The 72,089-nt window shown below is 35.7% G+C and overlaps 1 long non-coding RNA gene and 1 other non-coding gene across 2 annotated transcripts; one reads left to right on the top strand and one right to left on the bottom strand.

The window, feature by feature from the left end:
- Positions 1 to 15,739: 15,739 nt before the first annotated feature.
- Positions 15,740 to 15,812, top strand: Trnad-guc. The gene has a single exon. It is a non-coding gene; the product is annotated as a tRNA-Asp (tRNA).
- Positions 15,813 to 18,938: 3,126 nt separating this feature from the next.
- LOC112128217 lies at positions 18,939 to 46,301 on the bottom strand. Its single transcript, XR_002910903.1, has 3 exons — positions 46,052 to 46,301; positions 19,418 to 19,686; positions 18,939 to 19,088 (listed from the first exon to the last, which is right to left on the bottom strand). It is a non-coding gene; the product is annotated as an uncharacterized LOC112128217 (long non-coding RNA).
- Positions 46,302 to 72,089: the final 25,788 nt, after the last annotated feature.

Here is a 72,089-nt window from a genome sequence, read left to right on the forward strand (position 1 = left end):
GACGAATAAGAGCACGTCCATCACTTCCTGATACATTCCACGATCTTCAAAAGACTTCGTGAATGGGCTAACCTACAGCAAAGAGACATTTCCAGACTGATACAAAGTATGCCGAGGTGTCTTCGAGATGTAATTAAGCCAAAAGGAGGAAATATGCGATATTGAAATGTAAATTAAAAACCTAAAACAAAAATTAAAACAAATTTTATCTGTCGGCTTTTTTTTTAACTTTTAACTTTTTTTATTTTTATTTTTCTTTAGCAATTTACTTTTTTTGTACTTTTTTAGACAAAGACTCAGTTATTAAAAGTTAAAAAACGTGAAACTTTGATTAATGTAAAAAAATATATACAAAAGAAGCTAATTTACAAGTGGGTGGAATTTTTTGGCTGCCATACACGGAGTAACATTACTAATAATAATAATTCCCTAATTTCGCGGTCCGCTTGACCAATTAAATCATTACAATTAATTAAGGTTTTTAGTTGAGATGAGAAAAAGCAAATGGCACGAGCGGGATTCGAACCCACGATCTTCGGCTAGATACGCCGCTGCTCTACCACTTGAGTTATCGTGACCTCGATCCACTCGGACATCAACTTTGTATCTCAACCCCACCTTATGAGTTTTCCATCCTTTTTGCCATTTTTCTTTTCATCTCAACTAAAAACCTTAATTAATTGCAATAATAATAATAATAATAATGCTTATTAAACATAAAAAAAAGGAAAAAAGACAATTTAGATATCAAAGCATTTAAGGCCATGGATCTTGGATCCGTCTGCCAGAGGTCGTTGATTAAACAATCAGAAACGAAAAAATACACAATTAAATAAAATAAAAGTGATAGCCTACGCAATAAAAAAGAAAAAAAAAGGAGAAACAACAACTGCCAAAATGCGAAAGAGAACAGAAAAACAGGTTATACAATAGAAATCAAAAATTAAACTCATTAATTAATTCATATCTGTAGTTCCATGCATGCCTAGCGTAACAAATGAAGGGCCGCGAATTTGAGCCACTCAAAAACCGTAACAGGTCAACCCTGGGGAGAGTGAAACATCCGAGATGCAACAACCGAATCTGGCCCAGGGATGAGCACACCGCCAAGAAGTGGGATACAGTTTCAATAGAGCGCGAATTAGACAAAGAACAGATTCCCAATTCCCCTCTGATCCAAACAGCCGAGATTAAGTGCAAAACCTCACTTCTTAGCTTAAATAGCCATCGGAACTCATTGAGACAAAGACCGTCAAAATTATCTTCATGTAGGTCGAACAATGCAGGAGAAATTTGTACCTCCTTGTAAAGTGTGAGATGCGTAGATGCTTGGACACGTGACCTGCATTCTTAGTGATGTTGTTTTTTAATTTGATTAATTAGAATTGAAAAATGATTATGCCAATCACAGAGGTTGTCTAAGGATATGAGGAAGGGCAAGTTGTACTTTTCAGACAAATATTTCCAGTGAGCGAACCATGAAATATTAGTCTTTATGACCGCCAACGATGATATTTTTGTGTATCTAGTACCGGGAGACTTCAGAACTTTCACAATATAGGAGTAGTGAAGCTTAAGTGTATACACCAAAATTAAATCCAAGTTGGTCTCTAAATATAGTTTGGTGTACCAGATGGCAATGTGAACAACTTTGTTAAAAAAACGTAAAAAACGCACTTTTTCTATTGTTTCAAACCTCTGGGACCCCACATTTGACAGCCATAACACAGAATTGCACGACTTATCGCCTTAAAAATATTAAACTTAACTTTAATAGGGATAGTTTCTTTGAGTAGGAAGGCTGACCATGTGTTATTTAGACCTAATTTACCACTGCTAGCTTTCCAAGAGAAATGCTTTGTCCAAGAGAGCATACACGGAGTATTACGTTTTAGGATTTGTAAAAAATGGTACATTGATATTTCTAGGTCATTTACAATTTATTAGTTAAACATGCCATGGTTATGATTCAAGAAAACGAATGTTTAAAAAAACCTTCCTTAATTACAACGTCGTCAATTTAACATTAACCAATCTATTATAATAGTCTAGACAGATTTCGGACCAGAAAAGAAATCAGCAGAGCATTTAACAAAGTAACCGACACCCCGCTTGTTCCAAATGAGTTTATGGCCGTGAGGAAAGACCATAAATCGTATTTAATGACAACCGTTTGGAAGTACGGTCAAGGTCATTTACACTTTATCAATCTTAGACGTAAAAGGCAAGAATAGTTTAAAAGTTTTAAATGGTGATTTAGAAATCAAAACGAGACGAATTATACGAGAAAATTATTTTTTTCTAAATATGTATTTTGCCACATAACTAAATTTGTACAACCTTAAAGTAGTTAATTTTTAAATCTCCTTGAAAAGGAAAAGGTCAGAAGGGAATTTATTGTTGTTTATTTTGTTAACAGTTTATAAGTGTGGATTGGTAACATAAATTAAATAGCGTGTGTAATAATCGAGCCGACAATGTGGATCGGTTTTTGTTTTTTTCGAAATATCATAAGCGTGACCTTTGGGATATTTCTTATTGCCTGTTGATTCGAGGCGAGAAGGTCAAAAGTAAAAAATATTCTTAGTTAATTTTATTTAACCTTTCCACATGGATTTTCTCCACCGGTTGGGTGCCGGGCTGAGGGAAATTATTCGCCGTCAAATAAGTCAACAACGGGATTAACCGTTTTCCCGTCCGATTTATAACAGTTATGTAAATTCCAGCAAGACAGACTTAACGCTTATTATGTTAATATAATTCTTAACAACTTTCATGGCAGTAATAACATGAACGCACTCTTCATTTGCAATACAATACGACAGTGAGCTCGTTAAATGGCAGAATCATGCTCGGAGGAGCGTCGTGGGGGCGGTAGTTCCTCTACTTCCGCGTTCTGGTCCCACTCAAAGGTCGTTTCTTCCTCCCGGTAATTGAGCTGTTACCGGATAGTAAAAGGAGAATTTTCAAGGGTACCCTAAGCCCCAACTATGCACAGTATGTGAGCGTTATTTACAGACAAGTTGTACCGCATTGTGAGCAAGTCGTTCACTGATTTTATCATCCCTGATCATCCCGGACCGTCTTTTCTCGCCTTTAGCGGTCCGGCTCCTTCCTTCTAGAAAATTATTGAGGGAATACGTTTCGAAGAATAATCTTTATATATTACATTAATCTATGCTTGTAAATTTAAAGAACGTGAAAGCGTATAAAAAGTATTTTTTATTTTAATATTTTTACCAGTTAGCAATTATAGAACAGAACGAGCTCTTATTAGAGGATTTTAACGAAAAGAATTTATTTGTTGTATTATGACTTCTCTTATCCATGGTATTGCAGCTATAAATCCTATGAAAGACGTCAATACTTCAGGAAGTTTTGCTTATGCCAAATTGGATAAAAAAGACAAATTCTCAATTGTGTCAACGATATTTCACTTTTCAAGTTACTGTACCGTTTCACAACTTTATTCCGGAACATACTCGTATCCCATAAAATGCCAATCTTATTAGACTTCGTCAATGGAATGAGTATCGAAACTCTATGAGGTTCATTTGTATTGTTTATTGTACCTTTAATAAAACACAATACAAAACTCTAAGATTCCTACAGGATTCAGTTCCAGCATACAACGCGAAATAAAAATATGAATTATAAACAAGAAAAAACTAATACAACGGCTACGATTAAGTAATCTCCACTAAACTAATAACCAAAAGACATTTACAAAAACACAACATCTCAAAAACAGCTCCCAATTCACCACCCAAGGAAAGATACGTATAAACTAATCAAACTTAGTAAATGGCATATAAACTGCCCTAGATGTAGATGTAGATGTAATTTCAGGGTATAGTATACTGCGCCCTTTAAGAGCTACTGTGAACTCCGTGCTCTGCCTGTGTGTCCTATTTTATAAAAAAAACTTGATTAACAGGCACGGTTTCAGTGGTTGAAGCTCTTCTATGGTCACATTACACATCCCAAAACATTTCCTCCTTCGGGTTACTGTAGCTCCGCAGTTTGTTAGTAGATGCCTCTTTGCAGAATCTGCATGTGCCATTTTGGATTATTCCAATCTTCTTTAAGTGTCCATTTAACTTGCAGTGTCCTGTTAGGAATCCTATTAGGATTCGTAGTTTGTTTCTGCTTCCCTTGACACATTCTGTAATTTCTTTCCTTCCAAAATTGGTTAGAAGATTCTTGGATTGTCTGTGTCCAATGAGTGAATTCCATAGTTCCTTTAATTTCCTTTTTGTCCTTCTGTCTGAGATACTCGTTGATAGTGTGGGTTCCTATTCCACAGTTGGGTTCAGGTCCTGTCAGCGGTGTAGCAGCCCCTTGTCGGGTTGACGAGTCTGCTGTCGTTGTTGCCGATGTCGGTTACATTAGTGATTGGTGAGATCTCGTCGAGCTGACGAGTCTCCGTTTACATTAGTGATGGTTGAGATCTCGTCGGGCTGACAAGTCTCTTCCAGCGCGGCAGTGCCCCTGCTTATGTAGGGAAGAGCTGTACTCTGGCTGCAGAGTGGAGGGCTATAAGTCGTAGTGGCATCTAGCGGTAACGTGTGGTAGCTACAAGTGGCCACTACAGTACCCTTTATTAAGGTTGAGTTCGATACATCTTTCGATTGCGTGAATCTCAGCTTGGAAGATACTTGTGTGTTTTCCCATGGGTTCTGAGTATTTGGTTCCAGGTCGAAATACTCCTTGCCCAGTACCTTCTTGTGTTCTAGATCCATCTGTGTACCAAAGGATGGTGCCATTCTTAAAAGAGGCGTTTCTCTCTCGTTCTCATTCTTTTTGGGTACCTATGTTTATTCGGAAGTTTTGATTAAATTCAAACATCCTGGTCACGTCGTCCCTCGGGGCGTTCCATAGTTTGTTGCTATCTCTCTATTTTAGTTTTATTCCTGTTAGAGGTTTCATAAACTGCTATAAAGACAGCACGGACACACATAAAATAGAAATGAAAAGAACCGACGATCACAAATGAACGAAGAAAAACCCAGACATTAACCAAAAATATTTCTACTACAATTAATTCTACCTTCACAACTACTACTACTATTATTACTATTACTATTTCTAATACTAGTACAACTTATTTTACTGTTTGTATATACATAGTGAATAGGACAGAAGGTGATCATACATGTCAAATTGCACTAAAAGTCTCTATTGTCCAAACTTCCAAACCCTCATTCTCCATTGTAATGGAATAATTTCATTTTTCTGGTTACTACAACCTTTCAGAACTTTATTCTTTAAAGTTTGCCATATCTCATAAAATGTTAATCCTTCTGTACATTTAATTACATTAATAGAAAGAGTATTAAAAAAACGCATGATTTATTTTTAGTTGTAACATTAAGCAAACAAAATGAGAAATTAGAAGATAAACTTTTACGAGTTTCCAAACGTCCAGTCTAATGTATCAATTAAGATTTTATTTTTCTGTACATACAGACAGGTGAGCGCATAGGCAAAAGTTGCCACTACCTAATGAGCTTTAGACCATGTACTTAATTCATTAAAGGTCAGTTATCAGGGATGTAAAATTAGCGTTTAATTGCTAAACGTTTGATTTATTTATTTATTTATTTTTTTGGCACCACCAAAGGACTTTCACATATCAATTTAACTGACAAGGCTAAGGACATGGTCGACAAATATTACACACAAGTCCGGCAGTTCTTGGCATTTTTTTCTTTTTAAGGTTCTACTTGTAAGAATACATTTAATTCTGTGAATAGCTAAGTGAGTACGAACGTGGTGTATGATAGATTTATATTAGGGGCTTCTAACTCCCTGTGTGCTTTAACGTATATTTTTTTGCAATAGGGGCTTTCACCATGTATAAATATATTGTCGTATAATAAAAGTTCTGATGAGATTTTATAATATAATATGTATAACAAGGATTTATCGTTAATTTTAAAATTAGACCTTTATGTTTCTATAGAGTATTGTGTTTGTGTTAATTTATTGGAATGAATGTAATTTATTAGCGTGAAAGGAAGAGGTTGCTTATAATCCCGCCCCGAGGAATATCGATAACTGTGCGGAGAGTCTGTGACGTCTGGAGAGTAAAAGTAAGAAGGGAGTGGGTTCAACCCCGCCCCCAGGATATCGAGTACTCTGGGGGAGTGGATGTGACCAGACATCTATGTTTGTGGTGATGTATATACATGTATTGTATGTTTTCCTTCTATTCTGTATTTGACAACCTGACGTACAAACGAGAGGCTACCTACCTAGGATATCGGCTACCTATTAAAGTTTAAAAAAATGTATAAAAAACATAAAATAAGAAATTTAACAACAAGAAGCATTTTGTAGACCAACTTATTTCGACTAAGTACTGTTAAGTTTACAACGTGTAATTTGTTAGCAATTGTGAAAATTGGCCATTTCTTCTTGTCTAGACAACGTTTTCTATCTCCATATCTGCTCGCCAATTAAATGGAAGTCTAAATCTGAACGAGAACTGGCACAATGAGCCTTGCCCCGGGACAACAGTGAGAATTTAAAACCTATTGGTCAGTCATGATAAATAAATTTAAATCGCCTATCGTCCTGAATGGTTGGAGGCGACGGCCACGGTCAACAGGCCAACTGATTACGAACTACGATAACATTGTCCGATGGAATATTTAAGGAATGAAGTGTTTGAAAGTATTGTCCGACTATAAATTTATTTAACGGTCATATTTTTAAGAAGTAGTGATTAATTTTCCTGAGTAAGGACTCTGATAAGTATTCAGAAATCGTGAGATGCGATCTGGTGTGATGTAGGTTTCAGAAAAATATTTTCTTTATCGTGCCAACGTTTCGATCTTTATTGAGATCATCTTCAGGGCTCGAAGTGTTTGTCTTCTGTGTAATTGTACCATTCTTGTCGTGTTGAGGCTGAATAATTATTGATTAACGGTCACTAATCACCACACATTTCTACTCTTATAAGGATTAACGTATTATGCGAGAGTGGAAGTTAAAAAATATTTTTGACTTAATTGATGAACTATGGTTCTTAAAATTGCGTTCCGAGCAAATATACCTCAGTTTTGTACCCTGGAAACCTAATGTTAACGAATTGTGTTTCTTATGCAATTCAAAAATAAAGGAAGATGTTTTTCGCTTTGTGGCTGAGTGCTCGATTTTGTCAGAATTTCGCCTTCTGCATCTCGGTGCTTCTAGCCTTTCGCGAGTGTATTTGTCCAGACCTTAAACAAAATAAAGAATTGTAAAGCCCTTGCATACTACGTTCGCGATGACTGGCATATAGGTATCAACTGATTCAGCAGTTCAGTTGGTGAAAGCTGTTCCGGAAAACCAAAAAATAAAAAATAAAAATAAAATAAATAAATAAAATGTAAATATATAATTTTATGTATATATAAAATGAATACTAATAGGCAGTATTAAGTGGTAATTTTCTTTTGATTTGTTTTCACTTTCATCCCTCATTTTAGTTAACTCCCGACAGACGGATTGTTACCCATATCGTGTTGCACTTTTTTCTATTTATCTGTATATAGCATAAAACCCAAATAAAGTCTTTTCAATTAATTAAGGTTTTGGTTTAGATAAAAAAGTCAGTGTCACAAGCGGGATTCGAACCCACGACCTTCGGCTAAATACTTCGCTACTCTACCACTTGAGCTATCGTGACTTCGATCCACTCGGACACTAACTTCCCATTTCAACCCCTCCTTTCGAATTTTCCGTCCTTTTTGCCATTTTTGAATGTGGTGTAATCTATTTTATTATCGGCGGCAAATGAAATGGCAACGGAGAGGGCTTTAGTGAAGTATACTTCATTTTGCTTATTACATTTTATTAGCTTTCGTGGTCCGCTTGACTAAATAAATTCTTTTCAATTAATTAAGCTTTTGGTTGAGATAAAAGAATTGAGATAAAAAAACGAGACATATAAACACATTTATCTCAACCAAAAGCTTAATTAATTGAAAAGAATTTATTTAGTCAAGCGGACCACGAAAGCTAATAAAATGTAATAAGCAAAATGAAGTATACTTCACTAAAGCTCTCCATGGCCACTTCATTTCCCGCAGATAATCAAATAGACAACACCACATTTGAAAAATGGCAAAAAAGGAGGGAAAATTCAAAAGGGAAGTTGAGATGGGAAGTTAGTGTCCGAGTGGATCGATGTCACGATAGTTCAAGTGGTAGAGCAGCGGCGTATTTAGCCGATGGTCGTGGGTTCGAATCCCGCTTGTGACACTGACTTTTTTATCTCAACCAAAACCTTAATTAATAGAAAAGAATTTATTTGGCCAAGTGGACCACGGAACCTAATAAAATGTAATAAGCAAAATGAAGTATACTTCACTAAAGCTCTCCTTGGTCATTTCTTTTGCCGCCGATAACTAAATAGATTTCACCACATTTCAAAAATGGCAAAAAGGAGGGAAAATTCAAAAGGTGCGGTTGAGATGGGAAGTTAGTGTCCGAGTGGATCGATGTCACGATAGTTCAAGTGGTAGAGCAGCGGCCTATTTAACCGAAGGTCGTGGGTTCGAATCCCGCTTGTGACACTGGCTGTTTTATCTCAACCAAAAGCTTAATTAATTGAAAAGAATTTATTTGGTCAAGCGGACCACGAAACCTAATAAAATCCAAATAAAGTATTTTTAAAAAATTATGCTTGCAAATGTCACAAAATAAGTCTAAAAGGGGCGCTCTAGTTCTCTTCCCGGGGGCGGCTTTGGTCTGCTCGCACGGGTTGGCGGGTGGTGTCGCTGGCAACACGGGACACTGGCCGTATGCATCAAGGAAAAGCCAAAAAAACATAAAATAAAAATTATCCTTCTGTGGCAATATAAGTGGAAAAAAATTTAAAATAGTTTAGAAACCAAAGAAAAGCTCAACAACAAAAATATCAACATAGCTAGGAAAGAGATAGTTTAGCAGTTTTATTAAATGCTTAAGGCTCACTGAAATTTAAAACCGACCACCTTGAGGTCTATCGTTTAAAACGGAACTCTAGAGCCATAAAAGAGGTGCGAACTTTGGTTTTATAGCTCACCGCATAAACGAGAAAATCAATTGAAAATGTAGACAAGCCAACTCGTCCTTGACCTATTAGTTACACCGTTTAATTTATGCCCTTTCGACAAGACACCGTCTCGTCGTATTCGATGAAAACCTCAGTGTCTATGAGGTCGTAAACGCCTTTAGAATCCAAGAGGATTGCAATTTATTCATCACGATTTACATTACCATATTAATTACGGGTTTTTATGTAGGCGGGAACATTCGAATGTAAACTCGAGCTACGGGGTGTTGATTTGATCCACAACCGCCCACATCCACACGGGTATTTTGTATCCTCCAAATTGGTCGCATTACTCATCTCCGGACAGACCATTAATAGCCGGTTTCTCTCCTCAATTGGCCAGCCAATATTTTACGGTTACAGTTTTTAGGAAATGGCCGTTCAAAACTGTTACTGTACGTACTCCTTTATTAAATTTCCTTCTTATGATTTGGTTTGAATCCCTAAATATCTTCGTATAAATCTAGAATTTTGAAGAAAAAAAGTTGTGCAAATTTTTGTTTCAGCTTTGTATGTATATGTACACAGTATGACTGTGAAAATATTAAATTAAAAAGAAAGGCGAGAATTACAAGCGGTGAAAAGAGGGGTTAAAGAATCAACTTTAAATAAGGTTACTCGCCATTATTGGTCGCGATTCCAAACAGAAATTCCTCTGTGGTTCGGGGGTTGTTAAAAGAGGGTGAAGCGACTAAACAAGAAGAGAAGAAAATAGGAAAACAGATGGAAAAGTTGGAATTCGCGGTCCACTTCTATTAATCGAATTCAAGCAGAGGGCGCCCCTTTTTCCCACTATCGGGAAGGGGCCCTCGCAGAGTTGGGCGTAATCGATTGAAATTTTAATCACGATTGCCGATTAATTAATCATCAAATTAGTAATGATTAAAAACTGCTCAAAAATTAATAAAGATAAATATTGAAAACAAAATAAAACATACATACCAAAAACAAACAAATGTTGTCTAATTTTTAATAACGGATTTACTTAAGAATAGCAGCGTCTCTCAGAATGTGATCTCCCGTGTTTTAGCCCGATTCCGACAGACTGGAAGTGCCAATAGGAGGCCTGGTAGTGGATTTCAGTCATTACGTCGCCAAAGAAGGACAGATATATAGTCATTGCAAGAAGGAACCCTTTCTATAGTGCCCGCCAGATCCTAAAGTACAAGATGATTTTGCAAGGCCTTTGTCAACACAAACGATTCGTAATCACATCAGTTGGCCTCACACCGTATGCCCTTAAAGTGGCCATTCACGATCGCTCGCAGCAGTCCAAACGGAGCGACGCCGTTCCAGAAACCACGCCAATGGGAAAACTGTGCGGAATATTCGATCGGTCCAAACTCCATCGCGCTACTCCAAACATCTACGGCGCGACGACGGCATGGCGTGTTCGTGAATGGGAGAACCTGGCGTCAACGGTGGAATATTGGCGCGCTGGCTTGGGCGTGAATGGGAAAACCAGCGTTTTTTGGCGCAGTCTATGTCTTTCTGTCACTGAGCAAACATCTCCGTCGTACATTCTCAAAAAGTCAAAAACGTTTATTCTTTATGGGCAATGACATCCAATCGAGATTTTATTGTTGAGGTGATTGAATTGTATAAAAGTTTACCATGTTTATGGAAGTGGTGGACAATGATTACCACTATAGAAATTAAAGAAATTCGGCCCTCGACCAGTTGGTCGACCTTTTCAAAACAAAGGATACAAATGCAACGAGAGATGGGGTATTAAGGTGCGATAACCCCTAAGCGCTGAGCAGAAATCGTAGTAGAGAACTTCAGTTTTTCGTAGTTCATTCCTAGCGAGGAATCTTAATGTGGTTGCCAACCTTTCGTGTGGAGTAATGATTTTTCTCATTACTGCCTTTTGTTTTCTAATAAGGGGATAAACACACGGACATCTGCTTCTGGGTCAAAACCCGCGCAGGTGTCCCGCTTGTAGAGAAAGGTTGCTCAGTATGTCTCATCTTGTTGAGAAGTGCCATGCCTTGGCCCCCTACAGGGAGCGAGTAGGCATGAACCCCGACATAAAAACGGTACTCGGGCGAGCAGGTGAAATGTTGCATCCCCTATTCCTCTTTTTAAAAGAAACGGGGGTGTTTCCTCACTTGTAAATAGTGTATAAAACGTGAATATCTGTGTAAATAAGTATATTTTTGTTGTGTTTTATTGTGTTTTGTATTTATATGTAAGTAATTTATTTATTTGTTTGTTGTAAGTGGGTGATCTTTTAGACTGTAGGGCCGATGGCGGAATATTGAGACCCCATAGGCCATAACAGTGCAGAGAGAGGGGGCTGAAATGTCTTTATTGTTGTAAGCCCCCGGAAAAAAATATAAATAAAATAAATAACTAAAAAAACAAAAAATAAGGGGATAACAAGCTGGAGTAAATATAAATAAAAAGTTTCATCCATCCTCAAATAGTTCCTCCAATCAGCGGTTTCAAGGGAAAGATCTTTCATCAAATTGATGTGGGTATTACGGCTTCTTTTCAGGAGCCACTTCTTTCACCATTTCCTCTTCGGTTTTTGCTTTTTATAAATAAACAAACAGCAGCGTAGCACAGGAGATCGTCATCCATTTTGAAGAAGTAATTCACTAGATGACGATCTGGCTGTGGAGCGGTTGTGAATGCCCCCTCAAATTTCAGGCACTTCAAATGGAACTATACGGCTCGGCGCGGTTCCATTTGGAGCGATCGTGGATGGCCACCTTTAGACGACCTGCAGCAAGCCCGTCATCGGAGAATATGGTACAGTAAGTGCCTAGAAGAGAACATCAATTTGAATGCTGTTATGTTTACTGACGAGTCGCGTTTCTGTCAGTATAGAGATAGAAGGGGCCGACGAGTCTCAAGATGCATACAATGCCCCAGTGCGTGCTTCCTTCAGTGCAGTTGGGAGGAAGCGGTGAAATGGTCTAGGCTAGGATTTACACTGGAGGACGAACTGGAGTCTACATTGTTGAAGGCAACCTCACCGCAGTCCGTTATGTCAAAGAAATTATCGAGGATCAAACCAGAGATCTCATTGGCATGGATCGTCTTTTCTGAATAACAACGACAGACCTGATAAAGGCAGAGTTGTTCATGTTTAAAAAACCGGGAATTTTTCATCTACCCCCTTCCACCATTGTCTCCAAATCTCAATCCCATTGAGCACATGTGGGATGCGTTTCAGAGAAGGCTTTTCTATCACTATCCGCAGCCTGTTGGCCTGCAACAACTGAGTGCAGCGTTGCAACATCTATGAAGTGAAATTCCTTATGAAATTAGTGACAACCTTATTAACAGTATGCCTAAGAACTGCATAGAGGTTTTCACAAACAGAGGACATTATAAACAGTATTAGTTCTTTAAAAAGATTATTGTGTCCAATAAACAAAATTATGGATTAAAACCTTTTACTTACTTATTTTTGAAAATACATTAATTAAATTTTTTTTCAGTAAAAAATGTAATCATTTCTAATCAATTTTAATGCAATTTATAATGAAAATAAAATAAAAATGCTAGGGGAAATAAATACCAATAAATTGCCAATATCCCTATTCATTTTTGGGCAATTTAGATTGTGATTAACCTGATTAATCGTCAATCAAGTCTGCGATTGAGTAAATCAAACTTTACTTGTTAATCAGATTAGGTGATTAGTAGATTTTTTTAAAGTGACATTCAACATATTTATGTCGTGACAGAGTTCACTACGCTTTTACACACATTATGTTTTGGCAACCGCCGATTAATTTCCAACGGTCAATTTTAGTTTTATTTAAGAAATATTAAATTGAGTTCCATTTTCATTAACAATTTCCATTTAAAAAACTATCCAAGCCTTTGTCTAAATAGTGGTTTTTTAACATTCAATTTTCAATTAAATATTTTATCAAAGCAAATTTAAGCAAACGAGTGAAAAGTGTCATGTGTAATTCGATCTTGAAAATATAGTCAGAAATCGAAAACATCAAATGAAATTAAAGCTGGAAATTATTATATAATGATTCATTATTTTCAGATCATAGCTTAATACAAAACGTTATGTGAACTATTAATTAATCAATCGTTAATCTAGATTAATGATTAATTTAATCAATCGATCAAGTTAGATTTTCGAATAATGTAGGTAATCAATTAATCTAGATCCAAGATTAACCTTTTTATTACCATTAATGATTAAATGTTAATCGATTGGAATTTGCACAACTCTACCCTCTAACTTACATCTGTAATTCTTCATTAAACTTGACTTCAATTACAGAGTTGTAGTTTAAATGATTAATATATACATTTTTTTATTAACTTGTTAACTTGACAAGGGACAAAGTCATTTAAGGGTGAAAACAAAGAAATCGAATAGACGTTTCAGCAGGCCGGATTTAAACAATTACCGCATTTACTCTAACAAGGGGATGACCTGGTTGGTGTCTCACCGATTTGAACCAAACTTTTTTTTGAAGATTCTAGTCTAAATAATAATAAAAAATATCGGACACGTATCCGACATTTCTTATGAATATGACTGGGTTTCGCCAAAATAATTTTGAAAGTTGTAATTTTTCGTCTTTTAACGTTTTCGCCGTTCTAGTTGCTCAAATCATCTATGTGAATATATCACTTAAGAACATTTTTTATGCAGATTGCATTAAAAATACAGTAAAAGCTATCTAAGTTTATCAATAACCAACTATTTCTACAACAAACCAAATATTTTTCAAGTAAACTAGATCATAATTTTTTTTTTCGTGAAACTAATAAGAAATTTTGTTTTAGCACTTCTAAAGACCCTAAATAATAAGTTAAAAACGAGGTTAATATCTGACAAATAATTTTGCTATTTTGTGTACTTTCTTATAGAAATGTAATATATATTTTAATTACGTAGATAAAAAGCTAAGTTCCTCTTCTTGAAAATGGTCTGTTTGATGTTACAATCTTTTTAGCTATTTTTGAGTTACAGCTCAATCAGATAGATATTTCGATAACGACTTCTCGAAAATCGGAAAAATTTAAGGCGTTAAAAAATCTATAAATTTAAATTCTTAGAAAAATTGTATTTAGGGATCTTTAGGGGAAAGTGCTAAAACGAAACGTCATATTAGTTTCACATACACAAAAAAATAGTTTACTTGATTTTTTTTTTTTTGTACTCAGACGAGGAGATGAGAAGTTAGTGCCGAGTGGATCGAAGTCACTATAGCTCAAGTGGTAGAGTAGCGGCGTATCGAGCCGAAGGTCGTGGGTTCGAATCCTGCTCTTGACACTGACTTTTCCATCTCAACTAAAAACCTTAATTAATTTTTGGTTATTGTTAATCTTTGATATTTTTACTATATTTTTATCTAATATACATAAAAAATGTATGTAAAATGATATATTCTCATAATTGATTTGAGCAAGTACAAAGGCGGAATAGAAATATTAAAAAACGGAAAATTTCAACTTTCAAATTTTTTGGCGAAGCCAGCGCCTATTTACCAGAAGTAGCGTATTTTGGAGTGTTGAATCACAAAAAACCTTTTGGTCCAAATCCGTGACCCACCAACCTTGTAAGATGAAAAGGGCCGCCGACATGACTCGCCTTTCCATCTCAATGGTCCAATTAAGTCCGGTTGTAAAATATTTTATTTCCTTTATTGTATTCAAATCAGTGTGGAAAGCCGCCGGAGGACTGTGAAAAAGTTGTGCGTAGGAGTCCAAAAGGAAGAAGAGCGATGTTGATATGTAAATAGGAGGATCTGTGTGTTGGCCCAAGGGCTGACTAGTCACCAGGGCATATCCGGCCGAAAATCGTGACAACCTCCGTTCAACTCCAGTTAACATGACTTTCAGGATTAATTCACATAACTGTAACTTGGATTCCGAACAAGTCGGAAGGGGGGTTAGGATAAATCACGCCCAAAGGAGATTTATCTAAGAATGCTATGGTTTACAGGGTATTGTTCCCAGCGGGGGAAATGCTTGTTTCTTAATGCTTGACTAAGTTATTACTAAAGTCGAAAGGAAAACTTACATAAATTCAGGCATAATAAATAACGTTTCCCCTAATTAAACATTACCCAGCAGATTTAAACACTTCAAAGTTCAATATGACAAACATAAAATGGATAAAATAGAATATAATAAATACTGTCAACTCTGAAACCTGGCGATAAGCCTTAATAAATAGACTATAGCTTTTATAAACGTAAAAATTTCTTTTGTTACATTTTATATCAGCCTCCAATATTAAAATTTTATCAATTAATTAAGGTTTTTAGGTGAGATAAAAAAGTCGATGTCACGAGTAGGATTCGGACCCACGACCTTCGGCTAGATACGCCCCTACTCCACCACCTGAGCTATCGGGCCAACGTTTCGATCTTTGAGGTCATCTTCAGAGCCTAGGAACAACCCTACACAGAAAACAAACACTCTGAGTGAGTACAAATACTTTTGAGTTCTAAATTTCTAGCGTTGTATAAATTTACTTTTTCTACATCCTACATGTATTTGTTAAATTTAAACAATGTTTGTAAATTCCAGGCCCTGAAGATAATCTCAATAAAGATCGAAACGTTGGCACGATAAACAAAATGTTTTTCTGGTGGAAAAAAGGAGGGAAAATTCAACAGGTGGGGTTGAGATGAGAAGTTGGTGGCCGAGTGGATCGAAGTCACGATAGCTCAGGTGGTAGAGTAGCGGCGTGTCAAGCCGAAGATCGTGGGTTCGAATCCCGCTCGTGACATTGACTTTTTTATCTCAACTAAAAACCTTCATTAATTGTAAGATATTAATTGGTCAAGCGGACCCCGAAAACTAATGAATTGATTAAAATTTTATATTAATCCATACACGTTTAGCGATCATAATTGACCGTATTAATTATTTAAATTAATTTTTCACTTTATCGAAGGACTTGGTTTAAATGAATTTTTTTTTTTTGGCGTTATGATCGATGCATATTAGCCATGTGACAATTTTTATATGTGTGTTCAAATGGGGGGGGGGTTATCGTGAAAAAAGGGCCAGAGGCGACGGTGGGACGACCGCGGCGTGAGAGTCTCTCATGCTAACCACTCGGCTACCGCGGTCCCCAAATGAAAAAGTTAGTGTCACGAGCGGGATTCGAACACACGATCTTCGGCGTAATGAGTCGCTGCTCTAACCACATGAGCTATCGTGATGTTACGATTGTCGAGTTCCAACTACTCGGCCACCGCCCTTCCCAACATCATTAATAGTAATAATTTGCAAGAATATGAACATCCACACACAATAATAAAAATTATGGTTGCTAGCCTAAAGAATGTATTGTTTGAGTTTTCAGCGGATAAGAACTACGAGTCGGTTCTTTTGTTAAGAAAAATAAATACCATACATCATACTAATCTGCGTTAGACCCCAGTCTAGTAAAGAATGAATAGAAAAGCGCACATTACTGTTCCATGCGAGACACCACTGGAAACATATCTTTGTGAGCTAATAATTAAATTTACTCTAATTCGCTACAGATAGGTAAGAAGGAAGAAAGTTCAATGCAACTCCATGGATTCCATAATACTAAAATTTATTTAACTGTAATTTGTAACTAATGAAATCGAAAGCTTTTGAAATATCAATAAAAAACTCTATAACAAAATTGGATTTGTCAAGACGTTGACAAATGTAATTGATCACTTCGTATAGAGCATGGCCTGTAGAAAACTCTTCTCGATTATCTAATTAGTTGCCTAAACCGTTGAGGCCACCGACGCCCAGGCTCTTTTCCTTTATGAAGTGAAACAACGAAAGATTTTTTAAAGCCATCTAAGAACTTCCCAGAAGTTAAACTCAAGATGAATATAAATGAGAGGGGTAACTAGATGATGTATAGTTAAAAATCATGATGTCAGTTAATAACTTAACAATAAAAAAATGTTTATTGCTTTTTACTTTTATTATTATAAATTTTCACTACCATTTCATCCCCATATGATATTTAGTATAGTGGCTCCTTATGTTGAAATTACAAGGATTTGATCGAAGCTTTTGAAGAGACTAGACACAACATTGCAGTAAAAAAACAAAAACTTAATTTTAAAAATTATTTTTATTATTTGTGTGGTGATTAGTGACCATTAGTCGATCATAATTCAGAAATCGTGAGATGCGGTCTGGTGTGACGTAGGTTTCAGAAAAACATTTTTTTATCGTGCCAACGTTTCGGTCTTTATTGAGATCATCTTCAGGGCCTGGGATTTACAAACATTGTTTAAATTTAACAAAAACATGTAGGATGTGGAAAAAAGTAAATGTATACAATGTAAAAAATATTTTTTATATTCAATCAAAGTATTGAGTGGAAATTGTGTATAATTAATTGAGTATATATATTATTAAGCTGGTAAAATAATTAAAACTTTAGTATTTAGTGAATGCACAAATGCTCTATGTATTATGTGTGGTGTTTAGTGACCGTTAGTTAATGATTATTTGTAGATCGTGAGATGCTGTCTGGTGTGACGTAGGTTTTAGAAAAACATTTTCTTTATCGTGCCAACGTTTCGAACTTTGAGGTCGTTTTCAGGGCCTAGGAACAACCCTACACAGAAAACAAACACTTTGAATGAATACAAATACTTTGAGTCCTACATTTCTAGCATTGTAAAAATTCACTTTTTCTACATCCTACATGTATTTGTTAAATTTAACAAACGTTTGTAAATCCTAGGCCCTGAAGATGATCTCAATAAGATCGAAACGTTGGCACGATAAAGAAAATGTTTTTCTGAAACCTAAATCACACCAGACCGCATCTCATGATTTCCGAATAATCATTTTTAATTTAATTTTATTTTATTTTATTTTTTTTTTTTTTGTTGTGAAAGTATTTCAACTACGAGGTTATATGAACCCTAGGGGTGCCGATGTTTTTGAAAAACAGCCCATTCGTATGTCGGGTTCAAATGCAAAGCCGCTGGATATTTTTGTATTCAGCCATATTGCAATGTTTTTTCATTTAAGATTTAACATTTGGAAATTTTAAAAAAAACCAGCGGTATTTAAAAAAATATATATTTGGTCCGCCCACTCCCGCTGTTTCCGAGGTGTTAGTTGTCTCGAACTGCACAATATTATAAAAGACAGACAAGCAAAGTTAGATCAAAATGGAGAAGAGGCGACAAGACATCACCGGTTTTAGTCCGTCGGTTCAACGACTCGCAGACCACCCAACATTCAAAAAAACAAATCACTACTTAACACACAATAATATTAGCAAATATATTTTCAAAACAGCATACGACAAGCGTTACAAAAAGAAAACAAGAATAATACAAGAAATTAAAAGTCACTTATTTATACAGGAATGTTGGAGAGTTGTGCAAACATGTTTTACATTTAACGGAAGCTCAACTATTTTTCAAAGTCCGCATATATCATATCATGTGGGCTTCACAACCCGATTGCATGCTGTGTGGACTTTTTCAGCCAACTGACCGCAGGTGAATTAGTTGAACGCGCGGAATTCCAAGGCCCGGCAGGGGAAAACTTTTAAAAACGTTAATCAATTATTCTAATGAATGGCAATCGTTATTTCTCTGATTTTACGGCTTAGCCTTTTTCTTTAAAGATTCGGTGCTCTTGCGACAGCTACGGGTCAAGGTGAAAAGGAAGTTACTGGGGCTTAGTTGCCTCCGGGTCAAGGCAAATACTAAGGTCATATGTTAATTTAACGACCAATCTGAACAACATACATAAGATAGTGGAACTTACAGATTTCGACTTAGGATTCTTTCCAATATTTCCCTACCTAAGGCAAATTTTTTTTAAAATTAAGCTTTGTACGGTTGCATTAAAAAAAGGAAAACTACTTCTGCTAGTAAATAAACTTTTTATTAATATTTCAATTTAAAGTTTTATTGTTATTCACATCTTTCGAAAGAATCGTCACAAAAGAACAAACGCTGAAGAATATATGTGGATATTTAATGAAGAAGTTTATACATGTCATGATGATCATGGTCAACCGGACTGCAAAAACCTGTGAACAAAAAAGAAGTATTTTAGTTGTGATTATTATGTTGTCGATACGCAACACATCATCCAATTTTGCTTTTTTATTTGTCTAACAACTATTTAATTTATTGGTTGTTTATGGGTTTTAAGAAGCAATAAAATGTGTAAATTGAAACCAATTTTATACAGTTTCTTTATCTCACTAGCTCTTTCTTTCTCTTTTCTTTCTCTCTCTCTCTCTCTCTCTCTCACTCTCTCTCTTCACTTAGTTGCCTCCGGGTCGAGTCAAATACTAAGGTCATATGTTAATTTAACGACCAATCTGAACAACATACATAAGATAGTGGAACTTACAGATTTCGACTTATGATTCTTTCCAATATTTCCCTATCTAAGGCAAATTTTTTTTTAAAATTAAGCTTTGTACGGTTGCATTAAAAAAACGGAAAACTACTTCTTCTAGTAAGTAAACTGTTTATTAATATTTCAATTTAAAGTTTGCTGTTATTAAAATCTTTCGAAATAATCTTCACAAAAGAACAAACGCTGAAGAATATATGTGGACATTTACTGAAGAAGTTTGTACATGTCATGATGACCATGGTCAACCGGACTGCAAAAACCTGAGAACAAAAAGAAAGTATTTCAGTTTTTGTGATTATTATGTTGTCGATACACATCATGTGATTTTTGTTTTGTTTTTTCATGTTAGGCAATCATACACAATTTTGCCTTTTTTATTTGTCTAACAACTATTGAATTTATTGGTTGTTTATGCGGTTTTTAAAAACAATAAAAAGGATAAATTGAAACCCATTTTTTTTAGTTTCTTTATCTCACTATCTCTCTCTTTCTCTCTCTCTCTCTCTCTCTCTCTCTCTCTCTCTCTCTCTCTCTCTCGATCCTATCTTTCTGTCTGTTTATTAATTAAACTAACTGTCTGTACTCCTCACCTCCTCTCACACCCTCTCTCACTCTCTCTCTCTTGCCCCCTCTTTCTCTCGCCTTCACTCTCACTCACTCTCTCTCCCTCGCTTTCGCTATCGGTCTCCCTATATACATTTCTATACATCTCTGTCTATATATTTATCTACATATCGCACACTCACAAGAAAAGTGACAACTCAACAAGAGAAAATTTTACAGAGAGGCAAATGAAAGTTTACTTTTTTGACTTATGTATTAAATGCATGCCATTATTGTTGTTGGCAATAAAAATCCATCAAGATTGTCTTTCCTCTCTCCAAGACTTAAACGAAAACACTAAACTTTAAAAATCCAGCTTAACACCCCTAAAAAACTACCCCTTTTTGAGTTGTGACACTTTTCTTGCATGTATTGGCTCTCAGTAATTTAAATTAGATAGTTTGTTTCCTCTTACGATAATGGCAGCCAATGAATGACTGTAAGGGTATTAATTTCTTTGTGATAGTAACAGACAACATACTAACCAAACAAACGAGCATAAACATCCCTGTAGTACGTATTTTAGTAAGTTAGGCCAAGCCTCCTAAAGTCCGGGGTAATTAGTTATATAAAATGCAAAATTAACTACTGAAGTAAAGGTTTTATTGATGATTAAAAATAATGTAATTGAAACATTAACGAAATCCTTAAAACTATAAACTTTAGTTGAGATAAAAACCTTAATTAATTGAAAGATATTAATTGATCAAGCGGACTAGCTGAAAACTAGTGAATTCTATAAAATAATGTAAAAGTTAAAAACAACATTGTTCAAAAATTATGAAAAAAATACATTATAATTAAGAAACTTAAAAATCATTTGAGATGACCTATTATCCCACCTTCAAGAAGGAAGAATCATAAGATTAACTGTTGAGGTCAAAATATAAGAAAACATAATTAAGAATGTTATTAAAATAAAATAAATAAAACTAAAATAATTCACGAACACTCTAGATTAACGTATGGTCTTGAAAAAGCAAATTACGTTGGTACTGCCAATTTTCTGACCTATTTTAAGGTCATCATTAGGCCCTGTATTAATTTCACGGTATGAAAAACATATTTGTACAATTATTTAACAATTGTTTTTCATAATGTGAAAATGTGACTCCGATACAGCATAAAATCCTTAATTAAAGAAGAAAAAACTGAAGTAACTCGAAATGTGCTCTTATAATACGTACACCGATGCTTTAAAGGTCGACACAGAACAAAGATATGCCACTTTTCGCGAATGGTGACAGTACCGCCAATTCAAAAATGGCACATAGTGCTCTTCCTAGTTCCCAGAAGCCAAGAGTTCACCTACAGTTACCTGGTCAAATGTATCCATTCATATCTTAACAACAGATTCTTCCGAGTTTCACTGAACAACTCCCTTTCACCGAAATTCAAAATAGCTGCAGGTGTTCCATAGGCTTCGCTACTTGGACCTACCTTATTTACACTCTTCTTAAACGCCTAAAATAAAAAAAAACTACATCTTGCATTATACGCTGATGACATGGCCATATTGCTCATCATGCAGACTATGCACCATCGTAAAAAGATTAAATCTCGAACTTGCAAAAATTAGCCGTTTTTGAGTTAGATGGAAGCTCAAGATAAATACTTCTAAGACTGAAGCAATTCTCTTTACTAGGCACAGACCTTTGCTTACACTCTTTTTGGGGGAGTTTTAGTAAATTGGTGGACAAAGTTGTTTATCTGGGACTGACATTAGACAGAAAACTCAATTTTGGTAAGCACATCCAAGGGCTAGTCGTTAAGGGACGATGTGCTGTTAAGACATTATTTCCTCTTTTATCTAGATAATCGCTTCTCAGCATGGAACAAAACTCTAATTTTTAAAGCCATAGTCAGACCCATGTTTTACGCTTGCCCTACATGGAGCTACACTTGTGACACAAATATCAATAAACTTTAAGCAATACAGAACAAACTCCTAAGACCTGCCACGTCATCTCCGAGATACACAAGGCTTACCCAAATCCATACGCAAACTGACATAAAATGGATTCGCGACGTCATAGTCAAACAAATTTTTTTGCACGTCTCTCCATGAGCCAAAATACAATCTGCACATCGGTAGGGAGATATACCACAGTTTCGAGAAAACACAGGAGAATAGAGCATAACATAATGTAAAGACCATGATAAATCATGTAACTTCTACCTATGAAAAATATCTACTCCTTAATGATACCAGCGTTTGTGTGTTATACCTGTGATATTTATATTTTGCCATTGTTTTAGAGCTATGCCATATTTATTTATATTTATTTAGTTATTTTTGTTTTTTATTATTTTATTGCTGTTTATATTTTATTGTTGTTTATGTTTTACATTTGATGGTATTGATATTTTTATTTATTGTACTTGTTATTTTTTTGTTTAGATGTTTTGGTTTAGAGTTGACATCTAATATTATTACAATTAATTAAGGTTTTTAGTTGAGATAAAAAAGTCAATGGCACGAGCGGGATTCGAACCCACGATCTTCGGCTAGATACGCCGCTGCTCTCCCACTTGGGCTCTCGTGACTTCGATCCACTCGGACATCAACTTTTCATCTCAACCCCACCTTTTGAATTTTCCCTCCTTTAATTAATAATAATAATATTATACCACGAAATTAGTGAATCTATTATTATTTATTATTAGAGAGCACTACTAAAATGGGTTTTATTCCCAAATATGAGTCAATTTAGATGATTCACAAAAATTATAGAGAAAATTTTAGATAGATATATTAGGCATGATTGTGGAATTAATACAATGATACATCCCAATCAGCATGCCTATTTACCAGGAAAATCAGTGGAAACTACCTTGCACTCTCTAATAGGCAGGATTGAGAAATCATTATTTAATAATGAATATACACTAGGTTGCTCCTTCGATATCCAAGAGGCGTTTGATAATGCTGATACTTCTTGCATTATATCAGCATTAGATAATTACAATGTCGACCATCACCTTACTAAATGGGTGAAGACCTACTTGGAAGGAAGGCTGGTCAATATGTGCTTAGGTGGTAGCACTTTTAGAATTAATGCCAAAGGAGGCTGTTTGTCACCTATTTTATGGTTAATTACTGTAAACAGCTTCTGAATAATTCAGGTTTCTACAGTCAATTATTTTCAGATGATGGTACCATATTGCTCACAGGTAGGGATCCCCTGACTCTTTCACTACTGATGGAAAACGACATGGGATTGCTTTATGGGTGGTGTTGATAGCCAAGCAGCCATCAAAGCACTAAGCTCAAATACCATTAGTTCAAGGATGGTGCTGAACTGCAAAACCAAACTAAATATATTAGGTATGCAGAATAAAGTCAGCCTCTGCTGGGTCCCGGGACACCTGGGAGAAGAAGGCAACGAGAAAGCGGAAATTACATCTACATCTACATAGGTGGTGTGGTGATAAAGGTTTATCAATTAATCCTGCTAAACGAGAATTGATAATGATTAGCAGGAGAAGAACATTAGGTAATTTTAAAACCCTTAAATTTCAGGGCATAGAATTATAGTTAGTGGATTCCATCAAATTCCTTGGTTTGACACTTGACAGGAAACTTGATTGGAAAGGTCATATTAATAACATAAACAGGAAAGGAACTATATCAATGGTACAATGTAGGAGAATTGTCGGAAAAACATGGGGCATCAAACCATGGGTAGCCAAATGGCTATACACTGCAATTATTCTACCTAGATTCTTTTTCGCAGCTTTAGTGTGGTGGAAAGGTCTAGAAAATAAAGGGAATAGCAAAAAATTAAGGTTATTTCAAAGACTAGGTTGTTTGATGGAGGAGGAGCATTTTCAACTACACCCAACCTAGCTCTTGAAATCAAAACCAATACCACACCTCTTCACATTGAGGTTAAGCTACAGATTAATTAGCGAGGGCAGCTGGAATCATAAGTGTAATAACATAGGTCAGTCGAAAATCTCACAACTATTGAGTTAGGTTAACGGTCAAGTATTAAGCGTTAGTGATAAAAAGATTAAAACCCCTTCGGGGAAAAAGCACTTTCAGGTAGTCACCCCTTGTGATTATAACTATAGTCTGGATGATGATCATGGTAACATAGATTGCTACACAGATGGATCACTTATCGAAAGTAGAGGGAGTGGTGCAGAACCTACATACCAAAATTAGGAATCAGCATCTCCTCCCCTCTTGGCGATAACACCTCCGTTTTTCAGGCGGAAATCTGGGCCATCAATGTGTGTTGTAGAACACTTATAGAAAAAACATTAAGGGAAAAGATATTAAATTTTTTTCCGATAGTCAGGCTAATCTTAGGGCATTACAAAAAGATTTGTCAACCTCACGACTGGTGGAGAAAACTATAGATCTAGATCAATAGGATCTCTTTCAGGTTTGAGAACAAGGTAACCCTAATTTGTATACCAGCACATAAAGAACACCATGGCAATGAAAAGGCGGATGGCCTGGCCAAAGAAGGTTCTAATACTGCGTTTGTCGGGCCACAACCGGTATTACCTCGCTTATGAGCACAGAGAAAGAGAGTATCAATAACTGGGGTATGAAACAATTCCTTAGGGAGTGGAATTTGTCCCCCGGACACAGTCAATCGAAAGAGTTTGTTAAGGCGATCAAACCAGCAGAATCGAAGTGGCTATTCTCTATCTCAAGGAAGGGAATTAGGAGGCTGATAGGTATCTTGACGGGCCACTGCCCACTGAGAAGACACCTCCCCGTGATGGGTATTTTACCAGACACCTTTTGCCGTTTTTGTGAAATAAAAGAAGAAACGGTAAGGCACTACCTCGCAGAGGGTGATAGATATGCTAGGTCTGGAGTTGAAATCTTTGAAGGAGAGGACATCACCAAATCACTCCCCGAGATTAAATGGTCTAAAATCTTGGGGTTTGTGAACAGGTCCAAGAGGTTTATGCAGGACACGTGAGCCGACCAAGTCCCGGACCTTTTAGGGACGGGGTACGAGTCTACCCAGGCATTTAACCCCTCGGGTCTTGGTCGCTCACCCTGCATAATATAATATAATCAATAGATGATTAGTAGCTTTTTGTAAACTTTTCCCCACTAAGTGAATCCTAAATTTCTACAATATATATCTAAAGTATTTAAAATTTTGGATGATTGCTTTAGGGTGTACAGAGCCCTGCTACTTTCCCCCTAAATTATAAATTTATGTAGTACATATGTTCTATGTAATTTGTCACTAAATATTACTTACCTGCAATTGTGTCATTTTTTCTATAGGATCACACACCTTCAAACCCATTGTTCAAAAAACTAAATAATCCGGTTTTTATAATTTTCGACTTGTGTCACTTTTCTTTTTGGTGGTGCTACATCTACCTCGCTCTCCTTTTGTATGTCGTATCTATATATATTTCTATCTACCTATATATTCGTCTAATTTTCTAGTTTCGTATAACAATTTCTTTAATTTATATTATTGAATTATTTCTCTCTCTCTAATTCTGTTCTTCTGTCTCTTCAAAAATTACATTATTAATGAACTTCCAAACATTATTGTTTATTTGTTGAAACGACTTAAAAAAAAATACATATTTTCGAAGAATCGTCGCAATGACTCAGCCGTACGATATTTTTTCAGTCAGGGGCATTTGGCCAATATTTATTTCTCTAGTAAAAGAAATGTTTGTTAAATATACATCTATAGAATATAAGTGTATGGTAGTAAGTTCTAAGTAACTTGAGTCATCAAACAGCCTCTACAGCCCTCTATGCATCGGAAGTTTGACGGATTGGCCACTCTGATGATGATGCAGTTGCGATGTACAAAAAGCCTCTTCTATCTGCCACACCAATTAACTATATCATGCTGAAAAAGGGTAGAAATGGTGGTTGTCTTTAATAAAAATGCTTATCTGCCTGTATATTAGTTTCATACCCTACTATAAATGTAATCGTATTTTATAGAATAAAAATATTTATTTAATGATTTACTTAAATATTAGAAATTGCATGAATCTGTTGTTTAAAGCAGAAAATGTTGATCTTTCTGGAGGTAAAATATAAGTTTATAACAAGAAGAATCTTGTTGTTTTGCTTATAAAGATATTTAAAAAAAGTCATTCGTGCCTTGAAAGTAGAAAGTACAATTGCAGCACAATTATTTCCCCAAAAATTTGAAGGATCAATCGCCGCTTGTAAATCACAGAGGGAACGGGGTCCAAATCACGTTTTTAGAAATAATTGGTTGATTCCGAATTCAAGAGCGGACCCCTTCCCAACGTTAACTGCCCAATTAATGTTTGGCGCGTTAAGAACGTGGTAAATTGGCGTGGCGATGATCAGGCCGTGTGAATTTCTAGCAGAGAATTTGTGCACTCCCTGCACCTCAATTTCAGCATATCACGAATGAAAACGGCTTTTAAATTTTACAATTCGCCCGATCCCTCAAGCACCCGAGCCAAGAAATCGCTTGATTTCAGATTAACCATGTACAAACTTGAAGCGGATATGATACTGGCATACATCAATCCTCGATGCCACCGGTTTATCTCTCACGTTGAGGCTTCGCAGAACACGGGCGACCATTGCATTAGGAAATCGTCAGTTCACGCCTATTTAATCAGCCCTTTTCACTCGTCCTTATGCACGAGGATTATGAAATTTGGCTAGTCGGACCAAGAAATTGGTAATTTGCATACCTGCGCGGGGCAATGGTTATTTATGATCTGTGGAACGCCCCAGAGGCGATAACACTTTATTTCGCCCCATTATTCCGCTTTCGTGTCAAACTGGTTAGACTGACTACGTTCTGAAGTCGAGATTCATCATAATAGAAAAATCATTTATCACATCCTGTTACATATTAAAAAACAATTCAAAGTAATATGTAATATTCTTAGTAAAGAATGTCAAATAATGATAGAAAATGCATTAAACTGCCTCTAAGTTTGCATTCTATTGATTTGTTGCACCTCATAAAATATTTAGTGAATGCTCGATTAATTACATACAATTTTTTTTTAATGAAAAATTTGTGTCACAGGCGGGATTCGAACCATGATTTTCGGCTAAATACGCCGCTGCCCTACCACTTGAGCTACTACGACTTCGATCGCTCATGCCACAAACTTCTTATTTCGACTTCCCGTTGATCGAAGTCACGGTAGCTCAAGTGGTAGAGCAGCAGCGTATTTAGCCGAGAGTCGTGGGTTCGAATCCCCCGGTGACACAAATTTTTCATTTCGAAAAAATTGTGTATAATTAATTGAGTAAATATATATAATTAAGCATAAGCTGATAAAATAAAAATTTAGTATTTAGTGCTAATGCACAAATGCTCTATGTATTAGTGACCGTTAGTTAATAATTATTTGGAGATCGTGAGATGTAGTCTGGTGTGACATAGGTTTTAGAAAAACATTTCCTTTATCGTGCCAACGTTTCGATCTTTGAGGTCATTTTCAGGGCCTAGGAACAACCCTGCACAGAAAACAAACGCTTTGACTGAATACAAATACTTTGAGTCCTAAATTGTTAGCATTGTGTAAATTCACTTTTATCACATCCTACTTGTATTTGTATAATTTAAACAGTGTTTATAAATCCCAGGCCCTGAAGATGATCTCAATAAAGATCGAAAAGTTGACAGGATAAAGAAAATGTTTTTCTAAAACCTACGTCACACTAGACTACATCTCACGATCTCTAAATAATCTATCTATTATCTTACGAAAAACAACTAATTATAAATTATATAATAATAATTATTATTAAATTGTTCAAATGTTTGCACATTATTTCATATTAAAACCTGGCAAAGAACGTACCAGCTAGAAGCATGTGGGGCGCACCTCTTTGTCCAATCTCTCCTGGGGCATGAACCGTAAATTTTGGTTTAAAATTGTCATTAATTAGTAGTGTAAGTATTAGTAATTTAAGTCTTTAATTAGTAGTGTAGAATTTCTAGTTTTAATTTAAATCTAGTATATACGAGAAAATGATCAATTTGCATTATTTGCTTTTATCAGTTGATGGTTTGATTAAGGTGAAATTACAGCTGTCTATGCTTCGATCTACTCGACACTTCGTTCCGCATAGTTAGACGAAGCCAAACGCTCAACACGACGCTACGTTCAAATCAGCAGCTGGTTCTTGTACGTGCTTAAAACGCGGGTTATAACAGAATTAAATATTATCCTAATATATACTGTCAAATTCACTAGTTTTCGTGGTCGTCCGCCTGACCAATTAATATCTTTCAATTAATTAAGGTTGTTAGTTGAGATAGAAAAGTCAGTGTCACGAGCGGGATTCGAACCCACGACCTTCGGCTTGATACGCTGCTGCTCTACCACTTGAGCTATCGTGACTTCGATCCACTCGGACACTAACTTCCCATCTCAACCCCACCTTTTCAATTTTCCCTCCTTTTTACCATTTTTCAAATGTCGTGTAATCTATTTGATTCTCGGCGACAAATGAAATGGCTAATAATATATACTCTAATATATACTGTAAGAAAAATATGTTTTAATTAAGTATATTGAATATTATTTAAGTACAAGTTTATAATTGATAATTAATAATAATCAAAATCTATTATATTATTTATGCATGTTTAATGCTACATTTTTTTAATTCCAAATTTATCAAACCAATCTATTTGAAACTGTGTAATGCTGTTGTATTTAAAGTTAAAATGAAATTGTGTTTTGTTTCATTTAGACGGTCCTTAAATTAAGAAAATTTGTTCGACTTAAGCAAGGTTTCTTTAATTCTCGTTTTCTCTACCGCTTTGTCTTATATATTTTCCAATCATAACAATTAAATTCGTAAACCTCGATTTTTGACAAATTGTCAGCCTTGTCGTTAGGTTTTGCGAGAATGTTTCGATGCGAACACGTACGTCTAAAAGATACTCTAAAACCTTCTCATTTATGAATTTTACCTGCTTTTTCTGAATGTTCTCCAATGTATGGGAAGCAACGAAAACCTAAAGACATATTTTTGGTGGGGAATCCTTTTTAAAAAGATAGTTCTTACTCACAGTAAGTTGCTTTACAACGATCCGGAATTCGAGCTTTTATCGTTGAAGGAGTTCTACAATCTGATGATGAGCTAAAAGCTCGAAATCCGGATCGTTGTAAAGCAACTTACTGTGAGTAGGAACTATCTTTTTAAAAAGGATTGAACACCGCACTCACTCCACCATGCATCATTTTTCTATTTTTGGTGGGGTGGCTGAGTCTGATTGTTGCTTCTTTTAAAGTTTTTTTTTTTATTTTTTTATTTGCAACCTATCGATAAATATGTCTTGATATTCATTTTTTTAGACAAGGTTTTAATTGTTTGTAGTTCTCTTTTATAATTAGCAGATGTTAATGGGAGTTTCAACATACAGTCTATGAGCTTGTAATATTTGTGATGTATTTTTTTCATTCACTTCAATTTTTTTCAATTAAATGTATGTTTAGACGAGTCGAAGAAGGCATGATATATCTAAAGCTTTCTCCATTACCTCCATTATTTACCCCCTTTTACAGCCATCAGTAATTCACCTGCAAGAAAACCGTCCGGACTCAATTGTGAAACTATTGTTAATAACTCTATCTATTTGACACAGATTTTTGCTAACAACAATGATGAATGATGGAGTGAGTGTGGTGTTCAATCCTTTTTTTTTTTTTTTTTAAGAAAGTTCCTACTCACAGTAAGTTGTTTTGCAACGATTCGGATTTCGGGCCCTTTAGCTCATCATCAGGTTGAAGGATTTCTCCAGCTACGTCTCTCGACATGAATTGCAAAAGTGAACCCGCTGATACCCCCGCCAGCGCGACGTCCCAATGAGAAGCTGGTTTTTTAATGGCGCTTAATTTGAACGTGCGAAAAGCGGGAATTATAACACAAGCAAATATTATAATGGTAAATACTGTAAGAAATTAATTATAAATTAGTGAATAAAGATAAAAGGTAAAAAATTAGAATAATACCTTAATATTATTAAATTATTATAAAAATAATAACAATTAAAATAATAAATTTAATTATTTGGACGTTTTATATCTTTTATGTACATATTTAAAATGGGAGGTAGATCAAAATCTGTTATATTATTAATGCATTTATCACCATGTTCAATTTTACATTTTTTAATTTCAGGTTTCTCAAATCAATCTAGTTCTCTCCCTTTGTTGAAACTATGTAACACTGTTGTATTTAAATTTGAATTGAAATTATGTTTTGTTTCTTTTAGACGGTCCTTAAATTCCGAAAATTTGTTCGATTTAGGCAAGTGTTCTTTTACTCTCGATTTTATTTTTCTACCGCCTTGTCCTATATAATTAATATCACAATCATTACAGTTGAGTTGGTAAACCCCGCTTTTTGCCAAGTTGTCTACCATGTCTTTAGGATTTGAGAGGATGTTTTTAAGTGAACCCGTACTCCTAAAAGCTATTCTAAAACCTTCTTGTTTAAAAATTTTACTAACTTTTTCCGATAATTCACCAATCTAGGGCAAACAACGGAAACCTAATGATAATTTTAAAAAAAAGAAAAATTTTTGCTTCTGTCTAGCTCTGCACAACCCATAATCCGCATCTGCGGCAACATGCCAATGTAACCCTTATTGCAAGACAATCCAATGGAAAGTCAATCCTGCTAACTATAGATCAGAAGATATTGGTATCTAGGTGATTCCGAACAAGGAAAGGGTACTCCCAGCAACCCAATTCAGGTTTAGATATCTACGGGGGGAAAAAAACGTTTGTTGGTTTTTTCCTGATAAACAGAAGGTATTAGAACGAGTATGGCATGAATGTTTACTAGCAAAGCTTAAGACATACCTAACGGACACTTAGTGCATAATGGCATAACTTCAGAGATTTTACGCAGTTAATAATATTTCCATCTTACATCAGAAGTATATAGTATTCTTGGATCATTCCTATACACATTTTATTTGCATAACTACCCTATCCGAGCAATCTATAAAACAATCACATTTTGGAGAAGATGGGGCTGTTCTATTCGAAGAATTAACAAACAATCAAGAACATATAAATCTTATAAAATTTGCCTACATGGTCTGCGCCGTTATAAAGCTTTGGCGGAACTTCCTGATCTGCCTATCGCTCTGTGTTGGTATGTTAGACGCGTTACTTTCTTTAGTTTCTATTATATATCTCATCGTATCCAAGATTGAAAAAAATATCTTAATAATCTTGCAATACATGTACAACAAAGACAAAAAATTATTAACCTTATCGCTAGAAAGTTTCATAAATACCAATAATCCTACGCCTTCCCTAGCTTCCCTTTTTTAATAAGTTATTCAATTCACTAGTTTTCGTGGTCCGCTTGACCAATTAATATCTAGTCAATTAACTACATTTCAATTACACGACATTTGAAAAATGGCAAAAAGGAGGGAAAATTCAAATGGTGGGGTTGAGATGGGAAGTTAGTGCCCGAGTGGATCGAGGTTCGAATCCCGCTCGTCACACTGACTTTTTTATCTCAAGTAAAAACATTAATTAATTGAAAGATAGAAAGATTGAATAAGTTAAAATGAAGTATATCTTCACTAAAGCTCTCCGTGGTCATTTCAATTGTCGCCGAGAATCAAATTGATTACACGACATTTGAAAAATGGCAAAAAAGGAGGAAAAATTCAAAAGGTGGGTTTCAGATGGGAAGTTAGTGCCCGAGTGGATCGAGGTTCGAATCCCAATCGTGACACTGACTTTTTTATCTCAAGTAAAAACATTAATTAATTGAAAGATAGAAAAAGTTAAAATGAAGTATATCTTCACTAAAGCTCTCCGAAGTAGCTCAAGTGGTAGAGTAGCGGCGTATCTAGCCGAAGGTCGTGGGTTCGAATCCCGCTCGTGACATTGACTTTTTTATCTCTACTAAAAACATAATTAATTTTTTAATAAGTTTAGTGTTCCGAATGACTAAAATCTTTTTAATTAAAATTTTTTCAACATTTGATACGAGAAAGTTTAATTTCTATATTTAGAAAGAAAAAGTTGGTAGTTGATGGTAATTATTCCATTTTTCCTTGGTAGTACTTTATAAGATATCTGTTGTAGAATTGGCCCTCGTTATTTCCATCTCCTTTAAGGGTGTTGAGCACTTTCCAGGCTTCATCTTCTATAATTTCCGTAAACATAGTTATAAAAGTTATAACATAGTTTGTCGGATAAAATTTATAAGTTTTAGACTGAAAGTAATAGGTTCGATACACTACGTCTTACATAACGGCAAAAGTATACAAAGTCATTTTAAATCTTCAGCCACGTTAAATGATCTATCGTTCTATCGTCCTAGAAAACCTCTCTGAAGAGGATTTCCCTCTCGTTAAAGAACTTCTTCGGCCGGGTCAGGTGGTTGTTGGATGTCACGATCACACGTGTAAATAATGATTCGTGTTTTTCTTTCAACGCTGCTTTCACAATCTTAACAATTCCGTTTTTCGTGGTATGGTCCCAGAAGGGTGTGAGGGAGGAATTAGAAATTCAACTCGTTTCGGAATTTTCGACTGTCTTGCGGTAATGTCTTGCGGTAAGGGACACTTTTATAAATTGTCCTTGCAGTCGTTTCCTTCTAGGATTCGAACGGCGGGTCTTAATCCTTGATTTATCCTCCTATTCCTCGCGTGAGGTGCTGCTGATTAAAATCTATCCATATTAATCGGGGAGATGTGCACATGCAAATTTAAACTAACGGTCATTTGATGCATAACTAATATGGGATGACAACAATAATGATTATTTCCAATCTGCATAATTTTCAGCCTGAAGCAGTGCTACGAGGATCCGTTGTATAAATTTATATAAATCGATTATTATTTACTAACGGTCTTAATACATTAAAAAGTAGAAAATCTCCCAAATATCAAAACAGTGTATTCCACATACAAATAACTAGGGACAATCAAGTATAAAAAACACAACAAACTTTGAAAACAAATAAATACGCGGAAGTCTCGAACAGATTAGCTTCATGAACTTAAATTAATCTTTATTATCACGTTACTTCCTAGGCTACAAACTAACTATTGTTCTTTCTTACTTGTTTAAAAAAAAAAAGCATGCATATTTTGTCTCCTTAGAATAGGACACCAGTGACAGCATACACTCGAAATTACAACATAATATAGTCATCACGGCTGCCAATACTTCAATAGCAACTAGAGCTGTCAGTAGCTTTTTGAAAAGATGTATATTTGCAAAATAGCATGTCACTGGATGCTCGATGAATAAATATTCAAGGCGATAAACAATTTTAACGTATTTAGTTATCATATCTAAAGGGAAATACAAACGAATATAATCATTTTTACTCAATTAATTATACACAATTTTTTTCGAAATGAAAAATTTGTGTCATAGGCGGGATTCGAACCCACGACTTTGACGACTTGTGAATCGTACACAGTCCCGCTAATCTAGTATAATCGTTAACAAAAAGTGTTTCTATATGAAGCCGCGATTTGCTTATAATTAGAATAAAATCGGGTAGTCGAAATGAGAAGTTTGTGGCATGGGCGATCGAAGTCACAGTAGCTCAAGTGGTAGAGCACCGGCGTATTGAGCCGAAAGTCGTGGGTTCGAATCCCGTCTGTGACACAAATTTTTCATTTCGAAAAAATTGTGTATAATTAATTGAGTATTTATATATTTAATAGAAGCTGATAAAATTTAGTATTAATCATTTTTATTCATACTGTATTGGATATGTTATATTCTTGACAGCCCAATGATTGATTTTTAATTTTTATTACTGTTTTCATTTTATTATTTTTCATAAACCACATAGGCTTTTTAAATGTTATATTCAGGTTTTTTTTTTTTTTTACTACTAATATCAAATTTATTTATTTCTAAAAAATAAACATAATTTGGTAATACATGAAATGAAACAATATGTGGTCGGGCGAATTTGAGGTTTATATTGAAATCAAATGCATAATTTTTTTTTAGCAGGAAACAAATATCTAGGCGGTTTGTGCATCCTCGCAAAACCCAAAAACAATACAGATTTTTTGGGAAAAAAAGTTTCTTAAATTGTCTCTGAGTTTTTTAAATTAGAAAATTAGTGATAGCTTTGAAACAACTTCACTGATCAATAGTTGACTCAAGAGGGCCGGGTCGTCCGAGAGGCTTTTGCGCGTCAAGAGCACGATTCATAGATGGCCACCCGAGAACCTGAGACGGAAACAAGGAATTGTCGTTACGCGATTAAGAATAGGTCATACGCGGTTGACACACGGGCACCTGTTCTTGGGCCAAAGCTCGCGCAGGTGCCCCTTATGCAGAGAAAGGTTGTTCGATGTGTCCCATGGAAACATTTCGTGCCTTGGCTCCCTACAGGGAGCGTGTAGGCATGCCATCCAATCTGAAAATGGTATTCGAGCACTGCAGCGGGTTTTATTGTATATAATATGTCTTATGTGTTGTGTGTCTATATGTTTTGTCTGAGTGATTGTATTTATTAGCGTGAATGGCGAGGGGTGAGGGTGAAATATAACGTCAACATCGCCCCTCGAACATCGAGAGGTATGAATGTGTGTTCGGGGTCGATGGCGGAATATTTATAAAAGTACTCCATCAACCCCAATCTAGATTAGTTTGAGTATAGGTCGGTGGAGGAATATCAAGTACAACGGAATGAGTATACTATATGTTTGAAAGGGTAAATAGAATATAGAATTAGTTGGGGGCTGAAATGACCTAGATGTCGGAATCCCAGTCAAAAAAAAAAAGTTGACTCAGTAACTTCACACGGAATTTTCTAACCGACAAATAAAGAATAAATCTGACTTCCATAAATAAATCAGTATAATAAAACGTTTGGAGTGTTTTTAATTTAATTCTTGTTTTTCATACATATAATGACATAAAAAACAAAGATTGTTGATAAAGGCTCGAAAAAGAAAATCAGCTTTTCAACTGTTATTTTTAACTGTGGACATTGGAGAAAATCCAGAGTTAGGCATTTTTAAGTGGACCACCGGAGAAAAAATACCTCCAGCTAAGCCAGCCCAAAATTTATATTTTTAATTTGCTATAAAAATCCATATTGAAAGGATTTAAAGGGTGCTTAAATTAAACAATCCGAAATGTTTTCTTCGAAAAGAAATTTTTTAGATTAGCTTACTTCAAGCGACTTATCGATATTAAAACCGGTTACATGTAAAATCTTATTCAATACAATCAATTTCGTTATTTTATTATACTATAGGGGGAAAACAAATTGAACGATTTAATATAATAACCTTGAAACACATACAAAACAAAAACAGAAAACCATGATTTCAAAAATTACTTAATTACTTTTTTTCTAATCCTATGGCCCATTGCAAGGCTACGCTAAGGCCTCCTTCTTGTCAGACAGAAATGCCACCCATAACAAAAAAACATTTAGGTCATATTTGCCTAGTTTTAACGTAAAATATCGGCTATTTTTGGGTATCAGTCAGAAATCGTCACAAACTGCATTTCCGGTTTTTTTCCGAAGCTTCACGATAATCAGTTTTCTACCCGATTAACGACATAGGATCAGAAGACTTGGTAATTGCAGGCCGGTAGAGATCACGGAGAAAGCGGAATCGAACTTCGAATTATCCACTTTTTAAGTTAGGCCTTCTTCAAAATATGCAATTAACGGATTGAACATCCGGTAAAAGAAAAACAGACCATTTAAAAAACGGGGTACCTAATTTTCTGGTATTGCGGATAAAATTTCACTTGAATGACGTACACTTAAAAAAGCTTAATTCGCTGAGATTTTATAGTGTCATTTTCACTACTCTAATTTAAAAAAAATAATAATTGATAAATCCTAAATTTTTATACCTATTTATTCTCAATAATAATTTTTCTTTTCCTAGCATAAATTTGTTCAAATTTTCTTTGAAAAAACAGAGAAAAACTCGTCATTAAACAGCTGTCTCATCGTCAAAAAAAATTTCCCATATCAACTGATAATTTAATTAATAAAGGTCGACTATTTGTATTAATATGTAATTAAATGTTTAATAATAAAAGTTCCTAGTTGGACACTTCAAACGCCAGTGACCAGAATGCATGCTGTGCGTTAATGTATAACCGTAACTCAGAAGGCGAAGCGTATTCGATATGAAACAACTCAAAAAATATAGTGAATTTCTCGTGGATCCTTCCATGTAGAAATAGGAAAAAATTGAAAGAAATAATTTTGAAATTGAACTTGATGAATAGGTAATAGAAATGATAATGAATAAGTAATAAAAAAAAAACCTAACAATTTATTGAAAATAAAATTCAACTTCCAATTAATTAAGGTTTTAAGTTGAGATAAAAAAGTCAGTGATTTGTCTTCTTTGATTGGTCAGGCGGATGACCACGAAAACTAGTGAATTTAATAAAATTCAACATTTTGCCTTTAACATAACTGTGCGAAACTTAATTAAAATAAAATAATTTCCTTGAAAAATTATAATTGCGTTAGCTCCAATGTTTATCTAGTTGGACAATAAAAAAATTATCGTGATAAAAAATAGATTTTTTTTTAGTATTTTATTTGATTTGAAAGGCCTTTAACCTCAGGAGGAACTTGCGACATATTATTGAGGATTAGTTAAGAATTATTTAAATAATATTTTGATAAAAACAGCTCAAAAGAGTCGATGAATTTAGCCTAAGACTGAACACTCCTATTTGTCGAGCTAGTAATTTTATTTAATGTAAAATTATTGACACAGTATACTGTTACGATTTATTAATTTTAATTAAGAATAATTAAGCTGGCTCTGGCCATTAACTCGGCTTTGCGCCATCTGAGCATTTGGCAGTGTTAGCCGGTGCTCCATATAGTAAGATTGGTTAATGTTATTCTCTTATAATTATATTTTTTCGTATCGTATCAAAATTTTGCCAATATATTTGTATGCTTTATTAAGTAAAAATATATGCTTGTTTGTATTAATTACACTTGATTGTGTTTTTATTTCTTTTATTACGGATATATTATAAACTCCATTCAATACGTCTCAATCTTATTTTCATTAAGACTAAATCCTATTCGTGGTATTACTGATTGGCGGGATTGCTTTCTAAAACGGCAGCATGTTTATTTCAGTATGTGCGAAAATTATTTTCATTCATAAAAGAGATAACCCTTTCCTAATAACCAATCCCACATAATAGAAGCTTGTCATGCCTTGGCTCCTTACAGAGAGCGCGTAGGCATGCCGCCAATTTTAAAAATGGTTCTTGGGCACAGTAGCGCGTTTCTAGGTCCCCTGTTCCACTTTTTAGAGGTCGCGGTTGTTTTAATATATATAGGACGGTTTTATGTGTGTTTTTTAGTGCATGTATTTATTAGTGAGATTGGTGAAAGACTGATGGCGAAATAGCTTCACCATCGCTCCTCCAGCAGTGCATCTGTTTAGGATCGATAGCGGAATATTAATAAAAATCACCCATCGGTCCTAATTTAGATTAGATTATTAATATTGTGTGTAGGTTGATGGAGGAATATCGAGAACTCCATTGAATTATCAAATTGGGTGCGAGGAACATAGGAGTGAATGTATTTATTTGTGCTACTGTATGATAGAAGTTAGTTCGTTTTAGACTAGATTATATTTTTATAGTTTTCATGCGTTCCTGGCCGAAATGACCAGGCTAACCCCGTAGGAAACGATCTCCTGGGCGTCTGGCTTAAGGAAGATAGAGACCCCGGCGTTACGTGGTAGTGATCTCCCCTGAGGTTGAGACCCTAGGGTCATCACACCAGGGAGTGACAACCCTTCGGAGTGAAAGTTCCAGTCCTCATACCCAAACGACTTATTTGGTCAACAAAGGCAAACTGTTATCTCCTAATACGAGCCCGCGTTTACCTCAATTTCCTTCAGATCATAATCGCCAATCGTAAATGCAACCAGTGCGAGTGCCCTTTCCTGAAATGGATCTGCGATGAAGATAAAAGTCGAGTAATGATTGTTATACACTCCTCCTTTATGGCCGTTTCAATTTGGTAAATCGTAGCCGCGAAGTGTGTTTTCTGTTCAATGAATATTCCTTTTACACTTGACCTTTATCGGGAAAAGTATCCCGGCACCCCTTTTGAGAAAGTCGACCATCAAATAACAGTCTCGCCGGTTCATTCAGTGATTTTTATTTGAGGGAGTTTGACCTCCAGCCTGATACGTTCCATTGTTCTCAACGCCTCCCTAAGGGTTAGTTTTGTTCGAGAGTCACGAACATTTTCACCCGATACGGTATCCGTTGAGATCGAATCGATTGGGGAAAAAATCACTCGTATTACAGATCATCCATTGCATTAATGCCATGGAAACGATAGAGTTTTATTTAAGGCCAAGCCGTTTTGCCATTTCTGGTTCGCTGTACAAGCACAGTCTACGGAAGTTCTTATTCGTCTCGTGCAATCTAAATGTCAAAAACGGTGATATCAAGTGTTTATTTAATTTCAAAACCATTTAGATAATTATAATACAATTTATTGCAAAGGTAGAAAGAGAGAAGATCACAATCGAGAATGATTTACTATTTGCCCAAACTTGGGTTGTTAAACAAACAGAAGAAAAAAATTCCATGATATATAACTCAAATAAAGGTAAATTCTTGCATAAAATATCCAACATAAAATATGACAACGATTCACAGTATGCGATTCAAAACGTACTTACGCCAGATATATGAATAAAATTGCTCATAAACTATTATATGAAAAATGTTAAATATACTTTTTAATAAAATGTGAATATAAAATAAAAATAATGTGGTTATTATTGACCATTTTGGTCTGCCTATCTTGCTGGATTGGTTTGTAGAAGAAAGAGAAAGGTACTGAATTCGGCTTGTACGACTAAGAAAAATTCAAATTCAATAACAGCACAATCCACCACTTCGATGTTGAATCTGACTTCCGACGACGGCATTGCATAAAAACATGTCCGGTCAGATTCGAATTTGGTCTGCGTGGTGGCCACACTATGCACTCAATTCCAGCCATATCCAGGTAATTCACAATATGATCTACATGTGGCCTGTATACCGTGCATTAGCTGAAATCTCTGATCGATGTAGGGCGCAAATTGCACTACTTACTCCTCAATGGCAAGTAATTGTTGAAGTTACAAGCGTCGAAGGAAATACCAACCGGCACATGAATGAGGAGCGAATTTGAAACAAATTGAGGTTTAATAACAGCATTTCCTACATCTTCAAGTGTAATACGATTTAGGCTTCGACGTCGAATATTTGGCATAATTCACTAGTTTTCGTGGTCCGCTTGACTAATTAATATCTTTCAATTAATTAAAGTTTTTACTTGAGATAAAAAAGTCAGCGTCACGTGCGGGATTCGAACCCACGATCTTCGGTTAGACTCGCCGCTACTCTACCACTTGAGCTATCGTGACTTCGATCCACTCGGACACTAACTTCCCATCTCAACCCCACCTTTTGAATTTTCCCTCCTTCTTGCAATTTTTCAAATGTCGTGTAATCTATTTGATTGACAAATGAAATGGCCACGGAGAACTTTAGTGAAGGTATAATTCATTTTAACTTATTAAATTCACTAGTTTTCGTGGTCCGCTTGACCAATTAATATTAGCCGAAAGTCGTGGGTTCGAATCCCGCCTATGACACAAATTTTTCATTTCGAAAAAAATTGTGTACAATTAATTGAGTATTTATATATTTAGTAGAAGCTGTTAAAATTTAGTATTAATCTAGAATTAATCGATAATAAAACGTGTTTCTATATGAAGCCGCGATTTGCTTACAATTAGAATAAAATCGAGTAGTCGAAATGAGAAGTTTGTGGCATGGGCGATCGAAGTCACGGTGGCTCAAGTGGTAGAGCATCGGCGTATTTAGCCGGAAGTCGTGGGTTCGAATCCTGCCTGTGACACAAATTTTTCATTTCGAAAAAAAATTGTGTATAATTAATTGAGCAATTAATATCTTTCAAGTAATTAAGGTTTTTAGTTGAGATAAAAAGGTGGGGTGAAAAATGGCAAAAAGGAGGGAAAATTCAAAAAAGTGTGGTTGAGATGGGAAGTTAGTGTCCGGGTGGATCGAAGTCACGATAGCTCAAGTGGTAGAGTAGCGGCGTATCTAGCCGAAAGTCGTGGGTTCGAATCCCTCTCGTGACACTGACTTTTTTATCTCAACTAAATACGTTAAATAATTGAAAGATAATAATTGGTCAAGCGTAGCTCGAAAACTAGGGAATTGTATCCAATGTTGTTTCATGTGACTTAACCTGTAAATATTAAGGTAATAATAATAGTAATATAATTCCTACATTACACACAATTTCTGTTTTCCGTTGAAAACCCAACCTGCTACTATTTTAGAAGAAATTAAGTTACCAATTTAAGCTTACTAGGTTGAAAATAAGAAAGAGGGCTGATTTAGGTGTTTCAAATGATGCCCTTTTCACAACTTCAGAAAAATAAAATTGTTCAAGAAATTCTATTTAACTGTATATTGCATAAAATCTAAATAAAGTCTTTTCAATTAATTAAGGTTTTTACCTGAGATAAAAAGTCAGTGTCACGAGAGGGATTCGAACCCACGATCTTCGGCTAGATACGCCGCTGCTCTACCACTTGAGCTATCATGACGACGATCCACATGCTGTTGGTCATGAACATGTCTCATTGGAAAATACGACCACCCAGAACATAAATGAGAAGCGAACCTCTAACCTGGATCTATTACACCTCATCTGTAAAGAAAACTCTCTATATTCCCAAAGTCCAATTCATGTGTTTACTTGCAAACTGAAACCTTCTACAGTGTTGAGCAATTTTTTTTTAAATTTTACTAGGTTCGCAACAGCAGAGGTCACGTAAGCCCTCAGGGTGACGGTGTTTTTGAAAAAAGCCCATATTTAGTTATATCGGATTCGAATGCAGCGCCGCTGGATTCGAACCTGGGACCTTTACCTTTCAGTGATGAACGCCTAAACCGTTGCGGCCACGCCGTTGGGCAGTATTGTAAAGAGGTTTGACCCATCGGCTGCAACACCAAACGGGATTTGGGCATTTCGCATACATGTATAAAAGAAATTAATTTAATGTACTGTACATTACTCCTAAATAATATTTTGCAATTATTTTTCTCAGGTTAGATACCTTCTACTGAATACTAGCGACGAAGGAAATGGCACTCCATTACATCAATAAGTCAACACGGAAGGTCACATAAGAAGCGACTCTCTCCTTTGACTATTCTCACCTCATCGGTATAAAGAGAATTTTCTCCTAATTTTCAACAGGCCTAAATTCAAAAGTTCACGTGCAAACTGGAGCATTCTTATCGTGGGCTGTGTCCACATGCTGAGAAGTCCACAGGCAGGCTGTCAGAGTTTTTTTCTTCTTATAGCCCTGCTGGAAATGGAAACGTGTCAGTCTTGCTTTATGAAACTTCTAATATCAGTTCCACTTGCGTTCATCGTGTTGTCTCGACTGTAGATCAACCTTACACTGATCCTCTGGGATGAAGAAGAGGGCTTGTCTATAGTGGAATGCCGTCCTGACAATGTCCTAGCTACCTCCTGCTAGTTTTACAAATCTTCTATTAACGTTACATTCATACACTATTGTGTTCACTTAAATGTTTGTCTGGTGTCATTAAACATATTGCAATCAATTAAATAACAGGTAAAAAAGGCATTTTTCAGTTACTATGTTTAGTCAAGTAGGATGGATTGACAAAATGTTACTGTTTGTGATAAAAGGATTAACATATTTTTAAACAAATAAGCAAAGTGTTAAGTTTTATGTCTAATTAAATCAAATAAAGGTGTAATTTTAAACATTAAAAGTGAGTATTTATTTGTGTGGTTATTTTTGACCATCAGTGTAATTTGGACGTTACCGATGATTTGGTCTTCCTATCCTGGATCTTCAGTGTTGGGTCTGGGTGATTAGGTGAGTCAAGTCCCTTTATATTTAAAATGATCGGTGAAATGACAACCAAATTACAGTTTCATCACCCCGCAAGAGAAATCTCGTAATAAATGAAATATCAACACCAAATGAAAAAGCAATATTGAAAAAAAAACTTAACAATGATCAGATAAAAGAATATAAAACAGTAGTCTAGCTCTATAGTAGCTATACCAACAAGGAATAATCACAAAGCGCAACTAAATACTTTGCGGGAGGTACTCGTTAGTCACGTTGGCAACAGCTATTTTCCACTTACAGAATTTTCTATTCACTTAGTCATGTTAAACCTTTAACTTTCAGTGTTAATAACCCATATCATCATCTAATTTTTAAAAGATTATAGAGAAAAGATCGACATTAGATACTCTTATGATTTTTCCTTCTTGAAGGTGGGAAAATAGGTCATTTCAAAAAAACCACAACCTGTTTTTACCCACACGTTTCGGATTTATTTTAATCCGAACATTTAACAGTTGAGAAGTTGTCTGAAAAGGAAGTTCCCTCTAGTTAAGTTGGCCTTACGAAACAGTAATGTAAGTAAAAGTACTTCTCACCGCTAAAAGATAAAATTGAGAAAGGACTACAATCAGGCCTGGTATACAAAATTGAATGCAAAGACTGAAAGAAAGTATACTATGGTGAAACGAAACAATACCTAAAGAATATAATTTATCAATATAAATATAGAACAAAATAATAAAAACAATGAAACTGCCTTGGCGCAACATGCAGTTGTTGAAGGTCACACATTTTTATTTGATGATGTTAGTATTGTTACAAAGGAACGAAATAGTAAAAGACAAAAGTTCCTGGAGGCCTTTACTTTACTTAAAAAAAGATAAATTGTCTGTTAATTACCGTCAAGACTGTGATACGATAAGTGATTGCTATTTTAATTTGTTAAACAATATTTAAAAATAATCTAGTCAATTTTTGCTATTTTAATTTGTTAAACAATATTTAAAAATAATCTAGTCAATTTTTGCTATTTTAATTTGTTAAACAATATTTAAAAATAATCTAGTCAATTTTAAACTTTGGAGGAAACTTAAAATCTGTGATAATAATTGTTAACATTTATTAATAAAATAAAGAAAATTGCTGTTTAAAAGTGGATTTTTATGAAAAATGTTTTTTTTAATGTTAATTCGTTGGTCTGTGATAAGATGTTGATAAGAAGTTGAAACGTCACATGATAGGTTGTGATAAAAGTCTAGTCAGGTTCAAAATATTAAAACGTTTGTTGGGAGTCTAAATGACTTAAATATGTACCACACTGTCTCTTTTTTTTAAAATAAACTGTTACAAAGTTCTAATGACTGAACCACTGTTTTAACCAATGTAAGAAGTGAAGAAACAACGATAACCATGTTGATCTAAAAATGTAAGAAATATTTGTTTTGTGTATAGGCGTTAACTCACCTGAGGAAGGATTAAAATAAATCAGAAACGTTGTGGATGAAAACTGGTTGTGGTTTTTTTGAGATGACCTATTATCCCACCTTCAGGAGGAAAAATCATAAGTTAAACTGTTGAGGTCGAAATATAAGAAAACTGCTCTATTACCAAGCAATTGGAGGAAATATTTAGTTCTAGTTTCTTTGCGCTTTACTGCGTTGTATTTCTTATATAAAATTTGTTTTCTATTGTAATTATATTTGTTTAGAACTTATAGAAAGCAGAATCACATGGATAGGATTCAGATAGAACTGATAATTCTTAACAGATCAGAAACCGGAGATAGCAAATGATGCATTTTCCGACTATCAATAATTTTGTCCTTTTCTTCTGTTAATTTAGTTACTTTATATTGTTTATAGTGTAATTAAGAAAATCATGTGTAAAAGTAAGTTTCTGACATAAATTTGCCGAAATTTTGCGATAGATACAGGTGATATTTGAACCATATGTACCTGTATTAGGTCTACAATTAAAAAAAAAAAATACAATAATAATTTTCTGAGCTGTGCTTGTGTTGCGTATTGCCCATTATAGTTAAATGTTATATTGAAATAAGCTTTCGAGATAATTTATTATCTACTAAACAACAGCAACACGACTCGTTCGACTTTCCCAAAAGATCCAACAAACCCCCGCGCTGGATAAATGAGAGTCTCTCAGACATCGCATTTTTCATGGGCGTCATTAAAAAAGCAATTTTAAGGAAACCGCTAAAGCAGAATATCCCTTAATTTTTCAGCATTACAAATTTACAACGATCGTGAAACCGTTGTTTTGACAAGACTTTCAGCATCCTCTGATATCGTTTTTCTCTTCATCTCGTGCATATTCATAAATATCCGGGTCATTGGATACTTTTGTGAATATAAAACAACTTAGGGAACGCTAATCAGTAACAGTTATAATAAAAAACGGGCTTAGGCTAATTTATTCCGCTAATTTTATTCATTATTCGACCGACTGTTTGTTTTTGGTTCATCAATTGCTTTCTAATAATTTTAGTTTTGAAAAGATATAAATGACCAAGCCCGAAGAAAAATTGTTGATATTTCTAAGTGTAGATAAATTGATTTATTGGTAAAAGCCATATACATAATTATATTTACTGAAATATATGGTATTTATGAAGACCTAATGTAAAATTCCTGTTTTTCAGTGCGATTTATAGATTAAAGCTCCTATTTAGAGAAACTTACACCTATTGGCTCTGAACCCTTTTGTGGCTTACCAAATTGTCAAAAACCCTGATCCATTGGACAATGGATTAATAATAAGCGCTCTGCTCAATGGGAATGTAGCCCAGGGCAAATGCGAAAAAATTTATCAAAGGCCCATTGCAGAAACTAACAGCAGAACTACTAAATCTAGGATTTGCTACGGCTAGAATCATAGTTGGACTGCTAACTGGACACTGCAGGCTCCGAAGGCGTATGTATAGACTCGCAGTGGTAAAAGCCTGTGCAGATATTGGCAAGAAGAAGAACAAACAGCGTAAAACGTCCTCTGTTGGTCTGACGAAGGCCTATATAGGCGCGAGATTCCTAATCCTGGGAATGGAAAAGCCAGGGACTGAAAGATACACACGGGAGCGCTTGAAAAAGCTTCGGGAAATGCTTCAAGCTTAACGAGAAGTTCTAGATGAAGAAAAATGGAGATGCACAATAGACCAATACATGTCGTAAAAAGGCAAATCGTAAAAATCTAATCTAGGGAAACTTAGGTTCGGAAACATTATGATTTGATCTGCGTAGTAATATCGATCTTCCTGGTCCGCCTGTTCTCGCTGTTTGGTCTCTCAGGGGTAATTCGGCATTAAAAAATCATTAGATATTGGGCGCAATTATTATTTATCTTCCTTTTTTTACACATTTGTAAAAATTAAATAAGTTTTCGGAATTTTAAAGATTTTGGTATCGACTCGCCAATCGTCAGGAAGATAAGAAAGAAATACAAGTATGTCATCTTTTATCAAAGAAAGTATAAACGAAAATTAATTTATGGAAATGATCTAAATGTATCCGAAATGTATCAGGTAATTGAGTTCCCATTCACAGAAAATTTCGTTTGTCAATATTGTAGTTAGGTCTGTATCTTGATATCCATCGTCTTGGATCGCCTGTTCTCGCTATTTATGTCTTTGAAATGCTTTTGGCATTTAACAATCAGATTTTGGCTTGTATGTTATTTTGTAATCATCGTCCTTCTATAAAATTCATAAAAAGTAATTGAGTGAAATAGTAGTAGAGTATCTTGAATTAAAGTTCAGATTTTTTTCTCCCTAGGGTGACTATAGTATTCCTTCCTTCCAAAGCGACCTAAAAGATCTAACGTGAAATTTACCCCCTCTTTATTTGTTTATTTATTTTATTAAATAAAATATAATGATTATTTGAAGATCGTGAGATATGGTCTGGTGTGACGAAGGTTTAGAAAAAAATTTCTTTTTCGGGCGAACGTTTCGGTCTTTATAGAGATCATCTCCAGGACCTGGGATTTATAAACATTGTTTAAATTATACAAATATGTAGGATGTGAAAAAATGAATTTATACAATGCTAGAAATTATATACTCAATCAAAATATTTGTACTCACTCAAAGTGTTTGTTTTCTGTGTAGATGTGTCATTATTGTGTGTTGAGAGTGCCGCAGCTTGCTGTCGATGCCACTTGGCGGTTCTGGTCCAATAAATGTGACTTTTTGCTTGTTTGTCTGCCTGTTCGTGGCCTTCAATCCACACTTTTCCTGGCACCCACAGCAGATCTGATTCCGCTTTCTCAGGAGCTGAACCTATGCTAGGCCCCGCTGAAGACGGGGGACTCTGAAGCTTACATTGATGCTAAGCTGCCTGAAAATATGTATATAAGTGAACCACTTCCTTTTATAAATTTATAACGCATAGAGTTGTGCAATTTGAAAAATTGATCGTGCGATGCCTAGTTTTGCTATGTTGAATTTTTTAGGTTTTTGAAGGTCTAAACACTTGGGTAAGATTCGACTTGCAACACAGAGAAACTTAGGTATTGGTTCTTGGGTACAAGTTTTTCTAAACAACAAGACTGAAAAACAAATAAGTTCTCCCTTTCAGGTGTTTTAAAATGAACTTAAATTCAACAAATCAAGAGAATTCTTATGTTATAAACTGTAGTAGTTATAAAGCAGTAATAGAGAAAAATCTGTCTGCATGCTGCATGACTTGCAAGGACACTTGTAATTGATGACAGGGCAAAAATTGCTTCATCGTGTCTGAGACGGTCTACCAAACGATACACATTCTCAAGACGGAGTTTTAAATAACTGAAAAAATTATAAAACCTATAATTAAAAATGAACTTCTTCAAAAGAAATTGTGCACTTCGTGTTTTAGTTACATTATTTAACCCATCATGACAAATTTATTTAAAACTATTTCCGATCAAATTCTCCGGCAATTATCAAGTACAATAGAGCTTATCGTGAGAATGTTTTTGGAGGGAAAATGGCGAGAAACGATTGGTTCCAATATAAATAATTTATTTCCTGCTATGTTCGGCGGTCGTGTCGGTCGTCTAATGAAGATGTTAATGCCCACGATGGAAGTGTAATTGTTCACAGACTCAATCTGTGCTTGATGGTAAGCTGTAATTCTTTCCACCTCCTTATAAAACGAGCCAGGAAGAAAAGGGCCGAAGCAGAGCTATTAAACCGGAGAAATAAATCATATTTCCCAGATTTGATACAAGCATTGATGAAACGACAACAAACTGCATGTTACATTCAAATAATTGAACGGGCAAATTATCCATTATTACCCGTTTTCGTAATTTGTATCTCCATTTTGTCGAGTCGTGGGTATTTGGAGAATTTCGGTCCGCCTAACCTCGCTCTGTCAAAAGCTTTTAAGATGAACGCAAGAATTGTTAACGTTTTTTAGTGTATGTTTATATTTGATTTTATTACTCACCTCTTAATATTTGTAATATTTATTGATGATGATACAGGGAGTGAAAAAATTAAGACAAAATCTAGGTTTTCTGTTTTAAGATATCACTGATGGAATTATGGCCTAACTTGTCAAAATTTTGACACTTTTTCTTGCATCCAAATCAAGAAAGATCAATTACCCACTGAATACTAAAAAATCAGACAATCCAGTTTTAGTTCATTTCCCTTTCTCGCTCTTTCCTTCCCATTCTCTCACTCTCTCTCGCTCGCTCTCTCTCTCTCTTTCTCTCTCTCACTCGCTCTCGCTCTTTCTCTNTAATTACCAAAAATCTGTTATATATGTATATTTAACATAAACATTTATCACCTGAATATACCCTAACATATGAACTTTATTTATTTTTATGCCTCTCTACCTCACTATCAAGTAAATAGACAAAAGTGGATCTTCAATTTCATTAGATCTTTGTCCTATTCTGAACACAAACTTCAGATCTTACGGGAAATGTCAAACTTCAGAAAACCGGATGTTATACAGCAAGTCCTTCCCATTAACATTGAATCAACAGAACTGGCTGAAAGAAGGGAGATTTTTCGTGTGCTAACTCCCTCAAATACAAAGTCATTAATTTTGGGATTAGGCGAACAGGAGCCTGATTTATGGGACGAGTGAACTGTTGAATGATGGTGTTCCAATTTTTTAAAAATTTTACGTCAAAACTCAAACAGCCTAGTGTTAAATGGTAAAAACATATGAGATTATCCGTCTGCCGTCTGGTTGCTGAAGGGTTTCATTTTTTAACAAATATTGTGCAGTTGTAAAAAAGTTTGTTCTTTAACAATATTAAATAAAAATTTCTACCATTTATAAAAAACACATTTTTTAACAGTCCACAGGCAAATAATGCTAAGATCTATGTTTCTTGCTTAGCACGTTCTTTGAATAAATAATCCCTTTCAAATATGTTATTATTTATTGAAGATTTTAAGCCATAACGTTGGAGGATTTTTTACTCATTAATCACCAGTGTGTCTTTCATAGTATGTTACCGCGTCGGATTATGTTAGCAAAGTGCAATTATGATTAGCGGTCGAAACAGTGATAAACGAAGAGGTTCCTTGGGGTTTTTTTTTGTATATAATCGCTTCGATTACCCCGTCGATTCCGGTTGTAATAAATCCTAAGGAGCCGTTAAGTTTCACTTCGTGCTCTACGTGATTCAGTCAAAATAAACACACCATTCCGTCTCATTAACCCTCATGAGAGAGACGGGTGTGAGACCCTGCTGCCAAGAGAGTCCATTATAAACCCGTCATCTACCCAGTTACATACTGTCGACCTCCATCGTTACTCAGGATTCAAAAACGTCTGCCGATTTCACGTTTGAAAAGCGATGTAATGAATACATTTCACTTCTAAAGGATTCTCGTCAAATCTTAGACTTCGTTTTCTCCACATTTCAGTTTAAAAAAACAAAGAAAATCACGGTCAAACAGGGCTTTATAAAAATAATTTAACTCATTTGCTTTTGAATAAAAGACAATCTTAGTCGACATGCTAACGTTAACAACTGAATTACATTCTCGTGATAAATGTTTCAGTGTTAGTGAATAGTAAAAAAAAGGGGAGAGAGAGGGAGAGGGAGAGAGAGGGAGGGAGGGAGAGAGTGTGAGAGAGAGAGACAGGGAGAGAGAGAGAGCGAGAAAGACTGACAAGTAGAGGCAGACAGATAAACAAAGAGAGATAGTGGGAGAAAGATAGATCGAAGGGAGAAACTGACATATAGAGAAAAGGGAAAACAATAGTCAGATAAAAGGAAGAGAGAAAAAATAGCAGACCTAGATTATACTAGAGAAAGAAAGAAAGAGAGAGAGAGAGAGAGAGAGAGTATGACAGATAGAGAGAGACAGATAAACAGAGAGAGATAGAGGTAGAAAGATAGAGCAAAGGAAGAAACAAACTGACATGTAGAGAAAAGAGGAAACAATAGACAGATGAAAAGAAGAGAGAAACAAACAGTCAGAGAGAGACATAGAAAAATACAAACCGATAGATTATACTAGATAAAGAAAGAGAGAAAGGGAGAGAAGTGAATGAAAGAGAGAGATATACGGACAGACAGATAAAGAAAGAGGGTGGGTAGAGAGAAAGCGAGAGGTAGGGAGGGAGAAGAGAAAGAGACAGACGTATAGAAAGAGTCAGAGAAAGTGTGAGAAAGAGAAGAAATGGAGACAGGCAGATAATAATGGGAAGAAAAAACGAGAGAGACAGAGAGAAGAGACATAAACAGACAGATAGAAAAAGACACGTACAGAGAGCCAGAAAGAAAGACAAAGATAGCGAGATCGAAAGAAAGAAAGAAAATGGCAAAAGGTATATTAAATTATAGAATGAACAGCTATAAAATATGTCTTAAGGGCGAATTTTTTCATTGCGTATTGTTCACAGAGAATATTTAGTAATTTCGCCTAATTTCATAAAATTTAAAAAAACGTGTACCAACGGTTTTGAATAATTCGCGTTTAGACTTTGGAAGGAGATTGATTTCTGCAATCTGATAATAAATCTTTACTAATACTACGATAATATATAATATAACTACCATAAATAATTGTGCCAAGTTTTTTCAAAATTTTGCTGATCAGTTAGGAACATACCGACAGAAATCTAACAAGGAGTCTACAGTCTAGCGATCGTCTTGAATTTCATAAAATTTAGTTGTGCTATTATTAGAAAAAACTGATAGTATTAGAAAAAAATGTGATGAATTTAAATGAGGAAACATTCACACGCCTTACGAAATTTTTTACCAGCTCAGAAATACAAAAGTAGATTGAAAAGGGTTAACATAAACAAAAATATGTCTGATTCCTAATTATTCACGTTTTTACTCTCTGTCGAGAAACAGCTATGAAATCACATTTTAATTATTCAATTACTTAGTTTTCGAGAAAGCAGCAAATCAGATTCATACAGCATTATTGAAGTTCAAGGCTTTCTACTTTCTAAGTGAAGTAATAGATGAAAATAACTCCAAACATAGTTAAATGGGATTTTTTCTTTTAGCAGAAAGAATTATCTGTCCTTATATATAACTACATTAAAGTTAGCTATAAATAAGTGCAGATATTAAGAATTTTAAAATTTATTAGAAAACTCATTGTACAAAAAAGTTCATAGCATTGGTTTTTTAATGAAATCTAGTATTTAACATAAAAGTATATTACGATAATTCTTCAGGAAAAAAGTTAATTTTTGAACAATTAACAGTATAGACAATGATTTTAGTTATAAATAATCAACAGAAATTCATTACTTCTACTACGATAAAAATCGGTCAGCCATTTACGTCGAAAGACACACCTTTTCCCTAAACCCTTTGAATAGACCTGTTAGAAAGTCATTTAAGTAATGACCGTACTCTTGGAAAAAGTACGGTCATTCTTTTCCCCAGCCAGAACGAAGCGTTTACTGGCCAATGATCGACCGGACTTCACGGCATCGATCAAGGCACTTTGTGGCTATTGTGGCAATTTAACGAGTCATCGGTAAAAGTAAGATCAAGAATACTCTTTAAACAAAAAATCTACACCAGAGACTCTCTTCTTGCGGGTAGATCTGAAGCAATCTCTTTTCAATTTGGTTAAAAATCAAGGATTCATCATTGAAAAATAACAATTAATACAATTATATGCGCACTTCACCCAAAGAATATGGACTTTGTTTATTCATAACTTAAGAAACTAATAATTGTAATTATATGATGATTTGGTAATAATGGAGGATGAAGAATTTTTTGTTCACACGATTTACAAACCTACTCACTGCCTCATAGCAGATAAATTCCATTAATATTTACAAGGGAAAGAATATCAATGTCCTTGTTTAAGATAAATAATCCATTTTTTACGAGGGTTTGCAACAGCAGAGGAACAATCGGTGTGCCAGTGATTTTGAAAAAAAATCCCATTTGTAAGTATGTCAGGTTCGAATGCAGGGCCGCTGGTTTCGAACCCGGGACCTTTACCATACAGTGATGAGCGCCGTGTCAACGCTTACAGTTGCGGCCACCGACGCTCCCATTGTTACTCGGGAATAAAGCGATCGAAGATAATGTTAAATGGGTTATTTTTACTGCTATCCATCATAAGCCCCCCTTGCTCTTAGTACTCTTGTTGAAAACATTATCTGAATTTGAGTGTCTGAACAAAACAGTGATGGTTGGCTGGATCCAAGGGTCTGGAGGGTAACAAAAAGGCGGATAAGGCTAAAAGAAATGGCAGCGCCAGTGGGTCGAATTGGCAAAGAAGCTACTTCTTAGGGGGACTCGGAAGGCGGTTTGCAAAACAGGATGGATTAGATTTAGAATAGGCCATGTGAGTCTGCTTCACGCACACTTATTTCTAAATCAAAGCCCGCGCATCTGGCAAATAGAAAGAAGTAGCTCGAAATATCCAAGTCAATGAAAGGGTGTCTTCTCCCTTGGTTCCATATAGAGAGCGTGTAGAAATGCACGCGATATGAGAATTGAGCTCGAGCACGCAGAGATGGGCCCGTCTTTCAATTTTTGGAGGAAAAGTTCGGCTTTAGTAAATTTAGTACTGATAGCTATACCATTTTGTACGCCCTTTTCTGTGTATAGAAATTGAATGTGTTGAATTTATTAACATGAATGGTGTATGAATGGTATGTAAATAGAAAATAATTTATTTAAGGATTATCGGGTGTCAGTGTATTTAAGTTAAATCTACAGCGTAAGTGGCTCAAACTAGCTGTTGACAGCCCCTGGAGGTTTAACTTGGCCGCGGGGCGGAAAAACCGAGGTATCACCCCAGAGTGCCAAAACCCGAATGGTCACAAATAAACATGGTCTTTTAGCTTAAGGCGAGGTAAGGGGTTAAATTTTTAAGTTTGTCGTTTGTCTATGAACAGATATTACCACTGCCCTGGAGGTGCTTATAGTGATGGATGGATTTGGCAAAGTGGTTGTTGTCTGTGAATCATTCGTTATTTTAATTCTTGAACCCAGAACATATTTCGTTTTGACTGTTTTTCCAGAAGTTGTTTTATATAATGGTCGTTTGGTAGTATTGTTTGACTGAGATACAGCAAACGGCATCTGGGAAAGGCTGTTTCTTCCAGTTTCCAGGTAAAGAAAGTAATTTGGCGTACTACTTGGTGCCTACAAATTTAAACGTGTGTAATANATATATATGTATATATTAATATCGGTGTTTTCGACCTCTTCGTATTCTTTTATCATCGTCAAAAAATTGATATTTAACTTTAATTGCACCTCTGGAATCCTAGTAGGTTTTTGATTTTGACCCTTTGTTGGCGCTAGCCTTAACTTATGAGAGTTTATCTTTCAGATGAGCGCTCAATGACATGACATTCAACGATTAGTATTTGTTGACCATTTCAATATTTTCGTCGTAGAGAAACCATTTATTTTGATGCAATTCTATTCTTTTTAAATCATTTTCTATGATTTGTATTGATGTCTACAACCCATTTTTACAGTAGTTTGATCATTATGAATTATCAAACCTTTGAAAAGATTACAGGCTATCAGCCACTAGGGCTAGATCGTCCACATTCCACTCTCACCTGGCCAAATTGCACTCCATCTCCAAGTTCTTCTAAGATGTTCAAAAAGAGAGTGAGAGAGAATAGAGGTCAAAACATATTCTTGTTTTACCTCTGATCTAGTTACAAATTTGTCTAATCTTGTGATTTGATACCATATAGAGAAAGTTGCCTATAAATGTTTTGTACTGCTCGAAGAATTTTATATGAGAGCCCTAGTTGGTTTTGTTTTTAGAAAGGTAACTGCCTATTAGTTATCAAAGACCCGTTCGAAAAAGAAGCAATATAGTTTCTCTCCCATTTTGTTCATCCTACATGAAGACTGGACAATGATATCGGAAACATACTTTACAACTATAAAATTTTGATGGCTACAAAACTAGTAAAGGAACCGAGTCAAGTTAGCACAAAGGATAAGTAATAAAACTCATTAAGAAAGTTCTTATTCTACGTTTCTATAGCGAATCTTAGAACCACTGGCAAAAGGTTTCTGATAAAATCTGACATGTAAGCATGCCTAAAAGAATGTCCAAATGTCTCATCCAAAATATTTCGTGAAGGCATCCAAGATCTCAAAAACATGGGAAAACCTACAAACCTGACGATATCATTGGTGACGGGGCAAAGAAATTTTAAGTTCTGTACAAGCAGACAAACTGACCAAAAAAGGATCTGAACAAGCACCATTGGGATAATTCGATCGGGCATAAACTCGTCAAGTTTAGAATAGGTCAACACAAAAAAAGAGAATTCAACCAACTCCAGAGGTGGCAGACGCATTAAACGTTCGATTAACGAACCATCGCCAAAACCGACTACACCTACGGTACCAATAAGACCCAAGAAAAATATTTTAATAAAGATATTCAATAACCTTTAGCTAAAAAGAAGTATCGAATTACTCGAATTAAACTAAGGAACTAGGAATAGTACAAAAAATCAAAAGGCTGTTGGTCAAACTTACAAAATCAAACTCCCCAACTGTTGCATGTAGTGGAATACCCTCCCCAGTGCTTAAACTCAATCCTCCTGAGCTCCAAGTTGAATATTATTTGACTACCCAGCTTGACATATTTTAAGTAAAGATCGTCAATAACCTTTAACTTAAAAGAAGGATCGAATTACTCAAATGGAACTAAGGAACTAGGAAAAGTACAACAAATCAAATTGCTGTTGGTCAAACATCCAAAATCAAACTCCCCTACTTAATACCCTCATCATCTTCGTCATCAACAATCCATGGTAGGTTTAAAATGTTGCATGTAGTGGAATACCCTCTCCAGTGCTTAAACTCAATCCTCCTGAGCTCCAAGTTGAATATTATTTGANTTTTGTATTGCTGTTTGAAAATTTACGCTTTAATAAAAAGAAAAGGACAATTCTGCATATACAAATTCATATAATTACATTACAAACTGAGTTTTAATGTATGTCACCCTTCAGGCATGGTTATTTTTTAGGAGATCTTCCTTGAAATAAATATCAGTCTTCCACACGACAAGAAGTCGTTGTAATTTTTTCCCACCGCTTGACTCCTAGCCGAATAATTGTAGTATCTCGTGACAAACTATTAGCTTTAATAAATAATGTGTGGTGCCATCGGGTTTTTTCCCCATAATAAATAACTAAAAGATAGAAGAGCTCTTAGATGTTAGAACGTTAGGCATAGTAGTCAATCTCTCTGTCAGAAAGCTCGCTAAATAGTAATTCGAACTTAAAAACCCGCGATAAATATAAAATCGACTTGTAAAACCCTATTATTTTTTTATTATATTTCATTCACTTACAAGAAAGAAAGACAAATGTTCATTAAAACAAAAACAATTTTTCTTTTCGATTTAAGACAATATAATTGGTCGATATGTGTCACACCCTGTGGGCGCTTGTTAGCCAGGGAGATTTCATCAAAATTTCAACCGTGTAGAAGCAATTTGTCGTAATAAATCAGCCTTAGACAATTTTTCAACCAAGCTTATGTTCGCGCCCAATTCGGAAAGTTGGTCATATGTAGATCACGAAAAAAATTAGTTCCAGCAGTCGTCAATTTACAAATTCTTAATATAACGTAAACATATGTTAACTATAAATGTACATAAGAGGTGATATTTCTAATATAATTACGTAAGAAAGCAATCTTCAATATTTAATTTCTTTTTTTTTAACGAGGGTTCGCAACAGCAGATATAAATCATATAAACCCTCAGGGTGTCGGTGTTTTTGAAAAAAAAAAACTTTTTTTGTCGGGTTCGAATCCAGCGGCCCTGCATTCGAACCCGGGACCTTCACCTTACAGTGATGAGCGCCGTGTCAACGACTAAACCACCGACGCCCCCAACAATCTTCAATAAATATATTAAAAGATGGGGTTACGTAGAAAAAAAATTGATACATACATATAATGTATATAATGTATTGATACAGGGAGGTAAGTGCATATTTAATTAATGAAGATAAAGATACCGTTTACTCTCTCTTTAGGTTTATTGTAACAATTTTAGTTTCATGCCAACTCTCTAAGTAGTTCTCCTTTCCCTAGTTATCATCATTTATCTACCCCATCATTCACATAATTACTTACAAGGGTAAATTACTGTCGTGAAATCATGTATTTTAATTGTTTGTACTTCTATTTTTTTATATTAGACTCGTGTCGGAGTGTTTTTGCCCTAGGAGCCGACCAGCAACGTAGCAAAGTATTTTGTCCCAAGAAACAAAGTTGCACCCCAAAAAATTCTTAAATATAAATTTTCGTTAAAAACCTATCGGTCGAGCCACGAGGTTGGGCTCCGGGCTAGGTCAATTAGATAGATAGATAACATGCTTTATTTACACTAAAGAGAAGCATTACATAATATACAATATTAAAAGCATTTTACAGCAGTGATGCTTATCCGTCTGCCGGAAGTTGGCTGTTCTTTTTCAGGCGAGCGAAAAATAAAAAATAAAAATAAACAATATAATAATGGTAATAATAGAAAACTATAAGTAAAAACTAAATTATAAAAACTAGCTGATTTTAGATACAAGTTAAACAATTATGACTCGGTATTATAATCGTACCTATATTGCCAGGCATGACGTGCATAGTGTGCTAGACATTTCGACCTCTCCATATCCACGATATTTAACAGATCAAGCAGCTGAGACCTGGAAAGCGATTTATAGCCTAGATACAGGATACGGAGTTCAGACAGTATGGGACACTGGGCAACAAAATGAAAGATATCTTCCCTAACTCTTAGGTTACAGAGCGTGCACAAGAAATTTCCGTCGTCTTCCTTCCATGGCACAGAATTGAGGAACACTTGCTCGCATCTGAGTTTAAGAAGCCATCGAAGAGTCGGAAGTTTTATAGACCCACTAGCTTGAACATTTAGGTTAAAGGTTTCCTTAGAGTGGTCTAGGGCCTTAAAGAGAAGATACCTGTTGGAGACCTGAGCTCGATGCTCACAACTCACACGATGTTGATCACGTAGTCTGCACAAAAGTTTCATGGTATAATTGGGCCAACTCGAGAGGTTTTCTAAACAAAAAGAAAAATCGCAACCATATTGAGAAGCTAAAGTATTCCATTGCCGAAACCAGGAACCATTAGATTTAATAACCTCGAGAGCAGTAATTTTGGAGATTCAGGCAACAGGGCCCTTAAGTACCCTTAAAACAAATGAAAAATGCAAGGAAAGCGTAAAGAGGAAAATTTTATCCACTGCCGTCTCCATATAAAGCATATAGTTTGGAGTAGAATTAGGCAGTGAGAAGATCTTCCTAGGTCAATTCACCATCCAACGTAATCAATTCCTAAATCCATACACATTGACACTCACTCACTGTTAAATACATCCTTTTCTATTTATAAACCCTTAACTCACTTAAGGCTGTAGAGTACTCCATACTCCTCCATCACCCTTTAAACCTATTATGTAACTACCCTAATTGGGGGAATAGTTCGCCATCGACCCACTCACAGTACACTTTCACGCTTAACACACTTTAGGCACATCATATACAAGAAAAGATCCTGTTTCGTCCAAGAATCAGAACAAAAGACCCAGATACTCGCTTTCGTGCTCAAGGACAATTCTCAAAACGGCATTCCTACGAGCTCTCTATATGGAGCCAATGAAGTGCACCCTTCAATTACGTGGGACTCATCGGGCAACCTTTTTTTCCGCATTTCGGACACATACGTGGGCTAGCCTAGTACGCACTGAGATTCTTTGTATCGATTCATGTTGCGGAGGCTACGTATATTCATTGTTGCGATGCAGCCCCGACTCTGTTCCGCGACAACGAACCGTGTCCAGACCAAGATTCGGTTCACATTCATCAGTGCCTGCGAAAATGACGGAGGACCTAGCTCTCTCAGGTATTTCCCTTGCTCTTTTTTGCATTGTACGTAGTGAATCCAATCGGAGGAGCATTAAAAAACGCCCAAAAAGATGGTGGGTTCGACAAATATTTCACGGCGAGAATCAGCACGGGAAAAATCTTTTGGACACGTTGAGCTTAAATGATGGCGCAGGGTTCAGAAATTTTTTGAGGATGTCCCCGACCGATTTCGAAACCATTTTAATGAAAGTTGGCGGTCAAATTTCCAAGAAAGATACCAACTTTCGGGAATCTATCTCTCCGGCCAACAGATTAGCTGCCACTTTACGGTTCCTAGCGAGTGGAGACTCGTGTGCAAGCCTCATGTACACCTTCAGGATTTCAAAACAAACGGAACTGTCCTTTTAAAGTTTGTATTTTTTTCAATTTCGGCGACGGAAACACTGAATTTTTGGGCTAAACCGTTCAATGTTTGGCTTTTCAATTCCCGATTTCTGTATTCCGTGAATGATTCCACAAACACCGATGGGAATGAATGTCTTCGATAAACTGTCATGTCAACTCGGTACTCCACAACATACCTTTATACAAGACACTGTCAAAATCTTCAAGAAAACACTCACTAGAACGTCAACTAAACAAATGAAGCAAGATTGTTCCGTCCGCACTGGCAAATGTTGCACAACATTGAGTCAAAGAATCCCACTTCTGATGGGATTCAAAAGAGTCCGAAAATGCTAGCCCGCAGCACACCAGATTCATCGCAACAATGAGTCGGGGCAGCCTGGACCCAGGCTAGACGCCGCGAGACTCTCCGGAGATTCAAAGAGTCGACTCAAAGAACCCAGTGCGTACTAGATCAGGTCCAAAAGTAAGTGTCCGTGTGTCAATCTCGCAATGGCCTATTCTTAATCGTGTGATCATAACCCTTCCTCAGGTAATCCGAGGGTTACCCATCAACGTGATTTAGTTAAAAACTATAATATCAAAAACTGATAATACTGGTATTGTTATTTTTCTTAAAAGGGTACTTTTTATAATTTATTTTATAACTTTACATTTATTTTATTCCATAGACGGAGACAACAGCACAATTTCATAACAATATTTTTTTATTTACATGCATCGATTTCACGGTACTCCCTTATCACCCTATTTAGCTGTTTTTAACTCAATAATTGCCCAGCTTCATGGAACATTCCATATAAGAATCATAAAAACATAAACTTTTGATTTACAAACCGCATAATTTTGGATATACAAAAATGTAATTTATTATAATTTTGATGTCCTAAAACAAAATTATATCAATGAAAAACGACATCCAAACATAATATTACAGCTAACAAACTATATAAATTAATACTTGAAGGCTAAAATAAAACATTACTGTGCGGCCTGTATCCTTAGCAATCTTAATCACAAGATTATCTAGTTATTCTATTGTTCTATTTCATTATTTCCAGTACAACTCAATTTCTATTTTGTAGCAGTATCGGCAATCTATTGGTCTGTCTGCCTGTTTACCTTTAGAGTTTAGATAAATCAAATTTTAAATGTTCATCGACCGGTCTACTGTGGTCACACCGGAACTCCTTTAATGAATCTTCAAAATCCATCAAGCCAAAAAAAATACCAAGTTGAAAAACGGCAAAACCATCACTGTATATATACACTTATTATTCCTTTATGGATGGAAATTATCCTTATAAATTTCATGGACAGATCAATTCCGTTGTTTTGCTGTTATGACTATTAACGGTACCGTATTTGCATTCGATTTATTACGCCCATATATCCCAGTTAATTACCTCGTCTTAGACGCGTAATGAGTCGACCTAAACGACTACAAAACTTGTCAAATAAATTATTAAACAAATTTGTTTTACGATGCGAATGTGCTTACAGAAAGTGCTGTACGGGCACAATTAGAGTAATTGTGGCGAAAAAACTTTTATAAGTCATCAAATAAGGCGATTTATTTCATGGAGGTTCATTTCTCATGAAAATCGCATAAATTTGCCCTTGCTGTTGAGCAGTTAATAGTTTAAATGTAATTTATCGTATTATGATAAAAGTTCCATCTTTTTAAAAATCCATGATTGGATAGGAGAGAACCGATGTCGGGATATAAGGATATCAAACGCTCACTTCTTCCATTTGCGTTTTTCACGGTTCTAAAAACAACGTGCAGAAGCGTTATCTTGATGTAACTTTTAAGTTCAAAATATCAACATGTTATTATTGAGTGGAAGAACGAGTCAACTAACCAAATTCCTTGAATAATTGGCAGACATAAATAGCTCTTAAAACTAATACATCTACATCTATTGAGTGAAAGACTATAAGGAATAATCCAATTAATTAAAGTTTTAAGTTGAGATAAAAAGTCAGCGTCACGAGGATGGGGTTGAGATGGGAAGTTGGTGCCCGAGGGGATCGAAGTTACGATAGCTCAAGTGGTAGACCAGCGGTTTATCAAGCCGAAGGTCGTGGGTTCGAATCCCGCTCGCGACGCTGACTTTTTTTATCTCAATTTAAAAACCTTAATTAATTGGTCAAGCGGACCACGAAAAATAGTGAATTTAATAAGGCATAATATTTTTTGTATTACTCAGATTTCACCAAATGCCATAAATATGCAATTTCACCAAATGCAATTGTCATGTTGGAGCAACATCCCATTCCTAGAACGACATACTATTCTGATTCCTAAAACTGCTCCCCCTGGAAAATACTTTACCACGTTTTCTGCTTTACCATGCAATTGCAAAATCATATGATGGGCCTGTCAGGGTTATAAGCACGGAGAGGCATACGCTAATCTATTCCGTTGTCAATGTTGTGTCCTCGGGGATAGCCGAGTTTCTCATTAGCCTTGGTTCACATATCTATTATCAGTGACCTTCTACAAACAATATCCAGAATCAACGTCGTCCTTTTTTGTAACTTTTTAAGTTGAAATTATTGACTCGTTGAGCACAAAACAGAAAAAACTCAATTCTTCTATTTCTCGATTCCTGTCTGTACCAAAGGCAATGGATGTGTGTGATGTTCCATCAACATTTTTTTCCAACAAAACAAAGCTTGGTATTTGATACAGAAATGTCCAAAATCAGTCATTGGTTTTAAAATAATGGTCCATAATGGATGGTGTTATGTCGTGGCTTTAAGAAGGGGGAGGTAAGACATTCTGTTAAGTACAGCGTTCTCTTTACCGACCTTTAGATTACAAAGCTCATAGATAATAGCCCTGCGATCTGTAACTAGGTCATGTTCGTCTTCATAGTTCCATCAAACGTGAAACCTGACCTTTCTCCAACTTGGGAACGTTCAGGAATGAATTTTTTGCATTGGGTAACTGCTTTGCATGGCGCAAATCCACAAGTCCGCACGTGTCTTTCATATCATTAGTAACCAATCTTATCCGGATGACTTAAACATGACAAAGTATTACCTCAATGGAAGAAATGAATTGTTAAAGTCAAGAAAGTACAAGATTTAGACTGGAGACTTATCAGGGGATAATGTTGTGTCTAGTTTATAATTTATACCGTGTAAGAAATGTGTGGTGATTAGTGACCATTAATCGATAATTATTCAGAAATCGTGAGATGCGGTCTGGTGTGATGTAAGCTTCACAAAAACATTTTCTTTATCGTGCCAACGTTTCGATCTTTATTGAGATCATCTTCAGGGCTCAAAGTGTTTGTCTTCTGTGTAATTGTGCCATGCTTGATGCTTAATTAAAAAAAATATATATATATTGCATTGTATAAATTCACTTTTTTCCACACCCTACATGTATTTGTTATATGTAAACAATGTTTGTAAATCCCAGGCCCTGAAGATGATCTCAATAAAGATCGAAACTTTGGCAAGATAAAGAAATATTTTTCTGAAACCGAAGTCACATCAGACCGCATCTCATGATTTCTGAATAATTTATACCGTGTGTAGAGATTATATGAGAAAAGAAATGAACGAAAAATATAGTGATTGATTGGGCCCTGTCTTATTCTTTGGTCCGGTAATTGGATTATCAAAATTTTAATGAGCCCAACTTTGCCGAAAATAATCGTGTTGTAATTTATCATTAAGTTAGTATTGGTCTGAACTGGCTTGAACAACGTTTCCCAACGTTACGTATCGGCCTCGGAGGCAATCCGCGGTTGCGGAACACACATTTGTCCGGAAACACGCAACGGCCAGAATGGCAGAAATCGCCGTTGACCTGGGTATAGGCCGGTAGAGGGAAAAAACGGAATGCCACGGAACGCCGAAATATAAAAAAAAATTGAAAAACAGTCCACCGATCATGAGCTGACGTTAAGAAAGGAGGGAAAATATGCGGCGGAAACTGGAGCAAACTCTTGCCCAACTGTCATTAACTGATCCCTGCTTCGTCACGATGTCTGCCGACCCTTGATTTATAACTTAATACGTTTTGGGCGCAACCCAAAATGAAAAACCTGAGTGGATATTTCTCGTCGAGAATTTAAACTCGCGTCCGTCTTATCCTGAACATAATCATTAAAAAACCTGAGAACATCTTTATCCTATGAACCCCAAACTGGCACTGTTATTCGCTACAGTGAATTTTAAACAATAACGCCCAAGACTACCCAGGTTAGTCTTGATGGACACTATATAATACAAAAAGGTAAAATATTTATGAAATTTTTGTGACGCCTTCAAAACAATCCTACATCAAGTCCTACTAATATAATCTGTGATACTTAGTAGTATAGGGTGTCCAGTGAACATACGTCAATATTTCAGAAGGTTATCCTACATGTCATATTGAACTAAAACGTTTCAATAGTCCAACGTCTGATACGCAATTGTTTTTCAATTAAATATTGGACAATAGGAACTTTTTAGTTCATTTTGACATGTAGGATACCTTCCGAAATACTGACGTCTGTTCACGAGACACCATGTATAAGCAGTATTCGTACTTTACCGCTGGCAGATTAGCTGATTTTACGGTTTTGAATTCCAATGTAAGCCTCGTTCCATCTTGACATGCTCAAAATTTTAATTTTTCAATTTTATCGACCTTTTTTTCACTCATGAACACGCTGGATTATAGTATGGTCTTTAGAAAAAGCAAATTCAGTTGTTACTGCCAAGCTATCCTGGTTTTTTGAAAGGTTCAAGATTTAGGCCTTTGATTGGGTTTGTGAAGCAGGCTTGGAACTACATATATTCTATAATATATTTTTTTTCTCTTTTCACTTTTTTTAAATGCATACAGAATTTTCATTGTTTTAACACGGCGACCTACGGCAGACGGATTTTTCGATCCATTATCTATCTACTGTGACGTTATTCTTCTCTCTATTGTATTGGGGTTTATATTGTAAATAAAACAATTTTTTCATTTCATTTTTTCAGTATTAGCAGTATCGACCACTTTTTCATTTGCAAACAGTCTGGATCAATATATGGTCTTGAAGAAGAAGAAAGCAAATTTAGTTGCTTTCAACCTATTTTAAGGTCATCATCGGGGCATAACAAACTTTGGCAATTTTAGGACTGAGTCGGTCTTCAAGGAAATTTGAGATCGCCTGTAAAAAAAAAATTTGTCAATCTGTAGACATATTTATGATTGTTTTGCATTGATGATGAGCTGAAAATAGGTCTAAAGCTTGGCAGTAACAACTGAATTTGCTTCTTTCTTGAAGACCATCCTTGATCCAGAGTGTTGGTGAAAATTTTAATAGCTAGTAAGCTCTAAAAGGGAAACAGTTTTGTCGTTATTTGCACAAATTTGCTGAAAAATTCAAAACGATGGCCGATTTTGTTAAAGAATCTTTACAAGTCTGAATGGTATGGTATGGTAAAAAAGGATACTAGAAAACGGGGTTTGCGCTCCCCAGGCACTGCAGCCTTCTGGCTTGTTATACCTTCCTAGTTCCTTAGTTCAGTGCAATAGACTCAATCCTTCTCCTTATCAGGTCATTGACTGTCGCTGCTGCAATTTGATTCCCTAAGTTTTTTCCGTACGTTAGGTTAAATCTCCATTGAGCTGTTGCTTCGCATTCGAAGATGATATGAGTGGCTGTTTCCTCCTCCTTATTGAATAATATGCAAGTGGGAACATCGTTTTATATGCCCATGTTGTGTGGATGTTTTCTCAGATGCCAGTGACCGGTTAGTAGTCCTGCCACTCTTCTGGGTTTGGCCCTCTCCAATTGCAGTAATGCTTTTGCCAGACTTGGTGAGGGTTGTTTCACCATAAGTTTACAATGAATAGTAGTGCCAGAGTTTATCCACTTCTCCTTTTGTTTTGTTTGGATCCATTCTGCGATGGAGGATTCTATATTTGTTTTTCTTATCCCAAGTATAGGTCGAAGGCCTATGTATGGTCTTGCAGATCCTCCTCTGGCCAGACTGTCTGCTTTGTCGTTACCCAAAATTCCTCTGTGCCCTGGCACCCAAGTTATCATCAGGTTGTTGTGTTTCCCCAGGTTTTGGAGATTTTGGATACATTCACTGACTAATTTTGATGTGATTCTTTTACATGCTAATGCTTTAATGGCTGCTTGACTATCAGATCTTATGAGGATTTGTTTTTGCCAGTGTAACCTTTTTTTAAGATTTTCCAGGGCACAAGCATTGATGGCATGTATTTCTGCTGAAAGACCGAAGTGTACTTCCCTAATGAGTTTGATTGCTCATGTTTTGGGCTTGTACAGAAAACGCCAGATCCGGTTCCTTCGTTTGTTTTGGAGCCATCTGTATACCGTACCATTCCATCTGATGCTCTCCTGTGTAGTCCGTTGAGATTTTATAGGAAGTTGTGAAGAATGTTTTCGGGATCATATAATTTCTAATAGTGGATGTCTGATTTTGTTGATTATGGTTGTATGCCCGAATTAATAGAAGTCTAAAATCTATTCAATAATTTTCAAATATGTTATAAAACGTGAGTATTATATATTTGACAAGTGACTCAAAAAATAGATTATATCCTTTAAAAATATACATGATTTCATGATGCTCTTGTGCCAAATAATTATCTCTCCATCTTTTCTTCTGGAATGTAAATACTCCCTCACCAGCGTTTCGACGAAATTGACGGTTAAATGTGACACACGTCGCCCTTTGGTCAGCCCACTTATTTAAGAAACGACTATATTTTTGTTTACCTCGGGGCCAGCAATTGCTATCCTTTAAACAGTTACTCTGAGCCACTTGCTTGTCGTAATTGGTAGATGTCAAATGCCAACATGGGCGTTCTTCTAAAAAGCCTCAAGGCAAATCAGCCGCTTATTTTCTTTACTTAAATAAGCATTGAGTGAGAAAGAAAGTATTGATTATATTTGTCAACGAATAAATTAAGACTTGTGGATGTTTTTCTCTTAACTTTTCCAAATAGATTTCACTATGAAATCTACTTTTATGCATCTCACCTTAAACTATTATAACTTGCAGTTAAAAAAAACTTACGTATAACAATAATGATGAGGAAGAGGATGCTAGGTATATTTTAAATCTACTCTGTAAAAGCATTATTAATCGTACCTAGTTCATATCCATTTTGTTGAGCCTCCTTAAATCATGGAGTGTCTGAGATCTTTGGAGCTCGTCCACTTGTCCTTTTGTTATTTTGTGGAGCCGTTCTGAGTTGGAGGAGTATGTTTGGACTTGTTATATCAGATATAGGTTCTGAAAATATGGTCCTGCATAAACTCAGGCAGGATTGTCTTGTTTATTTATCAGAATTCATTTGTGCCCTTATACTCAAGGTATGTTAGGTTGTAATTACCCAGGTTTTCGATGTTTTGGATGAATTATGGTTGGACAGTAGAAATTGAAATGAGTTTAGGTGTGTTTTTCTGAGAGGTTAGGGTGATGGGAAATAATATTTTTGTACCTGGGCTTATTCCTAGATATAAGGGGTTTCCTGGTTGGTGGATGTACGACTGGGGATCTTTGCTATCCTCATCGTCTGGATGTGCTGCAGCACTCCATTAGTGGTGCATCCACGATGGTTTCCAGGTGAGATCCGCCACAGACGGCACAGGTAGCAGGTAAGGTTGAGGGTTTACCACAGTCCGAATACTGGTGAGGTTACTTTTAGCATAAAGGAGGGTGATGGCAATACGCCTGTGTGTGGTCATTTTCTTGGCACTTTGTTCTTCGCTGTCTGAGTTCTTCGATTGATCTTGGTGTATATTAAGTATAGTAATTTAAATATCCCTGGATTGTTTTTGTTTTGAACTAGGCCGGTAAAGAACAATGGAAGGGGAATCCGATAAATAGGATGCTCGACTTGGTGGACTTTGGCTACTTGAAATCCTAGTTTTCCTATTTCATTTTTGATCTCGTCAAGCGGTGTTGTGTAGTGTAATCCCCGTATTACGACGTTGTATGATATTTCTTCTTTCAACTGGTAACAGTGAACGTCGTATTTTTTGTCTTGAAGAAACTTTATCGTCGTGGATTTGCAGGAGTATATTATTGGCCCAGGACTGACAGTGGAAGTTGTCTTTACCAATTATGTTTGCAATACTATTGCAGAATGTTGTGAAATTTTGAAGGTTTTTTTTATTATAACTGGCGGGGACTGGGCGTGTGAGTTATTTGAATCAAGCGTGGTGTTGGTTGTGGTGTGGTGGCTCTCGAAGTGGTTTCGGTGTTGTACGAAAGGTCTACTTTTGTAAAGGTGTTTCGAATGTGTCTGTTTTTATTTGAATATCTGAACACGCTACTTCTGCTGGTGTTCGGGGAGGACGTGTAGAGGTATTGCGGTTGAGTCCCTCATGTGTGGGCTAGCTGCTTCCAGTGGATAAATCGCTCAGCGCTCGCTGGAGCAAGTGAATTAGTAGATTTTAGTCGGGGACCGGTGTACCCAGTTGGGTATTAGCACCAATGAATCTCCTCTACCTCCGCGATGGTTGTGGGTGACCGGCTCTGTTAGGTTGTGCTAATTATTTTCACTATTTTCGCTGAGTAAAGAAAGTAATTTCTCACGAAACTAGGTGAAATTGAATTTAAAAATTTTGTGAGATGTTCAAGTAAAAAAGAGAAAAGTTGAGAGTGATAACTCAAATTCCTTGGTTAAACACAAGGCTACACCACGTGTTAACTGGTGGTCTGATCTCGAAATTGGACTAAACCCATTTGTTGTTCAAAGTTATTCTCCACTGAGTTCGTCAGTATTTCATAATTAAGTTTTTCAACCTTTCCCAACTCTATTTCTTAAAGACTTTCGTATTTCATAGAATGTCGAGCCTACTATAAATTTCATTAAAGCAATAGGAAAAACATTAAAATTCCTATGAGATTCATTTGTTATTTTAATTATACCCTTGAGCAACAAAAAAATAATAATACATAATCACTTGTATAATAAATTGTTAAGAGTTTACAAAGTTCTTGTCTTATGCCAGGTCTTATGTTTAAATAAGATTTTCTTGATTATGTGAATACTAACAGATTAGTGCGCTTACAGAAAATGTAATGAACTGTACACTTATGCACTTAACGTCTCAAAAGCCAGATATCATCAATGTAAAATTAACGTTTAATTGCAAAAATTTTGATTTTTCGAAAAATCAAAAAATTGGTCATTAGAATTAATTAAGGTTTTCAGTTGAGATAAAAAAGGCAATGGCACGAGCGGGATTCGAACCCACGACCTTCGGCTAGATACGCCGCCGCTGTCTACCACTTGAGCTATCGTGACCTCGATCCACTCGGACATCAACTTCCCATCTCAACCACGCCTTTTGAATTTTCCCTCCTTTTTGCTATTTTTCAAATGTCGTGTAATCAATTTGATTCTCGGCGACAAATGAAAATTTTATCTCAACTGAAAACCTTAATTAATTGTAATATATTAATTGGTCAAGCGGACCACGAAACTAGTGAATTGAATTGGTCATTAGGATTGAAACTTCTGTTAAAAAATAATGACAGTAATACAAAATAAACCAAGACTTTTTGGTACAAAACTGAGCAAAAGAAAAAACAAAAAGCTTCTGAAAATTTTCAAAATGTCCCAAAAAATAGTTCCCACGCAAGTTAATTGCAAAAACGTATTTTTAAACATCGTTTTTTGAAAAACTAAATCTTCTCCAACTACTTCAAACAAGAATCAATTTATTTATATTACAATTAGTAAATTAATTACTCAAGATCTGAAAGAAAACAATTTTAGAAGAGTTAGATCAAGGCATTTTCATCAGGCACAAAGCAAAAAACAAAATTTACGTATCTCTAGGCTTTTCCCAAAAACTCCTCAATGAAAAAAATTTATGTGGGGACAAAAGTTAAACTCACCCTTAATAATCTATCAGTATTGATATATCATTATCAATAGTGATCGTATGCTTGGGATAGCTAAGAAAAACTTTTAAAAAGAACTAATCAACAACTGACATCATTAAGTATACAAAATCACTTAATATCATGCGTTTTCAAAAAGGTGCCTTTATTTCTTCCTAGATGAACGTCCTAGAATAATTTCAGTTTCAGCAGAAGATTTCTAATCCTTTCCGAAATTCAATAAATTGAAGCACATCGTATCGCCATAGTAAATATATTTTATGATAATTTATTTGCTTTCTCTGTATGAGGTTGTAAATAAGCATTGAACTACCCTTTTATCGAATGGATCGAACCCCCACGTGGGGTTCTGGATGACGAATGGGCGCGTTAACGTGCACGCGGGACCTTTAAAATCAGCGCGGCGTTCCGAAATAACAAATTGCAAGCCATTACATTCAAATGGGGACCAAGCAAGTTCAAAACAGTTCTTTGATTATACGCTCACGGTTCAATTGAAAGGTTTACCTTATTTGGACGGAAAACGGAGGGATTTAAAAAAAAAAATTGATACCGCCTACAAAACGTATTTAACCCGGCAAATTTAACCTCAGCCTACTTTTAGCACGACCGGCGATTTGTCAAAATGTCTGTTGCCTGAATATGGAATTTTATTAACGAGATGACTATTTTCACCATGTTAAATGTAGTATGCTGGCCATGTGCTTCATAACCTTAAACCCAAGACGTTCTTACAATAATTTTACTATATTAATAGTTTTCTGCACTCTTGGGAAAGCCCTGATGATGGCACTATAAGTTGCCGAAAGCTTGGTGAACCCAGCAATTAGTCTTCTTCATTCTTCACCTATCTAATGACCTCCATGAAGATTGAAACTCCACACAGATTATCTGCAGGTCGATCAACAAACGTCATATCTTAAATCAATTTTCAAAAGACCCTAAGAAAAAGATAGATAGGCGTCAGGTCACAATCTCGGGAATCTTTAAATAATTACCTTTATGCTCTTATAAAGTAAAGAAATGGAAAGACCTAAAGTTGGACAAAAAAGTTTTACTGTTTTTCATTCTCTATTGAAAATCTTTAAACTAAGATCTCCACAAGTTTTTAGCCTAGTTCACCCAATCGAAAACAATCTCAATGTTTTAAATACTTTTTTTGGAATCTGGGAACAAAGTTAGGCATGGTTTTTGAAATAAATATAACGTACGCCACGTAATCGCACGTTACACTCTGTATAATAAACAAAGCTCAAACTTTAAATTAGAATATATCCACCAGTTTTTGACCAACTTCATCCCAAACAATGCCAAATTCAATAAATAATATCGATTTTTCTGAATCTGGGAACAAAGATAGACATTGGAGTTGAAAAAATATAACCAAACGTCATGAGTCAGCTCGTTACACCGTGTATAATCGACAAAGCTCAAATTTTAGACTAGGATATATCCTCTAGTTTTTGACCAATTTCATCCAAAGCAATCCCAAATTCAATAAATAACATCGATTTTTCTAAATCTGGGAATACAGTTAGCCATTGAAGTTGAAAAATATAGCGTAAAGGTGGCCATCCACGATCGCTCCAAATGGAACCGCGCCAAGCCGTACAGCTCCACTTGGAGTGCCTGAAATTTGAGGGGGCATTCACGAACGCTCCATGGCCTGTCGCTCCGAACGTCAACCAGTGAATTACCTTCTCAAAATGGATGACGACCTCTTGTGCTACGCTTCTGTTTATTTATATATTAAAAGCAAAAAATCGAAAAGGAAATGGTGTAAGAAGTGGCTCCTGAACAGAACCCGTAATCCCACATCAATTTGATGAAAGATCTTTCCCTTGAACCCGCTGATTGGAGGAACTATTTAAGGATGAATGAAACGTCTTATTTATTCATTATATTTAGTGATCTATTGACCAAATTACTTCTTTCAATTAAGTCATATTTTTTGTAAGGTTTTGGTTGAAATGAAAAAGCTAGTGCCACGAGCGGGATCTGAATGGTCTTCCGATAAATACCACTATCGTGACTTCGATCCTCTCCGACACCAAAAAATGGCAAAAAGAAAGAAAATTCGAAAGATTGTGGGTTGAGATGGGGAGTTGGTGTCCAAGTGGATCGAACTATCGAAGTCACGATAGCTCAAGTGGTTAGCGCAGCGGCGTATTTAACCGAATGTCGTGGATTCGAATCCCCTCGTGACACTCATTTCAACCAAAACCTTACAAAAAAAAATGATTGTCTTATTTATATTTACTCCAGCTTGTTACCCCCTTGATTAGAAAACAAAAGACAGTCATGAGAGAAATCATCACTCTACATGAAAGGTTGGCAACCACATTACGATTTCCCGCTACAGGGATGAACTACAAAGAACTTAAGTACTCTACTACGATTTCTGATCAGCGTTAGGGGTCATCAATACCGCTTCCCTCGTTGCGTTTGTATCCTTTGTTTTGAAAACTTCTACCAACTAGTAGAGGATATAATTTCTTTTATTTCTATCGTGGTAATCATTGTCCACCACTTTCCATTAACATGGGAAACTTTCATACAATTCAATCACCTCAACAATAAAATCTCGATTGGATGTCATTACCAATAAAGAATAAACGTTTTTGACTTTTTGAGAATGTACGGCGGAGATGTTTGCTCAGTGACAGACAGACGGAGACTGCGCCAAAAAAAAACGCGGGTTTTCCCATTCACGACCAAGCCAGCGCGCCAATATTCCACCGTTGACGCCAGTTTTTCCATTCACGAACGCGCCATGCCGTCGTCGCGCCGTAGATATTTGGAGTGGCGCGATGTAGTTTGGACCGGTCGAATATTCGGCACAGCCGGGCACGCCAGTTCAGTTTTGCCATTGACGTGGTTTTTGGAACGGCGTCGCTCCTTTTGGACTGCTAGGAGCGATCGTGAATGGGAAACGTCACCAAGGAGTACGTTCCACCACGTATAATTTACAATACTCTAATTTTAAACTAGGATATATCCACCAGTTTTGGACCAATTTCAACCAAAACAATCCCAATTTTCAATAAATAAAATATACTTTCAGAATCTGGGAACAACGTTAGGCATTGGAGTTGAAAAAATATAACGAAACGTCACGAAGTTGTATGTTACACCGTGTATAATTTACAAATTTTAAACTGGGACATATCCTCAAGGTTTTGACTAATTCATCCAATACAATCCCTAAGCTCAATAAATAAAATATATTTTTAGAATCTAGGACCAACCTTAGGAATTGGAGTTGAAAAAATACAAGGTAACATAACGAAGCAGCAACCCTATATAATTTACAAAGCTACTAAAAAATAAGGTAAATAAATATCGGCGTTGGGTCCAGTTGTTTTTACATTTCTTTTTTTTTTTCTTTTTATGCTCTTCTCTCAGTATACCATCTAATGTCGGCCTGCTATAGGTTGAAACACTAGGAGCTTTGTCTTGATGTTTTTAAGGTGTTTTAAAGTTAACAAAGCGTTCACTTAAAAGACTTTAAAAAGCGATAAGAAATTTTCTTCGACACTTTTACTGATTCGGTCCCAGGATAGTTTCAAGTTCCCATCGTGCGAGATGTAAATTTAACGATGGGTAGTTAAAGCGGGTTGATTGTACGATCGGTAAAAGTAGGCGATCCTAAACAAGATTTTTCCCTCGTTTTCCGACCGACCGATTCGCAAAGGAAGAGACGGACGTGTGAACTGTCCATTGATTCTAAGGCTGCGGACTTCCTTTTTTTTACACGTTATCGTATTCGATCGAACGATGCCGGAAACCCGTGCTACCGTCCTGCAAAACAACCTCCGCCGATTGTTCGTGACGCCTCCGCCTTTCCCGTTCGTGCTCTGGTCTTAATCAGATAAACCACACTAATAGACCCCCTATCCAAAAAGAAACGGCCATTTCCTAATTTCTAGTTTTCAATGGCTAACTGTACACAAGCCAAAGAACCGGTGACTCTCAGCAGAATTTGTAATCAAAAGAAAAATTATAGTCAGTGGATCCTGAGAGATCTACGAATCGATCAATTCTTGGCAGTGCTTCCATTTAAATTGATTGCTTTGTTACTTCCAGTCTCTCTCAAAAATAATCCCCAAAGTTCTTTTTCAGTCACAGCTATTTAAAAAAAATCTACTGCGTATGTGCCTGTGCATATGCTACACCCAAATGGTTTTCAAGGTGGCTCAAAAGTTTGCTCGGGAAGGCGTCAACGAAGTTTTAATTTTTTACCTCAAAGCATAGCTCTATGAAGCCCTTATTTGGCTAATTGAAAGAAGCACGTACCGAAGCCATTGGAAATAGTTGTTCCAGAAATAGAAGTTTCAAAAATGCTATATTTTGCACTTTTTTATCATCTGTTTTGCTGCTATCCTCATCACTTTTAATTTTATTTAATTATTTGTAATTTTATTTAATTATATATAAAGCCAATATTCAAGTAATTTTGAGTATTAGTTTTAAAATTCCAACAGACGA

This window comes from Cimex lectularius, unplaced genomic scaffold (assembly GCF_000648675.2).
Source record: "Cimex lectularius strain Harlan isolate CLEC.00 unplaced genomic scaffold, Clec_2.1 scaffold323, whole genome shotgun sequence".
In the NCBI taxonomy this organism is placed as follows: Eukaryota; Metazoa; Arthropoda; class Insecta; order Hemiptera; family Cimicidae; genus Cimex; species Cimex lectularius.